At 41.1% G+C, this 72,089-nt stretch overlaps 1 protein-coding gene across 1 annotated transcript; it reads left to right on the top strand.

The window, feature by feature from the left end:
- Nucleotides 1-45,281: 45,281 nt before the first annotated feature.
- On the top strand, nucleotides 45,282-71,502 carry RGS17 (regulator of G protein signaling 17). Its single transcript, XM_077811799.1, has 4 exons — nucleotides 45,282-45,400; nucleotides 64,770-64,859; nucleotides 66,847-67,081; nucleotides 71,314-71,502. Exons 1-4 carry the CDS (start codon nucleotides 45,282-45,284, stop codon nucleotides 71,500-71,502), a joined length of 633 nt encoding a protein of 210 aa, XP_077667925.1.
- Nucleotides 71,503-72,089: the final 587 nt, after the last annotated feature.

The raw sequence follows: 72,089 nt of genomic DNA, 5'->3' as shown, positions 1-72,089 counted from the left end.
GTAGCGGGGCGGGGGGTCAGCCGCGGTGGCCCGGGGGCTGAGCTGCAAGGTGGGGTCCGAGCGAGTGTCGCTCCTCTCCAGTGATGCACAAAGGGGTGGGGAAAGGGAGCGCGGTGGCTCCACTGGACTCCCCAGATATTGGCTCCTGGGCTGTGGCTCTGTGGAGCGATGCTGCTGCTGCTGGGCATCGGCTGCATCAAGGAATCCTGATCCGTCCGGGCGGGGGGTTCCTACCATATTGGGGGAAAGGAGGGGGAATATCGTTTGCAGATGTGTTTGGGGGGTTGCTGGGGATGGCGGGGGGATCGTACCTTTCCTCTTGACCTTCTCCTCTGGCTCCCTTAAGGCAGGGTCTCTTCTGGGCAGGGGAGTGGGGACGATGCACCCTTGCGTTTTGCACTGATTTGAAACAATCGGAGACCGTGGCCTTGTAGAAACCACACGCACCGTTTGTCTGGGTTCCTTGGAAATGGAAGTGATTCCCTGTAAGATCTGAACAGAGGCATGTAATACAGTGCAGACTGCTGGCTGAGGGAAAGGGGGGAGGACGATAATAAAATAATAATAATAATTAATAATAAAAGGACGAGGCCCCCACTAAGTCTGTAGAAGCTGCTTCGGTGCAGGGCAAACCAAGAGGTGGCTCACAGGCACCATCCTTGCTGTTCATTATTCTGATGAGTTATGGATTTTCTTTCCACTCTCTCCATAGTCTTTCATGTCACCCATCCATCCTCCCCCCTCATTATTCTGCGGCATCAGCAGGGAGCTGGGGTTTGGCCGGGTTCTGCTCCCCCTGCCTTTCTCTCTGTGTGTGTGTGTGTGTGTGAAAATGTCGGAGGCTGGAGGAAGGACAGAGCCCATGGGGAAAAGCAGGCGGCTACAGATGGTTTAGAATGAGGCTCAGGAAGCAGGAGGCTGGTTAGTGGCTGCTAGCAATAGCGGATCCTTCCCGGCTGGCACCAAGTTATGAACAGCGCAGCGCGCTCAGCAGAGGGGCGCTCACAAGCCAACTCTCTGGCAAAGGAGATCAAGCCCACCGCCCTGAGCCCCTGGCGAGGACTTTCTCTGACACAGGACAGACACTGTACAGATGCGCAGCTTCCTAAGGAAGAGAGCGCAAGAAAGACCCTGTCTGGAATGGTTCCTTTCCATTCGACATTGTTTTTGAGGGATTTGATTGCATTTAGCTCCTAAAATCCGGGATTAAAAAACGTGAGGTCTTAACTTTATCACCAATAAAATCGCTAGAATATGAAGAAAACCAACAAGCTCTAGTTTATCCAGTTTATTTCCAGAGCGCTCATCACCATACTCTCTGAGTACTCCATTATAATGAGCTTAGAACTGGCATAACTACGTGTTAGGGTTTCCAGTATTGGGAGGGGATCCTTATCTTCCGCATTGCTAAAGATTTGGGCTAACCAGTCATCAGCTTTGCAGCTGGGATGCATATTATTATATTTACCAATACATACATACATAAACCTTGTTTTTTGTTTAGTTTATCAAGTGTTGGGCAAATGGATGAAATCCCAAATGCAATAATAGATTGCATTATTTTTAAAAAGCTGGAAAATATAAGTAGGTAAATTTATTAGCTGTTGATAGGTTTTATAGAGAAATAATAAATAACTCTGCAAAATGAATGCATACTACTGTCTATTTTTACAAGTTTTTAAAAGGAAGTTAATTCCTTATTCACATCAATGGAAGCTAGTGTCATCAGCCACATTATAAGATACATAATTAGTGTCATCATGAAAAATTGACATCTATGTAAGTAAATGAATGGGAATAATCCATTGTTTGAGGTTTGTAAGAAACATTGTTACCTAAGATATTATTATTGCTAATAATTATTTATTTGAATTTCATCAGCACCCAAATGCGCAAGGCACCATCTATATATACAGGAAGACACAGTCCCAGCCCTAAGAAGTAAGATGCTTCTGAGCAGCAGAAATGGAAAATGTGTACTTAAAATATACATTAAGTGATTGTTGTGTTTATAAAAGGTGCTGGGTTGACAGCACTAGAGCCTAGCAGTGTCCTCTCCTTATAGATGCAAAGGCACTTCAGTCTCCCACTCTGCCAGTCCTTGGTCTTGCTGCTGAGACTACAAATAAGAATTGCAGTGATGAGGGCTTGATTTTGTGTGTGTGTATGTGAGAGAGAGAGAGAGAGATGGACACACAGAACTTACCTGAAATCATCAACTCAGTTCATAAAGTCTACTGAGCAGTCATTCAGTGATAATAACTTTCCTTCACTAATGATTAGACCAAATTTAGACCTGGCATCCTGGTAAAAAATCCCTATCCTATTCCTGTTATCTGAACTACCTGGTTCCTGGGAGCCTTGGGGAGGAGGGGGAGCGCATTGTTCTCCAACTATTGTTTTTGGTTTGGTTTGGTTTGGTTTTTCTCAAAAACTAATTTAAATGTAACATACTAGCTATATAGACATGGCTTTGTTGCTGATTGCCTTAAGTTATGGTTCGTTGTGTGTAATGTGCATTGTTTGAAAAGTACGATAGAACTCTCTTACCAAAAGCAAGACAGTAGTGAAGGCCCTCTGACTAATTGCTTCTACCAGAGAGTAGGACTTGAGTGAGGATCATGCATAAAGAGCAGTAGAAATGATCAGGCTTGCTTAGGAAAATGCTTGCCAATCTTGTGATAGGATCACAAGTAGGGGTGCTTCAATTTATCTCTCAGGAACTGTAGAGGAACAGAGACATCATGACCTACTGCCACATTATTGGAAAAGCGCTGTCAGCAGCAGTGTCCACATGACACTGGAACATGACTGTCGGCAGAAACAACATGGATGAGGTGCAAGGTAGTATAGCAGAAACTCATCTGAATGGAGGGTCCCTCCATAACAAATAAAACATTGATGCAGGATGCTGGAATACTCCTCTCCCAAGAGCTGAAGAGGAGATTAAAGCAAACTGCACATTAAGACATAGGAGAGAAGATACCAGCTGATCTGAAAGTAAAGCCAGCTAGACACCAGTGTGGCCTGCCACTTCAGCAATAGCATCTGTATGTAAACTTTTCTTCAAGGTAAATATGGTGGCTTGAAAAAAATTCAGTGCTCCCTCTACAATCATCTAACATTAGCCTCTCCACTCTTCTATAACAAGCAAATAGGGCCTTGTCATTTATCTACTTTGCAGAGATCTTTGAATGTGAAAAATGTGGAAATACTTGTGTTATAAAAATGTACCCAGTGAAACAATGTTAGTTAGTATGGAAGTGCAGTTATTACACCGTAGTTAAGGTAGAGGTATATTTAGTACTTAAAGCAGGGACTCAACTTCTTTTTCATATGAACAATACAACATATCCTCCCCATATTTACAGTGTTTTCTCTTTGAGTGTAGAATGAATTTTCTGAGAATTTACAAATCAATCTGTTAATTCGGTTGAGTTAAAATTCATTAAAAACTAGGTCCTTTAAGAAATTTCACATCTCATGTCAATCTTTTCTTTCTGCTGAATTATCTTAATAATGAAATAACACAGGCACTTCAAACTTTCCATATTGTTAGAATTAATTGGAAGCTTTTGCATAGGCTGTATCTGAGGAAATTAAATTGCAATTAAGATAACAATTAGATGCAACTGTTAATAACTTATGAATGTATAGGCTGCAGACAGGTGCAGGTCAACAGCTCAGGTAACTCTTAAGGGGGGCCATTGTGACTCTAGAGGTAACTCAACCAATCATCACCCTTCCTCTGCTGTAAATTTGCATGGAACAATTCTATTGGTTGTAATGAGTCATCAGTATGAGGGAGACTGGATGCATGTGTCAGGAGTCCTCACTGGTAGCTTACTTGGTTCAGCTGTCACTGTTCTTTAAAGATTTAATGTCTGCATGCTAGTTTGGGCATCAGAACTTGAACAGCTTCCTATCTGCAGTACTGCAATCTCAGCTCCTCTGTGCACAGAGGCAGCACTGATGGGGTGGTAACTGGGGCAGGAGTCCAGGGTAAGATGATAAACTGCACCAACATTGAGTCTCAGGGCATGGGTTCTCTCTGAGCATTCTTTTTGGGTTTCCTGTTTAGTTTTCATATATGAAATGTTTAATAATTTCTTAAAAATAAGAAAATGACCATACAAAAAAAATCAATGTTAAGATAGAGTTAAAGTTGAGAGTATGTATCAGAAACCAACAGGTAAAAAACATTACGGGCCTGTTGTAATGCTTGATCTGGGGATGATTACAAATCTAGGAACATACATAATTAAGGTTACACTTAAAAGAAATCTAAACATGTTAAGGTAAGAAATGCACAGTTATAGTACTTAGACAACCTTAACTATGCCTTGTTGTGATAACAGGAAGGGGAAAAATATGAAAAACTCTAATATCTCTAAAATCAATTGGAACTAATATGAGACCACAAATACTACAATAGCTTAATCATAACTGTATGGTTATTGCATGACATCAGTACAGGGCAGAGTTAAGTTTGTTTGGGTATCTTAATTGTGCATTTCTCACCTTACTATGTCTGGATTTCTTTTAAGTGTAACCTTAATTATGCAGTTCTTGCGTTTGTAATGCTTGGCTTTAGGGTGATGACAACATCCCTGTAATGTTTTTTTTTACCCTTAAGTTACTAAGACATGCTCTCAACTGTAACTCTATAGAAATGCACATTTTTTGGTCTGGGAATTAGTAGTAGTTGGCAGTCATTAAGAGGGGAATCAGGAGAGAAATGTCTTCATGCTACCTCGTTTATTATAACAATTATATATTGGACAGTCCAGGGACCTCTAATGCCCATACACCTGGGCATTTTTTCTCAATTTCTGTAAAATGTTGAAAAATGAAGGTGAAACTTTCACTGGGCCTGATTCTTTGCTGTGCTGTTTCTGGTGATCGCAGCAGAGTGGGGGGATAATATCTCAGCCCTAATGCTGGCACAGATGAGAGCAGCCTGGGGGCCATTCTAACTTGTGCTGGCTAGAATTGGTCCCCAAAGGATTATCCACAAGCTGGGGTTAACAGAAGCACTGTGTGCTCTGGCCACTCCTCGTCACTGATACACCTCTTCCCACCCTGGACTTCCCCCCTATGCTAGGGCGCAACTGTGGGGAGGGAAGGACAAGTGTTAACTATACCAGCTCTGTTCCCACTGAGCCTCCATCATGCCAGGGGTATGTCCAGCTGGGGATTTATGTGCAGTCTCACTCCTTTGGCATCACCTGGTCAGAGCAAAAAGTGTGGAGCGGACCAGAAAAACCGGCCCACTCTGTTTAAAGAAAAACTATGGATCCGTTATGAAACAGTTGATACTGAATATGATATGAATTACTGAATATTCCCCCTCCCTCTGGATCGTTATTTGAATATGATTCTGTGCAGGCCTTCACTTTCATTTGACTTTAGGAAAATAGAATATGGCTGGATCTCTGACAGAGACAGATTTGTTATTTTGTGTGAGACTCATTTTTAATTTTAAAAAAAGGAAACATGATAAAACTGGCATAGTCAGCGCCACACTGTATAAATAGGTCTAGCCTAGGGTATAGCAAAAGCTGTTTATCACTGAATAGTGTCAGTAAAATAACATTAAAGAGTCTGAGACAAAGTAGCTAAACTACATAAATTATGGCTGAAGGCTGCACGGTATCCTTAACTCAGCCCCTACATGCCTAGGTATTGCAGCTCAGAGGGCTCCTATCAGGGGATCTCAAAGCACAGGACGCTCTGATATATAACCTGTTCTGCCATTCTGTGACAGAGTGCTGGACAAAGACAGCTGTACCAGCACTCTGATCACTGGATCATCAATTAAATCGCCCTGGACTAAATCTGGGGGGCCAAACTGTGCCTAACTTATAGATTGGTATAGGCTGAGGAGAGCCCCAAAGGCTAACTAGCCCAGAAAGTAGAAAAGACACAGGAAGGAAGTGGTCAAAGGAAAGAGAGAGAGACAGGCAAGCTTTTGAGAGTCAGAGCCAGGAGAGAGCTCTCAGGGGGAATCCTAGGATCACAGGGTTAGAAAAGACTGCAAGGGTCATCTAGTATAATGTCCCTGCCACGATGCGGGATTTGTTGTGTCTAAACCATCCAAGCCAGATGGCTATCCAGCCTCCTTTTGAGAACCTCCAGCGAAGGAACTTCCACCACCTCCTGAGGCATCTGTTCCATTGTCCTACTGTTTTTACAGTTAGGAAGTTTTTCCTGAAGATCACTGTCTCCCCCACTCCTTGGCTGAATGAGTTAAGGTTTGCATGTTTATAAATACAGAGCTGCACAAGTTTGTAAAGGTGGTGGGGAGAGCACTGTAAATACATTGCACAAGGCATTTGACCAGAAGGTCTCCGAGCAGTTTGTGTCTAGAAAAGAGACAGGAGTAGGATGATGCCTTGTCACACATTCCTTGGCACACAGCAGGCTTGAGGCAAGAAGGCTTACCAAGAAGTCCCTGTATTTCTTGCTTTGTTTCTGACCAATAAAAACGTTACCTACATATTGATCTGAGCACTTCCATGAGAGAAAAGGTATAATGAATGACAAATTTCATGGTCATTGCCTAGTGGTTGTATTACTCTGTTGACATCACTTTCTGAAATGATGAACTCCTCATCCAGTGTAAAGTTCACATTATTGCAAAATCATTATAGGCTAGATTCTGCCATTTTTACTCACATTGGGCCAGATATTCAGCTACTGTAAATGGTTGTCAAATCAATGTTCTATGCCAACTATCTCAGCTGGGGATCTAGCCCACTGCATAATATCTTACGCCCCATTAAATTGAACATAAGTAAGGTGGTAAATGTAGTCCTAGTTACTCAGCACCTGCTAGTTAGTTTTGTAAGTCTGTTGTTTTAATTTATTCAGAAATGGCAAAACATTAATAACAATCAGCAACTTGCAAAAGTTATCATTGCGTGGGAACAGACATGTAAGGTATTTTTTGCCACTCAGTCACACAGTGGTTTAAAAATGGGTACAAAAATATTTGTGCACCTAGATTCAAACCAATAGGATTTAATGTGTCTGTAATATAGCAGCCTGAACATCTGGTAATAATACTTCATATTTATGTAGTGTGTTAAATGTGTTCAGAACATTTTACAAATCTAACTAATCTTCCTAGATATAAGAAACTGGGGCTAAGAAATTCTGACAGATCTTTAACCGTAAAAGTAAGCAGCATACAAGAACAGAGCAGAGGATAATGACTATCAAACGTTATATTGGATTATTTTACACTTAAGGCCAAATCCTGGAATTTTCCACCACATCCAAATAAATGTGTTTTATGGAGGTTAACCCTCCACACACTGGCTAGAGCAATGGTGCAGTCATTTCACAAATGTGGATGCTGTAGTAGTGGCAACTGTGCTCAGTAACTTCATACAGGAGTGGGAGTTGGGTTGGTCCGTGGATTAATGTATTTGAAAACTCATTGGCCTTGCCCACTGAGGAGCTGCCAAAATCTTAACAACCGGTTCCCTATAAAAAGTTCTGATTTAAGGGATGTGCCCCAGTATGTATTTTTTGTACCAACAGGGTTACCATACCTCTGTATGGAATTTTAAAATGCAAAAATTCCTCCCAGACGGCAATTTAAGAACCAAAAAGCCTGACCTGTCCGGGAAAATACTGATGTATGTTAACCCTGCCTAAAGTTCTTTTTTAAAAAGATGGGCCTGATCTAGAAATGAGCTCCGTTTCACAAGTGTGGGTCCCCGCCACTCCCTGGGGGTGTGCTAGGGTGACCAGATGTCCCAATTTTATAGGGACAGTCCCAATTTTGGGGTCTTTTTCTTATATAGGCTCCTATTACCCACCCACCCCCTGTCCTGATTTTTCACACTTGCTGTCTAGTCACCCTAGGGTGTGCACATGTGTGGGTCCCAGCTGCTCCCTGCCCCCCTCATTGAAGCAGGGGTGCAGGGTTACTGCCCTGGGAACTGCAGGGCACCAGTGGACGTGGAGCCAGCTGCAGACAGGGGCATGGGGCAGGGCTAGCTGGAGGCAGGGGGTGCGGGGCTGGCTGCGGGTAGGGCAGGGGGTGCGGAGCTGGCTGGAGACAGGAGGGTGCGGGGTTGGCTGGAGGCAAGGGGGTGCGGGGCTGGCTGCGGGCAGGGCAGGGGGTGCGGCAGAGGCTGGCTGCAGGCAGGGAGTGCGGGGGTGGCTGGAGGCAGGGCAGGGGGTGCAGGGGTGGCTGCGGGCAGGGTGTGCAGGGGCTGGCTGCAGGCAGGGGGTGCAGCAGGAGCTGGTTGCGGGCAGAGGGTGTGGGGGGGCTGGAGGCAGGGGCTGGCTGCGGGCGGGGGGTGCGGGGGTGGCTGGAGGCAGGGGCTGGCTGCGGGCGGGGGGTGCGGGGTTGGCTGGAGGCAGGGGGTGGCTGCGGGCAGGGTGGTGGGTGCTCACGGGGAGAGCGGCTCGGAGCAGCCCGAGCAGCAGGACGCAGCCCAGGCCCAGCAGAGCAGTCGGGGACCCACCAGGCAGCAGCGGGAGCCCCAGGGCCAGGGGAGCAGCAGCAGCAACAGGGCTCGTGCCCAGGGCCATGCGGCAGCCCACATGGCTCCCGCAGCGCAGCGCCCCCGGCGGCCGGAGGAGGAATTACATCACTTCCCAGCCGGAGCCCATCAAAGCCTCAGCGCCCCCTGCAGGGAAGCGGGTTAACAACCGGTTCTAAAACTGCTTCAAAATTTAACAACCGGTTCACGCGAACCAGTGTGAACCGGCTCCAGCTCACCACTGGCCATGCCCATATCACTCCCTTGCTCCAAGCCTCATCTGCATAGTTGTAGAGAGAACCACTGAGATGTTCATATGCCATGTTGAGGAGCACAGAGTAGATCTGCTCTGTTGCAACACGGATAGAGCAAGTCCCTCTACTCAACCTCTCCCCAGTTTACCCTCTGTGCAGTGGAAACACAGCAGTTCTTGATTCTTTAGATCATCTACATGCCCATTAAAAGTGGACAGTATTTGTCCCTTTTTGTCCTTTTGTATTTTAGGTCTTAATATTCTTGACTTCCAAATGACAACAGATTTGGTTTCTCAGCTGATTATGACAGATGTTTGTAATGCTAATCCCTTTTTGTAGCCACAACAATTTTTAAGAAATGGTTATGCTTTTATGTTCTGTCTTCACCATCCTTCATATAATAAAGCAGAGAGAATTGTTTAAGCATATTCACCAGGACAGCATTATAGTTTAGGATCAGGGAGTGACATATTATATGTGTGTGATGCAATGTGAAAATCAAGCTGGTATACTTTATGTGTCCTTACTTCCACTGGTGGTTTTCTGGGTCAGGCATTTCATTCCACGACAAAACACAGTGACCTGTTTTCAATCTGATTAACAAACAAAAGGAATCCTAATGATATTGTATGAGATATATTATATGTAAAACTTAGTAGTATTTCATGAGGGCTTGAGAAAAGCTACAGAGAACCCAAAAAAATGGAGACCAAAACAGCAATAGGAAAATATCAGTGACAGAACAAGAGGAAAAATATTTATCCCCAGAGGAAAGGAGCTTTCTTCTAGCAAGCCCAGTAATCTTGAACATATAGACAATTTAGTAAATACTGAGAACAATTACAAAATAAATAATCTAATTGGCCATTATTATTAGTAGTAGTAGCAGTAGTATTTATTATTTATTATCTTTATAGGTATTGGTTTGTGGTTTCAGAATTAACATAATGTATTAGTATAATAATACCAGAAGACTTTGCCCATAAGTATCACCTTTTCATCAAAGAATCCCAAAGCACTTTTCAAACATTAATTACTCCTCACAGCACTCTGGGACACAGTAAACAGCTTTGTGTTTATTTGACAGATGGGTAAAATCAGTCCCAGAACAGTTAAGCAATTGTCCAGGATCACAGAGCAAAGCAATGGCAGAGTGAGGAATAGAATCCTGGGGTGAAATCCTGGCCCCAGTGAAGTCAGTGACAAAGCTCTCATTGATTTAGCTGGAGACAGGATTTCACCTCAAGAGTCTTGACTGCCAGTCTCACTAGACAGCACTCCCTGTGGAGAAATACCACCAAACACTCCCTGTATAAAAACACTGTCGATAGCTGAAGATACCTAAAAGGTCCAGTTAAAAACAAAGCAAGACGATTTCCAGCGAAGTAAACACGATTGGTCTCTCCATTCACTCCATTGTTTCAATAATTTTGAAAATAACTAGAACAAAACACCAACCATTTTCATTCAGTATATTTATTCCTTTTTTCATCTGATCATGTAACCTGAATATCAACTTGAAAAAATGAATATAAATTTGCAATTGAAAAACTACATTAACATCAAAATCCATAGTGAGTAGGTGACTTACAAAATTTGGAGGCTCGGGATCACTTATAACAATGTCTCTGTAAATTTTGTAACGTAGGAATTAAGCTATAAATACTGGAAATTTTACAGTAGACAGTCTGATACTTGCTGTGTTTGTGTCAGAATATTCAGCTTCTCTTTGATCAGTTCTTTAACACAATCTGCCTCTTTGGGGATTCATTAAAACTTAGCCTGTTGATCTCCCTCTTTTTTATGCAGACAACACCAAGACAGTTAAAGGTTTCAGAGTAACAGCCGTGTTAGTCTGTATTCGCAAAAAGAAAAGGAGTACTTGTGGCACCTTAGAGACTAACCAATTTATTTGAGCATGAGCTTTCGTGAGCTACAGCTCACTTCATCAGATGTATACCATGGAAACTGCAGCAGACTTTATATATACACAGAGAATATGAAGCAATACCTCCTCCCACCCCACTGTCCTGCTGGTAATAGCTTATCTAAAGTAATCGTCAGGTTAGGCCATTTCCAGCACAAATCCAGGTTTTCTCACCCTCCACCCCCCCACACAAATTCACTCTCCTGCTGGTGATAGCCCATCCAAAGTGACAACTCTTTACACAATGTGCATGATAATGAAGTTAGGCCATTTCCTGCACAAATCCAGGTTCTCTCACTCCCTCACCCCCCTCCAAAAACCACCCCCATACACAGGGGGGTGAGGGAGTGAGAGAACCTGGATTTGTGCAGGAAATGGCCTAACTTCATTATCATGCACATTGTGTAAAGAGTTGTCACTTTGGATGGGCTATCACCAGCAGGAGAGTGAATTTGTGTGGGGGGGTGGAGGGTGAGAAAACCTGGATTTGTGCTGGAAATGGCCTAACCTGACGATTACTTTAGATAAGCTATTACCAGCAGGACAGTGGGGTGGGAGGAGGTATTGTTTCATATTCTCTGTGTATATATAAAGTCTGCTGCAGTTTCCACGGTATACATCTGATGAAGTGAGCTGTAGCTCACGAAAGCTCATGCTCAAATAAATTGGTTAGTCTCTAAGGTGCCACAAGTACTCCTTTTCTTTTTGCGAAGACAGTTAAAGTTAGTTAAATAAGATCTGTCCTAGCTTTGGCAAATTTATGTATAAAATAATATGCTGCAAATTTCCTTTGTCTTCATTGTTAGCTTTTGTGATAGAACATCCCATAATATTGCAGTCACTATATATATATGGCACAGCTAGAAATGTGTGCAATTGTTTACAATAGACAGGAGTAACAGATTGATCTATGGCTAAGTTCTAGCAATTAATATATAAAACAACTGCTGTAAGAAGGCTAGATGTATTTTATCCGGATGTGTGACCCATTGAAGACACAACTGTACCTTGTGTGTAATTATTTTAAAAACTGCACCCATAAGGCTAGCTGGTGTTTTGAAAGTCCATATGGGGCCTGATCCAACTCCCATTAAAGTCTACAGGAGTCTTTCCGTTGACATCAGTGGAGTGGGACTAGACCACAATGAAAAACAGTCTCCCCCTACACAGTATAAGTCACCAATTATGTTATACATTTAGCTTTATAATTACAAAAGTATATCTGATCTCCCCGTAGGCAGCAGCCACATTGCTGAAAAGTAACATCATTTGTGACAAGGAATGAATGGGAGTCCAGATGTTACTTAATGCATACTGTTTTTCTTCCTCTTATAGGGTCCAGTGCTGTAAGGTGCTGAGCACCAGCAACCCCCAGCACAGTTAGTGAAGCTGAGGGTGCACAGCACTTTGCTGGCCAGGGGACTTAATGTGGGTCTAACAAGTAGAAGGCAGAACTTTTATGGTTTTCATTTAACCAAGACACATAATGTTTAAACAGCTAAAGTTTGTTTTTTCTGTGTTAAACCCAAAGGCAAGCAGGTTAGTGACTGATTTAGAGCATGCTACAGTGTGCGTGTTAGGGTAGGTCTACAAAGGGATAAAAAACCTGTAGCCTGGACACAGATTGCAGCTTGAGGGGCTCGGGCTGTGGGGCTAAAACTCAATGTAGACTTTTGGACTGGGACTGGAGCCCAAGCTCTGGAACCCTGCTACAGTGGAGGGCCCCAGACCTCGGACTCCAGCCCCAGCCCAAACATCTACACAGCGATTTTTTGGAATGCCGGAGCCCAAGCCCCTCAAGCCTGAGTCAGCTGACCCAGGCCAACTTTGGGATTTTTTGTAGAGGTAGCCATAGACTATGTTAGAACCAAGTCCTGCAAGGTACTGAGTGTATCCAGTGAGGTGCTGAATGATTCAGCTCTTATTGAATTCAGCCTCACAAGGCTGACAACATCTCAATGGATTAGATCACTTCTGATGTACATGCCCACCTTCAACGGATGGCCTAGAAAGGAACTTTAGATAACATTTGGCCCAGTTGTGCTTCTGAGATCCACGGATGGAATGAAACCTCTGTGGTGCAGCCCTCCCCTTCTTACACAGACAGTTGGCTCAGACCCCTCGATAGCAGCATCCCTTCTCCCCACCTGACCATGAAAAAGGCCCTCAGTGGATCAAGTTCCTCAGGTGATTGTGGGGAGAGGGGTTGGGGAAGGGATGTGATGCAAGAGAGAGGCTATATCATTCCCCCACCTGGGCCTAGTGGCACTCACAATGAAAGTTTAATAGGCTGTGTTACATTTCCACAGGTCTCTCCCCATCCCCTTTTACATAGTGAGGATCCATTTTTAAGACGCTTTCTAGGGCAGCTGTCATCTGAGGAAATCTCCCTGGCTAGAACTGTGCTGCCACGGGTTGGGGGGTTGGGACGCAGAACTATCATAGGGGCACAGGCTTCCCGCTGATCCCCTAGGGTCATAGAATCATAGACGATTAGTGTTGGAAGGGACCTCAGGAGGTCATCTAGTCCAACCCCCTGCTCAAAGCAGGACCAATCCAAACTAAATCATCCCAGCCAGGGCTTTGGGGATCCCAGAGGATCCATGAGGTTTGTAGTTGAGCCTGTTGTACCTACCTGCAAAGAAACAATTATGGGGGAAAGTCTCTGCAAGAAGAGATTTCTTCCATGTTAGCTGCCTCCCATAGGTTTTTCCACAGGAGTAGTAATTGGGCCCTTTCTGTTTACTTAAAGCTAGGCTGTGGTACCCTTCCTCAAACTGTGCATTTACTCACATGAATAGTGACACTGAATTAAATGAGACTACTCAGGTAAGAGAGTGCACACCAATATGAGTGAGGACTGCAGTCTAGCCCTAAATTAGAGCCATATTCTGCCACTCTTACTTGGAGTAGTAACTTATTCCGTGAATAATCCAATTGACTACTATTTATGTGAATGTCATTACTTAACATGAGTAAAGGTGACAGAATCTGGCACGTAATCAATGTAATTACTAATTACGTCATATAAAATACAAAGAAACACAACAATATGACACTTACCATTGCCTGGTAGAAAAGAAATAAATGACAGTATCTTCTGGTTTGTATATGGTTTCCCAGCTATGCAACAATAAAGTTCCAAATAAACAAAAAGAGAAATAAAAAAGAAATGGAAGTATAAACAAACTGGGAGGATATTTAGATATAACACAGACAAACAGGATTCTAATCAATCTATGAAATTTACTTATGCAAGCAAACTACTGCTGGCTTCATGAAAGTTGGATAGATCAAATTTCTTAAACAGCCATTAGAGTTGTTTTAAAGATATTGCAAAGTTAATAAAGAGAGCAACAAAACAGGGTATTACTAACTTAACAGCTAAAAATCTGTTGTGATGAAATTCTGGATAAGGTTGCCCAGAGAATCCAGAGTTTCTTCTTGATGGCAAGTGGATTTATTACAGTCTAAAGATTCTTTCCCTTGTCACCCCAAAAACAATAGTTAATGCTTTCCAAGATGACACACTTAAGGCAAAAATTAATGATACTTCAACATCAATATGAAAAATTTATTTTTCAATAAATCTAGTCTTCTTCATAAGCTGCTCATAAGAGACTTTTGTCTCTCCTGTGCTCAGCACCACACTATCTATGTGTGCACCTTATAGCACTAGATAAATCAGATAAGTAGACATAACCTAGCTAGAAATTAGGACCATATGCTCTTTGCCAACAGGATCATGATCCCAGCAGTAATGACTGTGTGAGACAACTGTGTTGGCTTCACCTACATCAACTGAAGACAGACAAGGATAGACAAGGTGTCACTCTCTTTGATCTGAGGCTATTCAGATCCCCTTCTTAGTAAAAAATCAAATCACATAGATGGTGGACAAATTCAGGCTCCTTGGATGAATCACCAAATCATTCACCTGGGAGTGAGGCCTTCTTTAGAACTGGGCAGCAAACAATTATTCCATCCCACAAGAGTTGAGCTTTAAAAAAAAAAAATTGCATCCTGAATCAGGGTGAAAAGTCAAACTTTCTTAATTTTTCTTGAACTGATAATCCAAAAAAAAAAAAAAATAGTATCAGGTCAATTGAAACATTTCATTTTGATAATTTCAAAACATTTGGTTTCAATTTCAACTAAAACAAAGTTGTTCTGAATCGAAAACAAAACTCTTTTGTTTTGAAAATGTCAAAATGGACATTTCAACAATTTTTTAAAAATTAAAAAATTGAGCTGGGAAATGAGTCAACACTGAACCTTTCCCACAATCAGTTTAGGTTGTGACAAATAAGCATTTTCTGATTGAAAATGATCATCTGGGAGTCTAACTTGTTAACAAGAACTCTAAATTGCTAACTCAGTTGACAAACAGAGACACAGACCCTTAATCAAAGTGACCTTTCACATATCTTATGGTTGATTCCACTGTCCTACTAACATCAGCTCAGTCTTTTCTGGGATGACTCTCAACCAGGTTGTGGTCATCCATGCTCCATCCACAACTATACAATGAGACAAACGTAACCACATCTCTGAGAAGGATGAAATGGAGAGATAAAGCTTAGCACCATCAGCATATGGAAAGCACTTCACCTTATGCCTCCTTGATATCCCTTCCAAAGGCCAACATACAGGGAGGTGACAAGATGGAACTCTGCATGTGAGAGAGCCCTTGGGACAGAAAAGTAGTTACCCTCTGGGGGTCTCTTGGAGAGACAAGAAGGAAGTGTCCACAAAGCAGCCCTTTGTTAGGTCTTCACACAACTCAGCAACACTTCAGGATCAACAGTTTCTAAAGGTAGCTTATAGTTCTAATAATGTCAGCAAGGACATCTGATCTTTATCCATCACTCTGAAGAGATCATCAGCCAGAGTTACCATGACAGGCTTAATGCCATAATCAGGTGTGAAGTCAGATCAACAAGGCGCAAGGAGATCTGAGGCAACTAGATAGGGTGAGACATGTCTCACTACAACTGTCTCCATAGTTTTGCCTGGAAGTGGAAGGTTAGAGATAGGCATGTAGTTGGCTAGATTGTCAGTGTCAAGAGATAGTTTCTTAAGTGACAGGTTTCAGAGTAACAGCCATGTTAGTCTGTATTTGCAAAAAGAAAAGGAGTACTTGTGGCACCTTAGAGACTAACCAATTTATTTGAGCATAAGCTTTCGTGAGCTACAGCTCCGTTGAAGTGAGCTGTAGCTCATGAAAGCTTATGCTCAAATAAATTGGTTAGTCTCTAGGGTGCCACAAATACTCCTTTTCTTTTTTCTTAAGTGAAGGGCACATACTTCCTTAAGAATGCTTATCACACTCTGTTCTCCTTAAATGAAGCATTGAGAATCTCCACTGAAAAATGATCTCAAGCCTTCAACAGGGAGGAAGTATATGGGCCCAAAGCAAAAATTACAAAACAAACTTCTTCCAGCATTTCCAGAACCTCCATAAGCAACACAAACCTAAACTGAAGCAGAGGAGCCTCTGTCCCCTCAAGATCCTCCGCTGCTACCATAGTTGAAAACAGTTGATCTGAGCCTGAAATTAACCAATGTTCTCTGAAAAATAACAAGAAATTTCCTGACAGCGGGAAATACTTGAATCAGCTCCCAGGAGAATGCAGCTTGAATTAAGCAGGCTATTCATTAAATGGGATAAATCTTTTATTTGAGATTTTGCAGATGCTTCCTTCTTTGTCTCCTGCATAGCCATACCATATGAGCTTGGAAAATGTTTATGTCACAATTGGTCACACTCAGACAGGGCCTTCTGCCTCTGTCTCTCCAGCAGTCTTCCAGCTCACATCCTGAGGCAAGAGTTGCTGAACTGGAGGAGCAGCGAGTCTGAATTATTTATAGAGACAACCTACAGGGAGATTGTCTAGTGGGCCCACCTCAGAACTGGCTGCCCCAGTTCTCCAGTTGAGCAAGCAATTCCACGCTTAAGGGGCAGTGTGTAAAAGGGCATATATTTAGGAAAGGTAGAAGGAAATGGAAGGAGTATTAAGGCAAGTGGATGTGGCAGAGCATGGGATGTGTGAAGGAAAAGAGTAGAGTCCAGAGTGGAAAGTTGGGCAGGATAATTTGAAGGGTCTAAAAAGTGATCTTTTCTTTGCTATTTTACAACGAATTTCACTGAACCAAAGCATAACCTTTACATAGGTGTGTAGAAATGTCTATGTCTGCTACAGCCCTGGCTGGTTTTGTCCCAGCCCTCCTCCTTATACTTGCCATTACTGAACATGCGGCACTAAGTTATATCTGCAGAAGCCTCACCAGAGCAATAACTCTTCTCTAAGCCATGGGCAGAGCTGGCTGAATAGCAACTGTGGCTCAGAAATAATAGCACTGGATTCAGTTTGATTCATGAGACTGGGAGGATTTTGGCAACTGCATTTGAAAACTCCTTCTAGAAGCTTGTTGGTGGTTCTCATGTTTAAACTTTCCCACTGAACTGGAGAGCCTAAACAACAAGATGCACCTTGGATTATCGCACATAATAATGCGATTAATACACACCGAGTAGCTGCAGCAAATAATCTGCAGAGACCCAGGGCCTGAAAATGGCTTGTCCAACTATTAGGCCAATAATAACTAATGAATATCTTTCAAGAAAATCAGGACTGGGTCTCTAGCTAGAATAAAAGCTAAATTCATGATGAATATTATTGGACACAAATAGTTGATGAGCTCTCTCTGTGGGGACTGAAGTTGTTATCTAAATGGGCTCTCACCCTGGCCAGACAGCCAAAAAGGTATCCTTCCTTACTTGGAAGTTCTGTAGCTATTTGGTCATCTCAGGCTCCCAATAAATAGTAATTCCCCCCTTTTTTTGAATGTGTGTGATCCTCATCAAATACTGGTGCTTCAGTTGGATATTGTCCATGGCTATAAAATAGGTAAATTGGCCAATGAGGGCAGGCCTCACATCCTGAGAATTTCCCAGGACACAGAGCATGGGGGGATGGCTTCCTTCTGGGCTTGTCATAGATTTGTATCCCATAACAGCAATTCTGAGATTCTTGCTTTCCTCTGAATCTGTCTGCCACTTCTAACCCTCAGCTGTCCTGTGACTCTTCCCATGCCAGAAAAACTGACTTGTTTTCCAATGTTAAGAGAGGTTTCCATGTGTTAAGAGAGGTCCATGCTGGCAACTGTAAAGTACCTGGAGGTTTTAGGATCCTTACAGGGAATTATACAAAATATTTGAAAATTCTCCATCAGCCTCTGCTCCAGAGAGCTATGGTGGTGACGATAGGTGTTTGCTTCAGTTGTCCCAGAACACACTAGAACAACACATGCTGTACTTGGATGCTCCAAACCATTTTTTTAAGTTCCTATTTGGACAGGCTACAGTGTTGCAGCCAATGACTGACTACAGTCTATATCTCTGCAATGTGCATGCTTAGTGTAGACATGGCACCTAGTGTGGTACACAGCAGCTGTAGAGGGGATGTTTTCTGAACTGAGAACAACTTCCTTGTCCCTGTAGCTCAAATCTCCAGTCCAGTAGCCAAGGATGCTGACTTGGCCTTGTTCATTAAATAAAATAGGTAGTCCTCTATGGTTTGCAGAGCCCTTAAAAGTCATTATTTTTTGTGAAATTTAAACTTTTCATTTAAAAAGTGTGTCTTATCTGACAAACTGGTAAATGTGAATCATAGCAGTATTGCCTTCTGGAGCATGTAGACGAAGTGAAAGAATAGCTCTAAGGGATATGAAGTGCCCTCATTCATATCAATGGGGATATTTCGCAAAGCCTAGTTATTTTAGATGTAAACACTAATTCTTGTGCAGCTGATTCTCCAGAAAGAAATAGCCACCAAATGAGCTTATACACTGTTGGATTTAAGGGAGTGGAAGGGAAGAGAAGAGGAAATGGGCACTGGAAGACAAATTGTAAAAAGGTGCACCATGATCTATAGTAGGAAAGAGAAGGTGGAGTGAATTCAGAAAGGGAACAACAGTAAAACAAAGAAAGAGACTTAATGAGCTACAGCTCTTAAGTAAAATTTTAATTGCCAGTGTCACAACTGGAGCACAGAACTCTTATTCCTTTAAGTAAAAGGCATGATATGATGGTAGAGGTCTTTCACCCTGGCTAATGGGCTTTGGTAAATTTTTCAAGCTTCCTGTGCAAGTGACACAAATGCACAAAACCAGGAATAAACTAATCAAGTGGGGAAGGAGTATCCCCTTCCCATTGCACGCAATATGTTTGGTGAAAAACAGCATGGAAAAGAAAATGGCAATAAATAAATATCTATTTATTTAGTACTATGTTCATCTTGTGCTTGAAGCTATAAAAGCTAGAAATTCCTGGGATAAGTGTTCTGTGTCCTTTTGAGTGGAGGAGTTTTCAGAAGACAAATTCCTACATTTTGCTATGTGTGTCAAGTGAATAAAATGCTTCTAATGGATTTTAGGGGCTGGTTCTTGAAAGAAGCAGCATAAAGTTGATTATGGTAAAACTAGAAAAACAGAGCATCTGTCTTGAATAGAGCCATGTCAACCCTGTTACACCAGAGATACCATTAGGGGTGAACTTACTTTCACTAAAATGAGGCCTGTTTCACTTTCCAAACTGACCAGAAAAAGTTGCCAGACCTGCCTAAAAATGACTAACTGTCAGAGTGTTTCAGCATATGGTCCTGCATCCGTTGCTGGTCTGACTTCCTGTGATAGTTTTAAATTTTTTGTATCATTTGGAGGCTAATACATAACCCATTAGATTTGACAAAAACAGATTTTTATCTTAGGTATCTTAGAAAGTAGTGCATCTTGTGAGTCAGTATAATTATTTATTGAAGGAAAGTCTTGGATTAGCTAACCTAGACTACAGGGACTCTGCCTTCCAAGAAGCTGTACTTTATTTTTATTTTTTTAAAAAAAGTCTTTCACTAGTTACCTTTCCTCAAACTGGCATAAAGAAATAACTAGTGTAATTATAAGATCATTAATATTTGTCTGGACAGAATTAACTGCAGAAAACACCTAAAAGAACACTATTGTACAAGCAGAAATGGACTGGAAGACCTTAGATCTCTTCCATCTCAGTTCTATGATAGACTTTATCTGGGTGGTAAGGACCATGGTGTTCTCCATCTAAGTGCAGAGTAGACTCCATAAATTCACTGGAGCTAATGAACTTGGCAAGAACTCAGCTACTAGAAAGATAAAATGCTGCTGCAGGGAACCACACTGAGGAATAATTTCTTAGATAGCTAACTTAAAAATGACTCAAAACCTGTAGGCTGGACTGTCAAAGAAACTACATTGCTTTAGAATTTCAGTTACTCAGTGATTTCTTGACTAGCAGGGTAAACACAGCTCCACTTTCCCTTTACTGACTGGCTGTGAATTATTCACTAGAACCTCAGTGGGTGTGTCTGTGAGTGGAACATGAGCACTGACTGAGATGATGTGGTGGGATTAGATGGAGGTTGTGGGGTGGGGGAAGGAAGAAGAAGACAGTGTCTTTGAAAATGGAAAACAAATTCCACAAAGGCACCCTCCCATGCCTGGGCATGGGCCGACAGTTTGAGCAAGGGGTGGTGCACAATTCACACTGCTCTGCATCTCCCCAGGAGTGACCCTGAGGGACTTCTGAATCACAGCGCCCCCCCAGGCATCTACCTTCCTCTCAGTAGGAGTAGCAGTCTTGCTACTGGTCTATATAGCAGCATGCCCCATGCTGGTTCATCCACACTGGCAAGGCAGTGAAGAGTGCAGACCCACGGCTCTGTGCACTTCCCTTTTCCACAGGCAAGGAAGCAGGCATGGGTAGTCCATTCTACGGTATAGAGGGGGTTCTTGTTGCCCCTCACTCCTTTGCATCATCAAAACCACAGTCTAGCCCTTGTTTTGTGTATGGAATTTTCTCTCTTTTCAGTAATGAACATCAACTGCGTGGAACCGTCACTTGACAAATTGCTAAAAGGCAATGTGGCCTAATGATCAGAGAAGAGAACTGGAAGCCAGGATCTTATTCTTGGCTAAGCTATAGGCTCACTGTGTGACCTTGCCTAAAAACAAAAAAACTTTACCTCTTTTCCACAATTTACCCATCTGCATGTGAGAAGTGAGGGACGTAAGATTTGCCATCCTTGCAGGGCTCTTGTGAGACTTGATTCATTAATGTTTTTGAAATGCTCTGAGGCTGATGAAAGTGGCTAGGTAAGTGCAAAGTCTTATTATTGCATAAAAGATACTAGATGGAATACAGTGTGTAATCCTGCTTTTTTACAGAACAAAGAGCTGTACTACAATAGCTCAAACAGATATAAACCAGGAAACCTACCGAACATTAAAGAAAGTGAGTTTAAATGATGCATCTCTATACCAGATCACACATGGAACACTCCTCACTGGTTAGTCGTGTCATTTTTTTAAGATCCTTGTTCTGATAGCCTGTCCAGCATAATACTTACTACGGGGAGGACAAATTGGCTGGTAAAACATTTAGTATTTGTGGTTCAAGGTTTAATTCCAACTTTAAAAAAAGCAGCAATGCTAACAATAGACATGTATCTCTTATTAAATAAAAATGAGAGTTCTTTCTTTCTTCTTTCCCTGAACTATAACTTTCAGGAGACCATCCCTGCAGAACACTCATACTTGCTGTAGAATAGTGTCCTGACAGGAATCTTGTTAGACAGCTTAAACAAATTTAAATCCAGAAAAAAACAATCTCATGTTGTCTTCAGTAAACTGTCATAACCTCTACAGATCTGATAGAAGGCAGTAGCCATATGTGCCATTATTCTATCTGCATGGGAGAGACATCTACACAGACATTTTGGTTACACTATGTAAAGTGTGTCTGTAAACTTAAACAGGCAGGTAAGCAGCAGCTATCCTGGGGGATAAAAAAAAGCTCTTAATGAATGTCTAGCACTTTGTGCTGTATAAGTACTAGAACTAGGGGTTCTGCGGGTGCAACCCCTGGTTTGAAATGATTTCAATCATACACAGGGTTTACAGTTTGGTTCAATGGCTCTCAGCACCCCCACTATAGAAATTGTTCCAGCACCCCTGCTAGGCAGGTGCCAGGTTGATGGGGAAATTGAGCCTCTTCACAGTCATGCAATATGAAGCACAGGTAGTAACACTGCAAGCCTCTGTGTGCAGCCCTGTCAATGTCTGCTCTAGAGTGAGCATATCCAGGAATAAGTGTATAGTCTCCAGGTCCATTCAGTGTCTGGCTTGTCTGCTATATAGACTACTAGAGAGCTTACCATTTGATACCAAATGCAGAGGTGGTGGCAGCCAGTAACAATATGGCTTTATAGCCTCTCTGTGGGTTGGCCACTAGAGACCATGGTAATCACAAACTTCTGAGCAAGCCTTATCTCATCCAAGAGAAAGCAGTCGTCTGGTATATAGTCAGGATGCATACAAAATCAACCTGCCACCTCTTTCATTATCACATCAAGGGAAAGAACTAACAAAATTTTACTTGCCCATAACTTGTGTCTTCCAAGTGGGAGTAGAACTCTGCAGGGCTCTACTTGCTAGTACATTAGAAAGCTGACAATCTTCTCACATTTTAGAAGATTCCTAGAATCTTCTCACATTCTCACTTCTCACCACATTAGTGACCCTTCGGGGTAAAGGAAATGGGTCCTCTTATTTCCTCCAGCTTCTCCATTGACATCTTTATAATCTGGAATGGATGTAAATTCACAGGAGGCAAACTTTGTGTTTAAGACTAAAGCATGTTGCCACATTAAATGCCTAGTTCAGACCATGGTGGATTAAGCTGTCTTGGGGGGAAAGCAAAAGGCATCTGCTAAAGGTTATATTCCATGCCATCCACTCACCTTATATGGAGTGGAGAGGATTAGAAAGACCTATTACCAGGCTCCATGGTATCCTCTTGCTGCTTCCATCCCCCAAAACGGTATCCTGGGGTATTGCTGTTAGTGTGTAGAAGACATCTGACACAAGCAGGGATGTGTATAGCCACACATCCATTTCAACTACCTTACACTGACATTCTTTTGAGAAACAAGGTGAGTGAGGTAATATCTTTTATTGGACCAACTTCTGTTAGTGAGAGAGAGACAAGCTTTTGAGTTATACAGAGCTCTTCAGGTCTCTTCTTCAAAGCTGCAGAAGAGCTCTGTGTGGCTAGAAAGGTCTTCTCTCTCACCAACAGATGTTGGTCCAATAAAAGATATTACCTCACCCACCTTGTCTCTCTAATATCCTAGGACTGACATGGTTAAAACTACACAGCACACCTTCTTTTGAGAACACAGTTACCACCAAACTGGAACAGAGCAATAGTTAATCTACGGTAGTCTGGAATCCTGTTGCCAAGGCTGCTGCTAGATGCCTTTAGCAAAAAGAGTTGAAATAATTGTAATGCCCCTAAATATGTAAGTTATGATGCTATTAATGTACAGAAAAAAACTCCTCCTACTTGGAGTTCAAGGACCAGTTTCTGGTTCACCACACTATCAGAGGCTTGTTCACCTGCACATCTACCAATGTGATATATGCCATCGTGTGCCAGCAATGTCCCTCTGCCATGGACATTGGTCAAACTGGACAGTCTCTACGTAAAAGAATAAATGGACACAAATCAGACATCAAGAATTATAACATTCAAAAACCAGTCGGAGAACATTTCAATCTCTTTGGTCACTTGATTACAGACCTAAAAGTGGCAATACGTCAACAAAAAAACTTCAAAAACAGACTCCAGTGAGAGACTGCTGAATTGGATTAATTTGCAAACTGGATACAATTAACTTAGGCTTGAATAGAGACTGGGAGTGGATGGGTCATTACACAAAGTAAAACTATTTCCCCATGTTTATTCCCCCCCACACACCCCCACTGTGCCTCAGACGTTCTTGTCAACTGCTGGAAATGGCCCACCTTGATTATCACTACAAAAGGTTCCCCCCCTCCCCCCGCTCTCCTGCTGGTAATAGCTCACCTTAAGTAATCACTCTGGTTACAGTGTGTATGGTAACACCCATTGTTTCATGTTCTCTGTGTATATAAATCTCCCCACTGTATTTTCCACTGAATGCATCCGATGAAGTAAGCTGTAGCTCACGAAAGCTTATGCTCAAATAAATTTGTTAGTCTCTAAGGTGCCACAAGTACTCCTTTTCTTTTTGGTTCACCATTGTAAATCTGAAGTAACTAATTTGCTTCACTAGCTACTACAGATTTGCCTGCAACTGAGAAAACAGTACAACTTTGTGTGTAGTTCATCATTCAGTAGTAATGATTGTATTAGCTGGAGAAACTTTGGTAACGTGAGAAGCTGTTATTTGTATTTGACTTAAAATAAATAACTGGCTATTAGGCAATGCTTTGTACCTGGCTATCTATAAATAGCATTTCAAAACAGTAGCAGTCACTTAATTACAACCAGGTTGGCAGTGTTTGTTCATTTCTCAAGAAACCCAGGGTATTGACACACTAGGAAGGCACTCAGTTAATAATAACAAACGTATGTATTTGCCTTTTCACAGCCAAATATTTATGGATACTGCTGCTCAGGATCTGATTTTCCTTTCAGTTGTCTTCTCCTGTTTAATCATGCCACAGCAGTCCTCCTCCCCACTTCCATGTGAACATTCAAGGTATTTTTATCACAGCTGCATGAAAAAAAGGTAAATTGGGCTGGGAGAAGGGGGAGGAATATGGCTGGAACTAGAGAGTTATAGGCAAATGAGAAACAAATCTTATCTTAAGAGTATTTTATCCTAGTTCTAATCTACTATAGACCCTGACAACTGGTTCATACGCAGTCTGGCTCCATGTCCAGACTGATATAGGAAATGGTTGGCAACTGGACCCTGTGCTAAGGAAACATGATATTTGGGCAGCTGGGAGTTGAAAAGGAAGCTGGAGGCTGTGGGCATAACCGTTAAGGTGATGCAACATAAAGGAGCTTCTTTTCCCACTAAGATTTCATAGGGAACTCAGACCATTACTGATTTCTCTTATATGTGGTGACAGCAAGGGGACCAAATGGGTGGAGTTTGCCTCAGCCCAATAGGTCTGTATTGGGGCAGAGGGAAACTTGTGCTTCTTAGTATGCTCTATTCTCCCCCATTTTGCCTGAGAGTCAGTCACAATCCAGTATTCATTGTGCTTCATAAAATATCCCCCGTGAATGAGGCAAGGCCCGCTAAACACCTTACATGCTGCATGTTACAACATTGCAGGAAGGCTGCAGGGGACCACGTAGTCAGAGTGCATTGTACAGCTTAATTGTCACAACATAATATTTAATGGAATTACCTAGCCTTTTTAAAGGGGGGAGAATTCTATATTCTGGAACTCTTGACTAGAAACTACCAAAACACCTTGCCCCCGTGAGTGCACAATGCATGAAGGAAGATACTGCTTATGTAGGGACTTCAGTCTTCAAACCCTTCAGACTGTCCAATCAAAACAAATTTTTTGTCACCAGAATGTAGCAAGGTAACATGACAACTATTTCCTTCTGAAATTTTAAGCTTTCTATCCCCAGCCATTTTGGGTAGTAGATAATTTATGTTAATGAGACCACTGTACTTGAGAGCACATGAGAGATATGCATTCTCTGAGGAAGAGAGCTTGAGTGAGAGAGCCTAAAGCTCTCTTCCTCAGAAGATATCTGTGAGAGATTTATTCAGCACTACAAATTGCTCAATTTGAACATGCAAATAGGTACATAGGAAAATATTGAATGAATCTTCATTAAAAAAAACCCTCTAGGAACAAGCTCTTCATGAGAGGGAGTGTACCATATCTAAATTAAGGAGAAAGATCCATAGACTGGACAGAACTCCTTTTGAGACTCAGTCTGCTAGAATAGGGGCTGCAGCACAAGATTTGTATGGTGTAAATGAGACAGAAACCAAATCTCTGTTTCTTTAACAAGGTGGCATGAGAACCCCTTCCTTCACCAATGAAACCAGAAGTACAGCACTCTCGTTGGCATAGCTCTTATTGTTGTTATTGAGAGCTATGTGCCCTCATCCGGGGGAGGCTAGATCACATTGTATATGTGTATCACACTTAACTTGCAGAGAGTAAACAAGGGTATACAAACTGCTTTTATTGAGGCCAGAAAGACGTGGAGATTGCAGGGTCCCCTGGGGCCTCAAGCTAGCCCTGGCTTTATTTACGTCAGATACACTAATGCCTAGAAGATGGACAATCAAAGAAAAGTATACTGTGATCTTCTCACTACTGAATGAAAGTCTGGAGGGTACATAGTTAAAGGGTCTTCTGCAACTGTACTGCTGTAATAACGTTATAGTGGTCAAATCTGTTGGTCGATACATTACATGGGAGGAAATCCAAGCTCACTTACACCAGTACTAGAGCTGCTCCCAATTTGCAAAGTTAATGAAGTTACTCCAAATTTACCCCAGTGTAAGTGAGATCAGAATCTGGCCCAATGTCCTTACTACTACAATTCATGAAAGTAAAGTATTCACTTCAATAAAGGCAACTAAAATGATGGAGAGCTATACTGTTCCTATTGTGAGGGTGGAGAACCTACTCAAGCAATAGTTTGCAGACAAGAGTGACTGGGGAAAGACTGCAGAAGTGGAATAGGTGACAACAGAAACTTTCATCCTCTCTTCTGGATCTGACATAATCAGAAGTGGAGCTGAGCAGAAATCAGAATTTCCATCCCATCCCATGGGAAATTCTGATATATTTCAACATTTGTTTGTTCTGAATTGGGATGAAAACCTGGAAGAGCAATTTTTGCAGAACAAAAAGCGTTTGAACTTTAAGTGTCAAAGCTTCTTTTTGACATCCCCAAATTGAAATGTTTTAAATTAGTTCATTGTTAAATGGAATCTTCACTTGGTGCCTCATTCTCCCCTCTGGGACAGGTTCTCTGCCTGGACTACATTCCTCATGATGTACCATGTGGCCTGGTCACAGGGGAGATCAGAGTGCATCATGGAAGATATAGTGAAGGAGCCCAGCCCATAGGGGAGAATGAGGTATCAGGCACCATAAGCAGATGCTGCTTAATATTGAAGGTTTATCTACTATCACATCAATAGTTAAACTTCTCTAATGATTGTCTAACCTAGATTTATTATGATGGGGAAGACTTTTGTGGAGGCATTTGTGCATATTAATAGACAATCACAACTTCTTCAGAAGTGTGAAAAGTGGACTGGGAATCTGCAAGCACAGGAGAATAGGATAAATATAGAATTCATAAGAGACTGAATAATTAATACAGTCTGAGTAAGTAAAACAGCCACCTACAGTGTCTACATAACTTATCAGAGGCCTTTAATGTTCATTTGTGGTATCTCTTCAGTGATGCAGTATACTATCCTATAAAGACTCTACAAGTACAGGCTTGTGTGCAGTAACACTTTGCCTAATTATAGTCAGATTAGGGGTAGAATTAATCAACTTGACTAAATTGTCTGAAAACATGCATTTAATTACTTCCTGTTTGGTGCCTCATTGTAAACATTCCTTTCTTCATATGAAAGAAGATGGTAGATGTATTTACAGACAAATATCTCCCTTATTTTGTCACTTTCTCTGATTAGAAGACCAGTTTGTTCAATTGATATTCCTGTTCTCACAGTCCTGTACTCATGTGAGTCATGCTTACTCAGACAGTCCCACTGACTGTGTGTGAGTAACTTACCCTGAAAAATGGGGTAGTCTCACTGAAGACATGAGTATAGAAGACTCGTGTGAGTAAGGGGTTGCAGAATCTGGCCTTCCCTATGGTGTCTGAAAAGGGTCAGCTAGATTCTGATCTTGGGTACAGTTGTCATTCCAGACTAAATTCAGAATCTGGTTCCATATTGCACTTGAATATTGTATTTATAGTTAAACCAAAATTCTTCTTTGCATTGCACTGGCCCTCTTATGTTCAAACCATTCACCTGAATATTATCCTCATCGGGTTAGGCTGTGACGCTAACTATAAACAAACAGTGCAGAATGGATAGCTCATTTGTAAATAACTGCTATAACCAATCTAAAATGATTAGAAGAGTTAAAAAAATGTATGGCATTTTGACAGGCTAATAGCAATTTTCCAATATTAGCAAATAAAAAACAGCTGAGTTATTTTTAACATGCCTATTTCTGGAATTCCTCAGCAATACTAACTTATTCTGCTCCCATGAAATGACCTTCATTCTCATTCACGCACATGTGCAATAGCGGACCCTTGTTGAAAATATTCTGACTTAGTCTATTTTCAATTACTTTTGACTGTCTGGTCTTTTTCTGTGCTTGCTAGTTGGTCTGGCTCCACTACCTGGCTCTTGGCTCCTGTATTGTTGCCTAGGCAACTGGGCTCAGAACTTCTACTCTGCATGTGTGCCTGGGAAGTGGGGAACTTGGAAATGGCCTCAGTTGCTGTGTTGTTCGTCAGGCTGGCCAGTCTATGCTTCTAGGTGCCCTAATCTCTGGCTGCATGTTGGGCTCCAGCTCAGGCTCCCAGATTCCCTGCTGCCTAGCTCCATGAAACAGGGTAGTGGTCATGCACTGTAATACAACTAACTTCCCTTTCTGGGAAAATCAAGATCTAGCTGCAAGCGGGTCCTAGCAGGGCAGGGAGATGGGGAAACCATGTCAATACCTGGCTAGAGCCAAATGAAGTTCTGTAGCAAAAAAAAAAAAAAAAAAAAAAGCCATGGCATGTTGGAAGAATGCCAGGCTGCAGAATTGGTGTCCATAGGGGCCTGTCCATAATACTAATAACTTGATTTAAAGATTTAAATCTACACTTTCTAGTTTACTTTGTTCGGGAGATATTGCTTCTCAAGGGACTATAAACACAAAGGTCCATTCCAGTGCAAAGCAAGTCTGTTCTCCACACCACAGGAAATTCCTCCATCAAGAATTAAAGTTTCTCATAACTTACGCTCCCTCCAGTGGACTCTCCCCTAAGGTACAGGTGGCTTCAAATTAAGATGCAGCATACAACTCTCTGCCACCAGTCTCAGTACATCAGCGAGTAGCTTACATTTTCAGTATTTACCATGTATGTGAGCACTGCTGTGCATCAAGTGGCAGTTGCTTTCAGCACGTCATCTCATAGCACTTAAGCCACAAACTCTAGTGGTTTCAGAGTGGTAGCCGTGTTAGTCTGTATCAACAAAAGGAATGAGGAGTACTTGTGGCACCTTAGAGACTAACAAATTTATTTGGGCATAAGCTTTCGTGGGCTAAAACCCACTTCATCGGATGCATGCAGTAGAAAATACAGTAGGAAGATATATATATATAGAGAGAGAACATGAAAAATGGGGGTTGCCATACCAACTCTAACGAGACTAATCAATTAAGGTGGGCTATTATCAGCAGGAGAAAGAAAAACTTTCGTAGTGATAATCAGGACGGCCTATTTCAAACAGTTGACAAGAAGGTGTGAGTAACAGCAGGGGAAAAAATTAGCATGGGGAAATAGTTTTACTTTGTGTAATGACCCATCCACTCCCAGTCTTTATTCAAGCCTAATTTAATGGTGTCCAGTTTGCAAATTAATTCCAATTCTGCAGTTTCTCATTGGAGTCTGTTTTTGAAGTTTTTTTGTTGAAGAATTGTGACTTTTAGGTCTGTAATCGAGTGCCAGAGAGATTGAAATGTTCTCCGACTGGTTTTTGAATGTTATAATTCTTGACGTCTGATTTGTGTCCATTTATTCTTTTGCATAGAGACACAAAGTAAAAACTATTTCCCCATGCTATTTTTTCCCCTACTGTTACTCACACTTTCTTGTCAACTGTTGGAAATGGGCCATCCTGATTATCACTACAACATTTTTTTTCTCCTGCTGACAATAGCCCACCTTAATTGGTTAGTCTTCTTAGAGTTGGTATGGCAACCGCCATTTTTTCATGTTCTCTCTCTCTCTATATATATCTTCCTACTGTATTTTCCACTGCATGCATCCGATGAAGTGGGTTTTAGCCCATGAAAGCTTATGCCCAAATAAATTTGTTAGTCTCTAAACTCTAGTGGAACTTCTTCATTAGTACTGTCTTTTCAAACGGCTTCCTTCCACACAGGAGAGCTTTAGTGGAACTCTATTAGCAAAGAATGGCAGATTGGAGTTAGGCAGACTGATTTGTGTCAAACATGTTAGGAAAAAGCACAGAGTTTGGCTTTTCAGTTGTGCATTTACTGAATATGCCAGAAGTCTGTAAGAGGAATGAGTCAAATACAGTGGTGCAAGTGGAATCAATTTCTTACTGGTACGGGGGGGAGGGGAGCAGCTAACAAGGGACATGTGACCTCCTCCACATGAGCCTCCTCCTCACCCGCAGCCTGGGGCTCACTCGCTCTCCTTGTCCCCTCCCCGTGATCCACCCGCTTTACCTGGTGGGGAGCTCTGTCCTCCTCCTGCTGCACAAAAGACTTGGGAACGGCAGCGGTGAAAGAAACAGAACGTGGAGCCACCAGGTGGCTTCATGCTGCAGCTCCTCTGGCGGGGCTGCTGTACAGACGGAGGAGACCCTGCGTGGAAGGGCAGGGAGCGGTCCAGCTGCACTGGAGGAGCTCCCGTTCTGCTCCTCCTGTGTCTTTCCGGTACACCATACCAACTATAAATATCTTGCTGGTATGGTGGACCGGACCGGACAGCCCTACTTGCACTGCTGGTCAAATATAAAACATAATATTAAGTCATCACTTGGCTCAAGTGTTTTGAAGCAAAACAGTGGCCTCTTTTATTGATAAACACAATGTTTATGTCCTTTTATAAAAACCTTTGCCCATATTTAAAGTCTGCACTCTAACAGGGCATAGCCATGGAAAGAGAATTACAGTAGATCCCTGATGCAGCACATGGCTGTACCATACTTCTGTGTTTCTGCCACATAGGAAAAGGCAAAAGTAATTTCCATTAGTTGTATGAAGGCATAGTGTTATCTATTGCTCAGTGAGTGGTTGTCCAAAATAGCCTTTTACTTTAAATTAGAGCACTAGAGGAGCCATTGATCAGCATTATAGTACTTAAAGGCATATGTTATAATCAGTCATCCCCATAAGTGGGTTTAGTATTGTGTTTTAACACATATAGATCTCCAGCTGGTGAAGTGAATCCTATGCAGTTCACTGTGTTTAGATCTCTTATTTTAAAGCTCTCATCCAAAAGTCCCCTTTGTCCTGCACAAACATTAAAGGTGGGATTTTAAAAAGCACTTAACATTGCTCCTATTGGATTTAATGGAAGTAGTTTTTTATCATTTCACTCAGCATAGGCAGAGGTGGCTGAATGGTTCTTAAATACATACATAACTTGTAAAGTGCTTTGGGATGAAAGGTACTAAAACAGGCCTTTTAGTTTAAAACTGCAGAGTCACTCTTGGTCTCTTGTAAAATATATATGACTACAGAAAATGAGAATCCAGAGATAAATGCAAGTCTACCAACTCTCCCTGTCACTAAATAGACAAATCATCTTTTATGGCCTGATCAAGCTCTCATAGACTTAAATTAAAGTTGTATGGGGCACTAAGCAGAGAGCTTTAGATATGACTTTGGCTAGTAATGGGAGCAAGACCATATCTAAAAGGGCTCTATTTCAAGCCGTCTGTGTTTGCGTCTCAAATGGACTAAAATAGTACTAAGCCTACTCCTTAGCCCACGTAGCTGGGCTAGATACTGGGAACCACACCCCTACCCAATACCACTACACCTAAAGCAACAGAACAGCTGTGTACTCAATAGCTGGAATAAAAACTTGCACACATCCCACCCTTGTAGGGAATATAGCCATGCAGCTGCAGGGTTGATCGGAGCCACATGGGGCTGTGCATATTCAGCTGGCTTGTGATCTTTCACTGGTGTAAATCAAGAGTGTCACAACTGACTATGGAGTTACTTGGTTATAACTGAGCAGAACTTCGTCCTTCTACATGCATCTTCTTCACCAGACTCATTAGCTACATTGCCACCAGACTCATTAGCTACATTGCCAGGGAGGTGTCTGCATCTGGTCCAAATTGTATATCCATGCTGTCATTAAACTTTTTAACGGCAGGGGTTTTTTTGTTTGGGGAGTGGGGGCAGGGCAGGGGAGGGGTTGGTAAGGCATTGGTTGGGGGCTGGCTCACCAAACTGAGGTGTGTTCCTGTTTTCGTATTTTTGTAATGCTAATGTTAAAACATTAAATTGTCAGGATATCTAAAGCTCTTGTATAGGTGTCTCAGTTATGTATATTATATGGTCCTCTTCTTATTCTTTAACTTACTCTTCTAAAATTCAGCACGTAAACATCCATGTTTCATTGGCTCAAGGAAATAGTTCTGTAGGCCAGGGGTTCTCAACATTTTTCTTTCTGAGGCCCCCACAACATGCTATAAAAACTCCACGGCCCACCTGTGCCACCACAACTGGTTTCCTGCATATCAAAGCCAGGGCCGGCATTAGGGGGTAGCAAATAGGACAATTGCCTGGGACCCCATGCCACAGCGGACCCCGCGAAGGTAAGTTGCTCAGGCTTCAACTTCAGCCCCAGGTGGCAGGGCGTAGGGCCCCAGGCTTCAGCTCTGAACAGTGGGGCTTCAGCTTTCTCCAGGGAGTGTAACTCTGGCCCTGCTTGGTGGACCGCCAAAAACCTGCTCGCGGCCCCCACAGGGGGCCCCAGACCCCTGGTTGAGAACTGCTGCTGTATGTAACTCTTCTTCTACTTTAAAGTAGTTTAGGTAAAGTAGTTTAGATGACAGGGTGCTGATGAACTTCCCTCAGGAAGCTCATAGTCTATGCAGCAGTAAATAAGGATATCAAACAAGCAGCAATTGCCCAGGAACACAATTTATAGGAAGATCTGTGGCAGATATGCATGTCAAGCTTTGTTCAGTAATCTATAAAGACCACGTTCTAAGAGGTTTCATCTGCTGATCACTAGGGACCTGTTTATCAAAATTAAATGTGTTCACAGTATTCCATTGCATAGTTGAATGGAAGAACTACTTAATGGTTTGCTGCATGTTAATACAGCTAAGGGATTAGCACAATTTACAATGCTTAGGATAAGATTAGAGAACTGGGAAACATACAGATCTGACTAAGCAAACATTGTCACACTCAAATTTAAATGTACCCAAAGGATTTTGAAAGACTATGTTTCAAGTTTTGAGAGCATGTTCTTCCTTCTTTGCCTCTGAACATTAAACTATTTAATACTGGTACAATATATAGAAATGGATTCTGATATATCACAACTGGTATCACTGAAAAGTAGCTTCAAGTTCTCTCTGTTAAACTTCATCAAAAGTGAGATGTTACATAAAAATGTCTGTTTATAATTCTCTTATAAATGGTCTTCAAAATATTCCTGCCTTAGATATTTTCACTCTCTAGATATCAAATTTCTCACCTTTTTCAAAAACATCACTACCAATCCTGCCCTCAATTCTACCTGAGCAACAAACAGTGTGTTGAATATGGTGCCTTAAAAGGAAGTAGGGACCAAACTTGGCTCCATGAATATCATTCTCTCATACGGATAATTGTGCTTATTCTGTATTTTTTTAAAAAATGTGTTCCCTAAAAGAAGAGATTTGATTTTCTACCTGAACATGTCTTTTAAAATGCAAACAAAATGCTGTATGAGTAACCCTAAATGCTTGGGAAGTTATCAAATATGACCATTTTCAAAGCTTTCCATAGTAAGACATCTATTGCTTTCTCTGGGAAGATATGTTTTGGTCTTAGTTATTGGTGAGAAGCAAAGAAATGAGTAAATACTTGATCTGCCAGCTAAGAATTTTTCATTTAGTACTGGTTGGAAATCTCAAATTTTTTGCAAAAATGTGATGAAAAATGGTGTGGGGCAGGGTATAATGACAGCTACTAAGGGTTTTTTTCTTCTTCTTCTTCTTTCATTTTATGACTAGTTTTAGGCCCTTTTGAAAAATGCTATTCCTAGTCTCCAAGTCCCTCTGATTTTTTCCAGCGCCAAAATCTCTCACTAAATCTCAATTTGGCCACGTTAAATTATGAAATCCAGTTTGATTATGCCTGTATCCTTGCATCATCCCTCACGTTAAGGGCAGAGGGAGTGGCACATGGGTGTCTGCCCCTAAACAGGACAGTTAAGGACCATCAACAATTAAATAATCTTGCACTAGTAGGACAATGCCTAGGAGTTTACCAACTCACCAGGAAGAAAGGGTTCCAAGCAACAGATTACCTGGCCAGGGACTTGAAGTCACCAAGGTGATCTGACAAAGGGAATTGCAACTTCATAAAAAGGACTCACTCAAGCCAGGGGAGCAGGCCAGGACCAGAAGCAAACAAGGCTGAGAAGAAGAGGAATCCTGGACTCCCTGAACAGACACTGACCAAACCCCAAAGGGCATTTGGAGTGGTGAGGAAAGAGAGGCAGGGATTTGCATGCAAGTTTTGTTTTTCCCATAGATCTGTAGATCTCTTGTGCTGCTACATCGCTTTGTGTTTAGAAATTCCTTGTCGAGCCTGTGTTACTTTTTTTCACTGTCATAATCCCTGAAGAGGGAAACAGTAAATCCACAGATTTGGTGGAACTCTGGGAATGTGTAGTGGTGACCAGGGAGGCTTGGGAAATCCAGCTCTGGTTTCAGGGCCTACAAAAGTGGACCACAGGGTCCCCAGAACCAAGAGCAGTGTCAGACACAGAATCTGCACCTGAAGTGAGAGTGTAGGTGCCCAGGGCCAAAGAAATAGTACCTAAACTCTGCCTGGCCCCAACAAGCCAAAAGCATGTGGGACATGAAGGTTGGATCCAGTAGTTCACCCTGGTAAGTGTTTACCAGGGACCTCACCCAGGGTTTGTAACACTTAAACTCCTAGATTTTCAAAAGTCACTTAAGCACTTTTGAAAAAACTTTACCCTAAGTCTCCAACAAATTCCTGTAGGAATAAGCCAAATATTTGCAACCCCTTCCCCAACATTTGACTAATAAATGAAGAGTGTTCTTAAAGCAGCGCCTATATTGAAAGAATTGAAGAGAAATCAGGAGGAGGAGGCAAACTGACTTCTTCCTAATTTATACCCGTGTGAAAATTTACCTCTCCAATTCTGCCAGTGTCGGCTTTCCCCTGTATTCATACTTTCTACTCTTCCTTTTTCTCACCCAGCTGAGCATTTCTGAAGAAGGTCTGGGTATGCTTTAAATACTTAGTGACTTTCTATGGTTTTCAACTCTACCTTTCTAAACAGTATTTATTCATCATCCTTTGCCTCCATAGGCCAGGAGCATGAGGTTTACTTGCTCTGCTTTGACTTGTCATGAAAGCCGGTTGTTTTCTCCAGCCACACTTTTGAACAAAACAAACCTTTTTTCTTTTCTTTTTTTTTTTTTTTAGAAAGTGTTTATTTGGGAAGGTGGGGCAGGGATTGTACCATAACAAACGCAGAAACTTCCAAATTATCAACCAGCCCCACTTGCTGTCTGTACCTTGTCCATTGTTAATTCCCTGATAAAGGTGAGTGATTACCTTCTGCTAGCTAGATCTAAGGATATCTTCTTTATCCTCATCCTTTGATGTCTGCTGCCCTTTCATTTTCTTGATGATGTCACTATTTGATTTCTATGCCTTTGCTTTCTTTGCGGCTTGGTGTTTGCTCCTTAACAGGAAAAGTGAGGAGAGAACTCACCTCAAACCTATACTGCTGTCATGGTTCTGACTAACTCCAATATCTGACCTTTCATCAGTGTCTCTGATTGTATAACCCTTGTCTGTGCCCACAGCCTGTAGCAACCTGCATGGAGTTTAGGAGGTGCACAGGTTGCAGGAGTGAAGAGTATGAGGGAGGCATTAGTTAGTCGGTCTGCATGCACATGGTTTGAATGCTAGCTACAGTTGCAATGCTGCTTTAAATAATTCTCTTAATAAAGAGCCAATTTAGTTTTAGAAGGATGGAGTCCTTCCATGTTATCCATCATGCAGCACATGAAACATGGTGGCAGCGATCAGTCTAGCAAGACCCATGGCCAGGAAGCATAATTAACAGGTAAACAAAGCAGCAACTAGAAGCAGAGCATGGAAGAACTCAGGCCACAACGAATACTGGGTTTCCAGACAAATCCCTTCAATAATTATAGAAGCAAGAACTGAGTCTGCATACAAAGCTGACCATTAGGGATAAAGATGAAAAATAAGGGTAAAGCTTTTTTACTACCTCATTTGAGGAAATGAGAAGTGAGTGAGATGCTGTTGCCAGAAATAATGCCGGAAACACTGGAACAGCTGATAAGTGTTTCAATACTGTGACTCCAGATAGAATGAGACTGTAGATACTGTTTTTGTTTTGTTTTTTGTTTTGTTTTGTTTTTTGCCTGAAACCAAGAAACAGAAGAGGAAATAAATACTTACATTAGAGCTGAGAACTCTGATAACTACAATCCATAACTAGAGACAAAATCTTTTTTTTTTCATAGATTCATAGATATTTAGGTCAGAAGGGACCATTATGATCATCTAGTCTGACCTCCTGCACAACGCAGGCCACAGAATCTCACCCACCCACTCCTGTGATAAACCTCTCACCTATGTCTGAGCTATTGAAGTCCTCAGATCATGGTGTAAAGACTTCAAGGTGCAGAGAATCCTCCAGCAAGTGACCCGTGCCCTATGCTACAGAGGAAGGCGAAAAGCCCCCAGGGCCTCTTCCAATCTGCCCTGGAGGAAAATTTGTGGGACGCTGTTCATTGAACCGTTTCTAGAAGTGCTTATATTTGTGGATTGACATCTTCTAATGTTACTCTGAACAAATCAAATGCCTAGCACCTGAGACTTTAACTCTCATTGCATAAAAAGTATGGCCCCCTCAATTGGTTTGAGAGTTTGTTGTCCCATTGATATTCCTTCCCAAAGCATGCTTTGATTTTGCAGTCTGTTTACTGTTGTACAGTGTACTTAAACCTCTCTAAATGAAAGATGTGTGTAGTTATCTGATTAAAATTCTATATCTACACAAATTTGCTGTTACTTCTGGTAGCTTACCAAAATGGCTCTCTATGCTGCAGAGATTGTGCATCAGTGTTTTTAAAAAAAAATTATCTTGAACAAATATCTTGCTTTCTTTACTCTAGTCAAAATCCTTTGACTGACCTACTTATTCTAATTGTAAAATTTCTGATTAAATTGTACAGGATGTATGCAGGTCACAAAGCAGTAAAATAAGTAGAACTGTGAAATGAGATCTGGCTTTTTTAGTGCACTGAGAATCTAATGCTTATGTGGGAGCTACAACAGTGGTGGCTTCAGTGAAGCTGCTTGCTTTCTGTGTCATTCAAGGCTCCCATGAGTGAGCTCTCAGTGGAGTACATTATACACTTGACCAAAGATGTTTATGTCAGGATCTGCAAGCCCTCTCTGGAGGGAGAATAACTTTTTCACCAGTTGCAACCAACGGCTTCACTTGGCAAAGTCAGCTTCACTCATACTAGCCAGAGAAACAGGATAGATAAGTGAAGCACCAAATGGGAATCTCCGATGCCGTGCCACACATACAAATATAAAATATGCTTCGGAAATATGGAAGGCTTCCAGGTGAGTTTTACATCCTACACTTATAAAATGCTCCTGAAGGCTGCAGAGTGCTTCTCATAATTTTAGCACGGCTTGTTTCATGTTTTAAGCTTCCTTTTAAACACTGAAGCAAAAAACTGTGCATGTACCCATCTCAAACTTTTAAATAAGGCATTACTGTCAGGCTTAATCTTTAGTAGCTGGGTAATATTGTCTGGTTTAGAAGTATTAATCCATAGCTGCACTGTAAAGTAGAGACTTAAGTGGGGTGTCGTAAGGATACTCAATTCACTATAAAATGATAACAAGACATCTCAGTCAACCTTCTCAACCATGAACTCTGTCTGGCAGATTCATAAAAAGGGATTGTTGTACACAGAGCAAGGTCTCTACAGTGTCCAAACAAATTACACAAGCTGGTTTTGGTAGGGCTGAGTTAGCATTCCCAGATAGTCCAATAAAATATTAAATATTTGAACAGCTTCTATATAATTTCTTAATATCCTAGGAGGCTTTGTCTTCGCTCCTGGACACAAGGGGTCCAGTTCTGAAAAGAGGCTGCATATGCCTACTTCATGTGGCTAGCATTTAGGGAAAACAGTTTTGTTTTTGTTTTTTCAAAAGATTGACTTGCTTAGGATGTGACCAAATTATAACTCTCTGAGAGCAATTCTTCCTCTCCCTACAATTCCACTTATTATATTCAGTGATTCACAAATTGAAAAATGCTTGCTCCTATAACAGAGGAAACAGGCAAAACTCTATGAAGAGTAGACTTTTAAATGCAAGAGTTTGCAGGGCTTGTGTACCAGAGCAGCTAGGATCAATTTAAAATAGGGGCCAAAGATCAGGCATTCTAGACCGATGTAGGAGCCGGCTCTACAAACAGTATGACTGCCAGTGAAAACTGATGCAATGTGATGCATGAAAGCAAAAATACTCTGCTTTTGAGAATATCTAACGCTGAAATGAATTACTGCCAGGGAGTTTCTGTGTGACCTCAGATTGTTGTATGACCATGTTCCAACCAGTTTTAAAAAAGCCAGGATGAAGGGCCAAACATATCCAGAATAGAAGTGTCTGACATAAGAAAGATGTTCTATGTGCGGAAAACTCACATGTCTTGGAGTTCATTTGGGCAAGGGTTAGGTGCAGCAAGAGCAGCTGCAGTCAAAACTTATCGTCATGGGGAGGCAATAAGACTTATTATGAAGCTACTTGAGATCTCCACCTTCAGAAGAAAAGTTAGTCGGCGGAGCAGTAGTCTGCTCTCAGAGACAAGCAAGTATTTTACAACATAGAACTGTAAAAGGGATGGACCCAGAAGAGGTTTAGACTTGTCATTCATAATGGAGAAGAGGTAATTTGGGGGAGTACAAGTATTTGAGGCAGGATGAGGTATTTACATGACCCCGCTGAAAACTAAAGAAAATCATGGCTTCATAATATGATGGCTGTCATCTTTGCAAACACTGAGAGGCCTTCAAAGCATAAAGCATTAGTCTCCAGGACTTAGCTAGAAAGCCTGTCTCTCTAGCTCAAGAGCTATCAACACATCTTCTGGACTGACCTCTCCTGTTCTATGTTAACACGCTGACAGGTACGTTACATTAACACTGTATATTATGTAGTTGCAGCTTGTAACTCCGTAGCTCAAGCAGCTAATTTTGCACTTAAAGCAGGGATTCAACCTCTTGGTTTGTGAGTGAGGGGGTTAGTACAAAATAGTGTATCCTCAAATGTACAGAACTTATGGAGTGCAGAATGAATTTCTGGAGAACTTACAAGTAAATGTGTTAATCAGTTTGAGTTGCAATTTAAAAAGGTCCTTTAAGAAACTTGGCATCTGTCAGTCTCTTCTTCCCAAATGATCTTAACTAGGGCATAATGCAAACACTTTCTATGTAATTGCAATGCATTTAAATCTTATGCATAATTGATATTTTAAGAAACTAAGTGGCAGTTAAGCTAAGTTAATTGCTTCTAACTTCTAGGCCGAGATAACTCAAGTGGGGCCATTGTGACATAGAAGGTAATTCAACCAACAACGCTTCCTCTACAACTAACTTGCAAAGTCTATTGGTTATAATGAGTTGGTGTGAGGGAGACTGGACACAAGTCTAGAGTTCTCGATGGTAGATTACTTGAGCCAACTGTCACTGCTCTTTAAAAATTCTGTAGCTGCATGCTAGCTTGGGCATCAGTGCTTGAAAGGTTCCCCATGGCATGCGGCCTTGGCTCCACTGTGCATTGAGGAGGCAGGAGTGCAGGGACAGACACTAGGACTGTATTCTTCCTGCCTGCCTTCACTTAGCACTGGTCTCACTAACACAGCCCCCTAAAAACATGACTACATTGTAAAGGAAGGGCCAGATCTGTTCTGCTTTGCATCACAAGAGCAACGCAAGCTGCTGTAAATCAGCTTAACAGGCTGGTGCACTCTGGCAGGTTTGCACTGCTCTGGTACACCAGTGGGTCCACCTTTAAATAAAACACTATTTTAAGATTGATGCTAGATAGCAAATAAATAGAAATATTGCATGCTGGCGTTCTCTGTTGGGTTTTTTGAGTAGTTAGTCATCATTTGTATGTCACTTTAAAAATATCCCAGGCAAACCGTTGTAATAGAGTTAAAGTTGAATACATATCAGTAACAAAATACTATTGGAATTTTGTAATTATCTCCAAATGAAGCATTATAAAATAATTCTGCCCAGTGGTGATGTCATGAAGAGGGAGGTGGACACGTGGAAAATCTAAATGTTTTTTCTTTAAGACTTGACTTTATTTTGAGACCACAAACCCTAAAATGCCTCATTCATTGTATGGGTATTGCATGCCGTCACTATAGGGTAGGGCGTTAATGTTGGCTGGGTGTCGTAACTGTGCACACTTTTTATCTTTATATGCATCTTAATGCTTGGGTTTTGGGAGAACTACAACATCCCTAATGTTATGAAATACACACAGATTAGCAAGAGTAGTATCTAAAGAATATGAAATAGGCCAAAATAATAATCTGAAGTGTGGCTATAAGAAATGTATAGAACCACATCCTTGGCTGGTACTAACTGGCATTGCTCTGAAGTCAGTGGAGCTATGTTAACTTAATCAGCTGAAGATTTGGTCCTTTATTGGTAAAGTTAAAGGAAGCAGAGCAGTGGAGAAGAGCTGGTGTGTCAGATCATTCAAAGAAAATATTTTTCAGGGCTAAGGATGTGACTCTGCAAAGATCTGTTGAGCACCCTCAACATCCTTTGAACATCCCTAATTTGCTACCTGTCTCATTCTTTTTTTCCCCCTCAGCATCTTGAAAAAGGCATGTTACTTAGACTGACTCTGTGGCAATCCTATCCTGAAAGCTGCAATGTTTTGCTCATAATTTACCACAAAAGAAGGATCATTCACTGCCTATTCCACAGAAAAGTGACTTGGTTGTCAGCTCCTCCACATGTCATAAGGGCCTCTCCAAAATAGATATTGGAGAGGAGAGTGTCTGCTGCACTTCTGAGAGCTGCAGCACAGAATTCTCAGCCTAGGGCAGAATGGGGATAGGTGACTTTAAAATATCTTTGTGCCCTCCTAATCCTGGGCTGCTCCAGGGGCTGAAGAGGCCCCCAATATAGTATAGATACCCCATGACCACCAGAAATATCTAAGTTATGGCAAACTCCCTGGGACTGCCCAAGGGGCCCACTGCACAGCCCAGAATCTCTGCCGTGTAGTTTGCTGGTGCCCTGCTCCAGAATGACCCTGCATGCCTCATGTTCCAGAGTTGTAAGGTGGTCCTTGGGAGACAGCTGTACAGCTGTTTTCTGCAGTACCTGAGTTAGGGGAAATCCTTCCCAAGCTGGCTCCAGGGCTCTCAGGGCCCCTTTATACTTCTCTAGACCTTTTATGAGGCGTAAAGGGGCTGGAGCAGGGGTTCCATCCGTGATCTATGCCCTTAGGAGCTCTGGTAAATTAGACAATAATGAGAGAGAAACAAGACACAATGGGGTAGGGAAGGTTGGGGCAACATCACTAAAATTATAGAATCATAGGACTGGAAGGGACCTCGAGAGGTCATCTAGTCCAGTCCCCTACACTCATGGCAGGACTAAGTATTATCTAGACCATTCCTGACAGGTGTTTGTCTAACCTGTTCTTAAAAACCTTCAATGATGGAGATTCTACAGCATCCCTAGGCAATTTTTTCCAGTGCTTAACCACCCTGACAGTTAGGAAGTTTTTCCTCTGTCCAACCTAAACCTCCCTCAAACACTGCCTCAAACAAGGACTATTTCACTGCATGATGGAATAAAGAGGGTGGATTTTATTTGACTAAATGGATGTCTTGGTTAACTTCTTGTAGATGTTGCAGCCGTAGGGTGATGGGGGACAGACTTAAATGAGGTGTGAGGGTTGGGGAAGGGGGGGAAGTTTGCAAATCAGGAAGGACTTTCCAATGTAAGGGGAAGTGTGGAAGAAAATGCAGGGACACTTATAGGAGATGCAGGTAAATGGGGTATCAAAACAACTGATGGGGGACGAGACAATATAAAAAAAAACAGCTCAGATACGAGGAGGGGCTGTTCTGTGTGGCTTTGAAGCACGGACAAGAAGCTTGATCTTGATGCATCGGAGGAGAGGAGCCAAGAGAGCAACTGAGTTGATGTGGCCTGGGTCTGGTGCAATGTCCAAAAGGCAGGAGAGTGAAGAATGCTGTATCTTGGGGATTTCTGGGAAAGAGATTTAAGAACTTAAGTGAAAACCCCATGTGAGATGGTGGGGGACAGGAATGTGAAAGGGGTTGTGAAGGATCTTCTCTTCATCCTCTGGCATGAACCATTTGGGGTTTGAACTCCTCAGTCAATATCCATTATGCTTTCTCAGTTGTAAGGTGTGTAATGAAGCAAATGTTATTTAATATATTCCCTTCGTTTTGAGGGAGGGATTTTCCCAAGATATTGCTCTGAGTGCTAGAGGATTTCTGTGCTAATTACAGTGAAGTTTTTGGTAATTATGTCCTAAATATGTCAGTAGGAGACTTGGAGTCAGGCTCATTGTCAGTTGTATGGAGTTGACGGCACTAAGTTTTACAGGGTTTGTTCATTTCATCTTAAACTAATATGGGTCTCACTGCACACAAAAGATACATACATTTCTCTTGCTTTGCTGCTTTAAAAATTTATGTACATGTTGCTCAGTTACTTAATCTACCCTGTACCACACTTTTGCATCTGTAAAATGGGGATAGTTCTTTCCTGCCTAACAGGGGCACTGTGAGGATAAAATCCATTGATTATTAGGAGATGCTCAGATGCTATGGTGATGAGGGCCAGAGTACCTAGATAACCCCTAGAAAGTGAACTGAACCTCTTGTGTAAAATGGAGCCAGATTCTGATCTCACAAATTGGAAGTCATAAAATTGAAGCAAATGGAAATATCCAGATGTAAAACAGTGAGAAGGGAATTGGGCCCACGGTGTGCTGCCTGGTATAGGAGAGTCTATCTAATCTCCTTTGTAGTGCTCGGAAGAGATGCTGCTTCTATTGGGGAGATGGACTTTTGCCCCTTATCCACAGTGTTCATGCCCAGCACAGAGCTAATTTCATTCTGGGATCTCAGGAAGAGTGAGACCTTTCAAAAGCTAAAATGCAAACTCAAAATTTGTAATTCCAGCTTGCATCACTATCACAGAATCTCTGTTCAAAATCAGGTCGCATAATTTTGGGTCTCCATTGTCATTCCCTTACATTTGGTTCCAGTCAAACCATCATATCACTAGATTGATCTGAGTTTAGAATTCTAAACTTCATTTTCATAACCTGGATCAGACAAAAGGCATCCCCATCATATGACTAAGTCACTGTTTACATTCCATAGCTCAATCACTGAATATATCCAAAGAATGAGTTTGATAATCCCTCTCCTACAGCCTAAACACTTAATGAATCAATGGGAGTTTTGTCAGAGAAGACAATAGGATCAGGTCTAATATTTGCAAATACAGTAGTTAACAGCCAAAGCAAGCAAAGACGAAAAGCTTGACTCCTGTTCACCCCCGCACCACTGTGCTCAGTAAATGAATGTCTGGCTTGCACCACCACCCTTGGGATTTGCTGACTGCTTGTAGACTTTCCCTTATAGGAACTAAGGGAATGTCATGCTCACAGAAGTGTAGGACTGATAGCATTGACCTGAGCCAGGTGCTGTGTAAGCTCTGCAAATGCACCTCAGTCAGTGGGAGCAACACCCTCTGCTATTCTAGTCTTGAACGTCGATAGAGCAGACAGCCAATCACGTCAAATTAAAGCAATGTTTTGTATTTTCAGATAAACATACTGTAAAATGAGGTTGAGGTTCCAAACTTGTATCAACTGTGACCAAAAATGAACTTGATGGGGTTGCAGAGGGCAAATAGTGCCCTAACCCTCTGTGCCACCAAGATCCCTGCACATTATATTGGAACTATAAAGACACAAGTGTGGTCAATCTACCATGCTCTCGACCCCCTGCAAAACACAAGCCTTGTATTAGTCCAAATCACTTGTATTAAATAATAGTGTAGGCCAGGGGTTCTCAACCTTTTTCTTTTTGAGCCCCCCAAACATGCGATAAAAACTCCACAGCCCACCTGTGCCTCAATAACTGTTTTTCTGTGTATAAAAGCCAGGGCCGGAGTTAGGGGGTAGGAAGCAGGGCAATTGCCTGTGACCCCATGCCATGGGGGCCCCCGTGAAGCTAAGCTAAACAGCTCAGGCTTCGGCTTCAGCTGCAGTTGGTGGACTTAGAGTCCTGGACTTAAGCCCTGCACGGCAGGGCTTCGGCTTTCTGCCCTGGGTCCCAGTGAGTCTACTGCCAGTCCTGCTTGGCGGACCCCCTGACATCTGCTTGTAGCCCCCTCAGGGAGCCCCAGACCTCTGGTTTAAAACTGCTGGTGTAGACAATTGTGCACTTGAGGGGGGCGGGGATTGGGAGAGGGGATGGAGCTTGTGAGTAACTCACTTAAGAAAGGTACAAGAGTCTGTAAGCACATCGATTCTGGCAAAAAACTGAAATGGTTCCAAGTCCCAGTCTCTCAACCTGACTCGATGTAATTAATACCCCTGTCACATGACAGGTGGGAAAGTGTGGCTGTATAACCACAGACTCCCTTAGCTACTGTTATGAAATGTAGTGCTGAAAATACTTCAGTGATTTTAGAAAGAAGCTATTTAAGATTTAACTTTCACTGCTGCTGTTCTGGTGTATGCAAACTGAGTCATATTGTGTGCACCAGTGGAAAAAAATCCCTTAATAAAATCTAAAATCCCTTTACTCTTATTCTCCTCATTTGAAAAGTTCAGCTAATACATGGAATATTAATTCCATCTGGAATAAGTACAAACCACTGGAAGGAAAAAATAGCTTGGTTTAAGAAAATCTGGGAAGTACTGGTGATGAGGGAAGGAAAAACTTGCCTAGCCAAACACTGGGAAAGATTTTGAAATGTTTACTTTTCCTTGGATGCACAGATAACTCCAGTAGCCAAACCCACGGAAATGCTAATCTGGACTAATTAATGGTAAATAATAGGTATTGGCCCTGACTGACGCAGCGCATTAGTTGTAATGTTCCAGTTCAGACTTCAGGGCAGTTTAATTCTAGCTTACGCTGGAATAACAAAGATCAAAGCCAGGCTCATGTTTTAAGTGAATTACCATCTTGCAATAATTTTAGAGAGATGGAAAAAACAAAAAAACAGTTGAATAGTCATATCATTGTTGATATTTTAAGGGCTAACAAAGTGCTATACAATTGGTGAGGTGTGTGCTAGTGATTGTAAGGCTAACAAGCAGCCTCTTATTCTACTCAGAGTGACAAGAACAGGCGCAAACCCAAAGTACTGTAGCATAAGCATGTCCCTGGAATATAGTGTTTTAGCAAAATGTTTGTATTGTAAAATTACTACTTAGGCAGCACAGATGATGGGTATTTGTCTTCATTGCCAAAAGTTTTTGAGAGACTTAATACAATTAATGTAGAAAATGTGATTGTACTTCATGTTTGTCTGTAGTAATTCTATAAATCTCTTATGTCTGTGTTCTTGTAGCCGCTTGGGTACTGAAGTAGCTGAAATGAGAAAAAGGCAGCAGTCACAAAATGAAGGAACATCTGCCGTGTCTCAAGCACCTGGAAACCAAAGGCCCAACAACACATGTTGCTTTTGTTGGTGCTGTTGTTGCAGCTGCTCATGGTATGTCCCGTAGTGTACTTGGTATCATATCCAACACAGGTAAACAAAGAGAGTGAAAACTGCCAGTTGCTGGGAATGTATGGAATTCTCTGAGAGTCGCACTGCTGAAAGTCAGACTTTATTTTTCGACACAAGAATTTTATTAAATAGTTCTCTGCTCTTTCTGGACCGCTTGTGTTACAGATGAGGGAGTGGGCATTGAAAATACGACTTTGATTTTGCCCCCTCTCCAAAGTTACTATCATAAAATGAGGAAGTAGCAGGTGTAAAACTCAGATGGGCAGATGATCTTGAAAATGTCTTAATTTTACATTTAAGACACTCTTGTTTCAGTTTGTATTTTTTAGTATTTAAATTGTTCCCTCTAAACTATAAGAAATGTTTCAGAACACTTTGTCTTTGCATTCATTGGGCGGTAAATGGGCAGAAATGAGAACTATATAGAGCTGCAGCAATTTAGTTGTTCAATTAATAAATTGTTAACTAAATTCTCTAGTCTGAGAACATTAAAAAAATGGATTTCCACTGTGATCTTTCAACTAGCAAAAAGCACTATTTTAGCAGGGAAAGTCATTGCTACTCAGCTATTCTTAAAGGAACACTTGGATTGCGGAGTTTGAAGCTTAAGTCTATGAAATAACTTCAGTTAATCATTTCGCTGCGCTGTATGTATAAGGTGTCTGTTGCCGTAATATAGAAGGCTCCAATTTATATACATGCTTAACTTTACGCACATGGCTAGTCCTAATGTAGCATAAAGCTACTCTCAGAATTGTTCAGGGCCTATGCAAAGATATAGTCATCTGAGTGTTTTTGGAGTGGCCATTCTGTGTACATCTCTCCGATTTTACACTTAAGTCAGCCATTTGCTCCTTTTCCTGCATCTAAAAATGCACATCAGAGGGTACCAAATATCACAATGGCACAGCCTCTTCTGAACCTCTTCCCTGCCACGTCCTCCTCTCTGCCACAGGAGCAGGAACAGAACAGCACAAACTTCCAGCTCTCACAGAACCAGAGGATCCATGGGAACAAGAAAGAGTGAGTGAGGACATGCTATTAGGAAGCTATCCTGCTTCTTGCTATATGCTCACTCCATACAACACAGAGAGGCTTGAAGGCTCAAATGTGAAGACAAGCACTGAGCTGCCTCTGCTCTCCTCTGGCCTGTGTAAAGGGTATGCGGGGCCATAAGTATCAACTTTGCTTATGGATCTTTATAGGCTGCACTGGGATAGATATTTGAATAATCAGTTCTCCTCACACATCCTTAGAGCTTTGTTTCCCTTGGAGAGCCTTCAGGGTAGTATGCAGTTCCCATACATTTGAACAGCTTGTGCATAGTCAATTGAGATATGATCCATCATTGCATTACAATGTTGGGTGTACTCTCAACTGCTTTTGTAGAAGTGTTTATTGCTGATCATATCCTGACATTTTTTCTGAATGTGGACTTGACTGTGCATGAAGAACTGGGTAAGCCTAGTTTCCATCTTAAAAGTAAAGTCTAACAGGCTAGCTTGAGGGATGTAGTGGAAATGCCATTGCTTGTGATTCTTAAAACTAACCTGAACAATATAATGGTGAAAATAAATCCTGCACGGGCAGAATGATGACCTAATGGGTCTCCCATCTCTAACTTCTGAATCTGTGATTGAAGCCCAAAGAAGGTGTGGGAGGGGTTGAGGGGGAGTCATTTCTGAAAGGCAATTTTGGCCCTTTTAGAACTTGAGTCAAAATGAAATATTTGTTTTGGTGTGGAATTTGTCTTGTGAGCTTGTTTATGGCTACAAGGAGCCAGCATGCTACTTTCTTTCTCTCACTCACTGTCTCTAATAGCTTTTATATATATATAAAAAGCCTACATGAGAAACCTGACTTGCTGATTATGGTTGCAGGCAAGAAATTCTCTGGAGCCATATTATGCAGGAAGTCATATTAGATTATCATAACAGACTATGCTGGCCTTAAACCTACCCAGACTCTCCCCAGTTCCATCAGTTCTTATATCTGGAGTATTATGAATCTCACCAGATGGCTTTATGGAGACGTTGTTGGGTTCATTACTGGTGACAATGCTCTAATAGAACCTGCCAGTACTGATGCTGTTGGCTATTTCCAGCTCTGCCAGCAACATGTGTGACGTTAGACAATTCAGATCGCTTACCCTCTCTGTGCCTCAATCTCCTTGCTGTTAAAAAATAAGTACAATACTTGCCCACCTCGGAGCATGGCTTGCGCAGCTTATAATGAATGCTTTCACTTTTGTCAATAACAAGGCTGTATCTGTTCAAGGTGCTAGTTCATTAGCTGACAGCTCTGGACAAGTCATTACAGTTCTAAAAATATCCTAGCGAGTCATGTGATATTTCAGTTTTCTTTCATTCCACCCAGTGTTAAAGTCAAATGAGGATTAAGACTCTGTTTACATAGCAACTTAGTCAAATACCCACACCTTTGTTTGTGGAAATAATATCTTTCCTAATAGAGAACTTGTTAGCAGCATTAGGTCTTTATTCAGAAAGCTATTCCGTGTACCTTCTGAGAATGATTAGTTATGTTGTGGGTTATATTTTTTAAACTATGTATTTTTTAAATAAGTGGCACCTGTTAATTTTGGAAGCTATTTCCAATAGCACTGGAAGTCTAGTGGTAGTAAGCATTAGCAATTTAAAGGGTGCTGGTCATAGGGGCAGGAATTAGAGGTGCGGGGAGTGCTGAAGCACCCCCAGGGCTCTGCTCCTGGCCCCGCCCAGGGCTCCACGCCCAGCTGCTGGCCCCCTGCCCGGGGCTCCACTTCTGGCCACTGGCCCCATGCTGCCCCCAGCTGTGGCCTCAGCCCCCTTGCCCCTATCTGCATCCTCCCCTCCCGGAGCCATGGCCCCACTCCTGGCCCCAGCTCTGGGGGCCTGGGGCGCAGACAGGGTAAAGAGGGGCATGAGGTAAAAAGTTTGGGGACCATTGCTTTACAGTTAGCTGACTCTCTGCACCCCCACTATAAAAAGTGTTCCAGCACCATTGGTGTGGGTTGTCAATGCTGGCTGTTACAGGGAGAGGTGGGAGAGAAACTGTCCCTTTCTGTTAACCATTTCACTCCAAGTAAAAACACATTCCTAGAGTGCAAGGCTGGAATGGACCACTGTGATCATCTAGTTTCGCTTCCTGTGTAATACAGGCCATAGAACTTCCCCAAAATAATTCCTCTTGAACTTGAGCATCTCTTAAAAAAAAAAATCCAATGTTGATTTGAAAATTGCCAGTGATGGAGAATCCAGCACAACCCTTGGTAAATAGTTCCAGTGGTTAATTATTCTCACTGTTAAAAATGTGTGCTTTATTTCCATTCTGAATTTGTCTAGCTTCAGCTTCCAGCCATTGGATCGTATTATACCTGTCTCTGCTAGATTAAAGAGCCTACCATTAAACATCTATACCCCATGTAGATACTTGCAGACTGTAACCAAGTCACCCCTTACCTCCTTGAATCTACCACTGGAAGGTATCTTTTCTAATCATTTAAGCCCCCTGCATTCCCAGGACTCTTCTCAGAACCTCCTCTAACCTACCAACATCCTTTGGTTGTGGACACCAGCAATGGACACAGTATTCCACCAGCAGTAGCACCAGTGCCCAACAGAGGTAAGATAAGCTCTCCGCTTCTACTTGGAGTTCCCCTGTTTATGCATCCAAGGATTGCATTAGCCCTTTTGGCCACAGTGTCTCACTGGGAGCTCATGTACCACTGATTTTGTCCAACGTGACTCCCAAGTCTCTTTCAGTCACTCTTTCACCTCCATCATGTAAGTACGGTCTATGTTCTTTCACTCTAGATGGATGCATTTACAGTTAGCCATATTCAAATGTGTAGTTTGCTTACATAGAGCTTACCAGGCAATCCAGATCGCTCTGTATCAGTGACCTGTCCTCTGAAATATTTACCACTCTCAATTTTTGTGTCATCTGCAACCTTTAGCAGTGGTGATTTTATGTTTTCTTCCAGGTCACTGATAAAAATTTTAAATAGTGCAGGGCCAAGAACTGATCCCTGGGGGATCCCACTAGAAGTAAACCCACTCGATGATGATTTCCCATTTACAATTGCATTTTGAGAGCTATCAGCTAGCCAATTTTTAAACTATTTAACATGCACCACGTTAATTTGGTGTTTGTTGTAATTTTTTAATAAAAATGTTGCACAGTACCCAGTCAAACGCCTTGCAGAAGTCTAAGTATATTACATCACCATGGTTACTTTTATCAACTGAACTTGTAATATCATTAAAAAAATACCAAGTTAGTTTGACAAGACCCACTTCATATAAAACAATGTTGATTGGCACCAGCTCTATTACCCTCCTTTACTCTATTAATCGAGTCCCATATCAGCCACTCCATTATCTTGCCCCGGATCGATGTCAGACTGACGAGCCTATAATTACCAAGTATCCCATTTACCCTTCACAATATAGGTGCAACATTCGTTTTTTTTCCTGTCTTTTGGAATTTCCCCAGTGTTCCAAGACTTAGTGAAAATCAACATTAGTGGTCCAACGAGATCCTCAGCCAACGCTTTTTAAAATTCTTGGATGCAAGTTACCTAGGTGCGATTATTTTAAAATGTCTAACATTAGTAGCTGCTGTTTAATGTCCTCCAGAGTTACTATTGGATTGGAAAGAATCTTATCCTATGATATGACTACATCTTCTGTTTTTCCCCCAAATACGCAACATAAATATTTATTGAACAATTCTGCCTTTTCGGTATTATTATTGATAATTCTACCATTTCCATCTAATAATGGACCAATACAATTGTTAAGATTCTTTCAGTTCACAATATACTTAAAAAACTCCTTCTTATTGTCATTAATTCTGCTGGCCATCAAATTCTCCTTGTATCTCTTTGATTCCCATATGAATTTTCTACAATTCCTGGCTTCTGATTTACATTCATTACTACCAACTTCCCCTTTCATCCATTTGTTATATACATATATATGTAATTGAGTTGTTTGGTTGGTTGGTTGATCACTGCATTTGCTTCTCCTCTAAACCAGTTAGGTGTTTTTAACCAGTATGACTTTCTTCCTTGATTGTGGAATTATAGCTTTTGGGGCATCTAATAAAGTGTTCTTGAATAATTCACAATTATCACACACACTTTTTCTGGTTTAAATTCTTCCTCTAAGTTTATTTCTCTCATAATTAATTTCAGCTTTGTGAAATTGGCCATTTTAAAGTCCCAAATGTATATAATTAGTTTGGACTTTATTCTTTTTGCACATTAGAAATGTGATCAAATTATGATCATTTGTACCTAAACTACCATTAATGTTTGGTTCTGTAATCAATTTCTCTTTCTCTGTCAAGACAAGGTCTAATATAGAAATCACAGATGTTGGCTACAAAGCTTTTTGAGTTAGGAAATAGTCATCTATAATACTCAGAAATTCCAAGGATGTTTTAATACTGGCAGCATGAGATCCCCATATGTTACTCAAATTGAAATCCCACCTCCCCAATCACTCAGCTTTTTTCCCCTATGCTTGATAGTTAGGTGCGCAAGCAGGCGGTCATCCTGTTCCCTAGCGTGATTTGATGGTCTGTAACAGACACCAATTACTATCCTATCTTGTGCTTTATCTGTTAGGATATTGATCCATAAGCATTCAAGAACATTTTCTTCTGAGTTAGCAATGACTTGGAAACAGATGATGCCACTTTTGACATAGTGTCGTTCCTCCTCTTGATCCTTTTACCCACTTGATCCTTCCTAAAGCGGTTAAAATGGATGGCTATAACATTCCAGTCATGTGACTCATCCCTCTAGGTTTTGGTGAAACTACCTTGATCAAACTTATGTTCATAAATGAGCAATTCCTCTCGTTTGCTATCCAGGCTCTTAATACTGGTGTGAACATAATTAAAAAATTTATTCTCTTCATATCCTTTGGTTCCTTGATTAATTTTGTTCTCAACTCTCATTTTTGTGCTAATTGAGCGCTCATACCTTTCTGCCTTTTACCGTCCCCTTTTATTGTTAATTTAACACCCTCCTGACTATCTAGCCAGCCTGTCCCCAAGGAGATTGGTCCACCTTCTATGGGGAGACGGGACTGTATAGTTTGGATGGCCTCCACCTCAGCAGGAGGGGAAACCAATGTTCCACAAAACCAAAACTCTCCACCCTACACCACTTACCTAGCCAGTGGTTCACTTCCAGAATCTTCTGCCTTCTGTCTTCATTCACTCACAGGACAGGAAGGATCTCCCTGAAGATTGCTTGAATATGATTTTTCTTCAGCACCCTTCCCTGAAGTCATCTGTTGCCTGAAGTCATCCGAGATGTACTGTCATTAGTGCTGATAAGAACCATCACAAATGGATCCTTTCCCATCAACTTCAAAAGCTCATCCAATCTTAGAGTGATATCTCGTGTCTTGGCTCCATGAAAAGAACACATCATCCTAGTGCATGCCTGTCTCTTGCAGAATGTTCATTTGATTCTTCTTAGTATAGAATCCCCAGCAAGGATAGTCTGTCTTCTTGGATAGTTAAAGGTTCTTTGTGGGCAAACTTGCTGTGTTGTCAAATGTACAGTAGCTAGAATGTCTTAATGCTCTATGGAATGGTGGTAGCACAGCAAGAAACCTGGAGAACCAGAAATGAAAGGCTTAGCCAACATAAACCACTTCATTTGTTCGACTGGCCCTAGAGATGCAAAACTTACAACAAGTAAAGACTGAGGATGATTAACTTACCCTGTCAGGAGATTAACTTTTTTGGTGTTGCCTCCACGCTGTGGGAACTGCATGCCTAGCTCTTATACTAACTAATCATTTTTAGCCATAGTTGGCAGTTAGGGTATTGGATCCTTATATGCCAACAAATACACATACTCGTTACATACCTACTTTCTTTAACAGTCCCTTGTTTCCACTTAACACCTAGCAGAGCAGTCACAGAGCCAACTCCTTTCTGTCATGTTAGTATAAATATTTGTAAATTGCATAGTTCAAAACATTATAAATCTGAACACATATACGGAAGTTAGCTGTCTTTCTACTTTTAGTTGGTTTCTGCTGAGGTTTTACCCAAGTTGGCAGGTGCATCTAAAGGATTTTAAAAGGTGTTCCTCGTGAATTTAGCAGGACAACTTGCACCTTTGAAAGATACTCTGCCAAAGTATGATGTCTGCAAATCCCTCTTCAACACCAAAACCAAAAGATTTGGTCCAAGATCTGCTCCTGCAAGAGAACCTGGTAACATGAGTTTGGGAGACCTTCTAAGATGGCTTCCCCAGGAAAGAGTAAGCTAGCCACAAAGCCATCCTTGGTCCTGAAGCCTGATACAAATTCCCAGGCTGAAAGGCCTTATCTGTTTTTTAAAGCGTTCATTCAAACAGCTTCTGAAGGTATCTCCCGAACCCTCCTCTTCTGGAAATTGGAAAGGCACCACTCATGTCAACATTTCTGACTTTGGAGATTTAGAATGGAAAAGAAATTTGGACACTACTCATTTTATTACATTACTCCATTTTAGGGGTGGGAGGGGAAAGGGGAGAAGTCGATTTTTTTAAAAAAATGTTGAATAGAAATTGTTCCATTTCAAACCCTGCTAAACAAACTCAGAATAGTTCATAGTTCTTTTTTTCCATTTTTTGATCAGGTCTAATACCTTGATGGAAACATCACCTTTCTTCCATGGGAATTAATTCATTCTAGGTCACAATGGGCTTAGCTGGTTCAGTTCATGCCTCTTACCTCCATGGGCCAGTCTTGTTAGATCTGTGTCAGAGTAACTATAAGGGAGTGCACCTGAGCTTCCCTTCTCAAGCAAAATTCCCAATGAAACCAGTAAAATCTGAATAAAACTCACAATCTGGGCCTAATTCTCACACTATGCAGAAAATGTTCTTGTGCAGACAATATTCTAAATTATCTTCTCTTTGGATCCATTAACTCAAAGGAGAGTGAGTTTGGGGGGGGGGGGGCGGAGGGTGAGTAAACCTGGATTTGTGCTGGAAATGGCCCAACTTGATTATCATACACATTGTAAGGAAAGTGATCACTTTAGATAAGCTATTACCAGCAGGAGAGTGGGGTGGGAGGAGGTATTGTTTCATGGTCTCTGTGTATATAATGTCTTCTGCAGTTTCTACAGTATGCATCCGATGAAGTGAGCTGCAGCTCACGAAAGCTTATGCTCAAATAAATTGGTTAGTCTCTAAGGTGCCACAAGTACTCCTTTTCTTTTTGTGAATACAGACTAACACGGCTGTTACTCTGAAACCTGTCAAAGTTTCTAGGTCACTAGACAGAGCTGCCTAGCAAACATTCTCTTTTTGCATCACAAGACTTGGGGGACAGGGCAGAGATTTAACTACTTGAAACACCTGAAAACTGGCCCCACTCAAGGTTCTTCAAACTACTTAAAATGGGAAAACTGAACTTTCAGCATTTGGACAACCAAAAAGAAGACATTATGACTGTTAGAGTACTCTTTTCGTGCCTTAATTGGTTAAATTAATGGTACTTAAGCAATACTCCAAACACTTGTCCTAAGAAAGAAAGAAAGAAAGAAAGAAAGAAAGCTGGTACCACAACAGGGTACAGGGTACCACAAAGGGAAACAGCAGAGGGGGGAAAAACATGTATAATCCTAGAGTGTAACATTAAAAATAAACATGCTCACTCTTCAATCATCATTCGGCAGGGGCAAGGATTTTTCCTTCTGATTTTACTGGAGCCTTATGAAGATTTAGTGCTTGTAACAGGGCTAGAAACAGGTGGCTCTGTACACACTGTTTACACAACTCTCCTAGGGCATCGCAATCTGCCTTGCAAACCTTTGGACCTGGGCCCTGCCTGATATACTGTGCCAGAATGTGTTCTGGTTTAATGAGAAGGGCAAACTTCCAGCAATTAGTAGCCTGAGATTAACAAACACTTCTCATGTGTGATTTAAGCAAGAGAGAGATCTGGGCTGAAGAACTTCAAAGATAACACCCAAGAAAATGACAGATCATTGCCCAGCACCTTATTGTCACTTACACCAGTGCAATGTGGGTGTAAAATGGTACTATTCTGACTGGTAGTACTTCATACCCACTCTGTTCTTGTGTAAATGATTACACAAGGTAGGGATGGGTGTTCACTTGGGTACCAAGTGCATTACTTAACTACTTAAGTAACTATTCCACCATAACTTCAGAACAAGAGTGAGTTATTTGATTTGGGGTTTTTTTGGGGGGGGGGTCCTGCCACGGGTGGACTTTCTGTCACCAGGACAGATGAGCAAAGCTGTGTTGCTGGAAAAGAAACTGGAGAGCTAGGGCACCTGAGTCCTGCTCACATTGCAGTTCGTGTGAATTTCAGGGGGTAGGAGTGTTGGCCCCATGTCAGTCCAGAACATATTGTGAAGAAGCTTTGTCTTCTCCTTTCACATCTGACTTTTATATAGCTACACAAAGATGCATTGACTTTAGACCCTGGAAAAAACACAAAACTGCTGCAAGGGGAGAGGCTTAACATAGGCCTAAGTTGAAAATAAAATGGGAACTAGGACACTCTGTATGGTACCTTAAAGGAGCAAGGGGAATTTTTGTAAGTTTTCCATTTTATTCAACAGTGGCATATAACAGGACATTAAATATTTAAGTTTTATCAGGAGAAATTCTTATCCAAATAAGACACTGGTTCCTAACTGAAAGGGAAGAGGTACTGGCTCCAGTCAATTTGTTAGCAGCATAGCTTCAAACTGGTAAAGGTTTATCATGTAACTATGTATTATTCCAAATCGGTTTAAAATGTCAGTTGAAACAGGAATAAATGTCTAGGGCTTTTAAATAAAAAATGAGGATAGATCATGGAAATGAGTCTTTGTAGGCTAACTCCTAGTAGATAAAACCCAGAAGATGAAGAATCTTCTGTTAAAAGTAGGCCAGTCACTCATCAAGGCAGAAAAAAGGAGATGACAGTCTTATCTAGTCATCTTAATATGATTCAAAAATACAAACGCGTGGCCAGATGGCAGCATTCGTGATTATAAACTAGGTACTGGTACTACCCCCCTCCGTTGGGTGCCCTCAACTCCCTTTGACATCTCTGTGTTGGGAGCACATGCTGGCTCAAAGACTGGGCTCTTCGCTCTATGGAAAATTTGAAAAATAGCAATTAAAGTCCATTGTGAAACAGTGCAAACTTCTCTCTATATCCATACAGACTTCTGTGATGATCACAACCCAGCAGTGTGTTTAAAAATAAATAAAAAATGAACGGTTGAATGAAAATGAAGGGGTAACATCCCTAATTTGCCTTGAAAAGAGTATAGGCAGGTGTATAAACACTCATACTTAACTCTGCCAATGCACCTCAGTCCTAAATAGCAACACCTCTGCTTTTATCCGGTCTTGAACCTCTCTGTCTTGCTAGAGACTATCTGTACTAAATTGTGTGGTGGCTATTTTATATGCTCCTCTCTGTAGGTGACCTACGGGAGGTTTCAATATGTATCTCTGGAAGTGGAAGACTGAAAGTCTGTCTTAACCATTTAATCTGTTATTTCAAAATCATAACAAAATAGAATGCAATGCTGTGCAAAATCAGTTTAATCCTATTTATTAAGGAAGTATATTCTTCAATATCATAATAGGAATCTTTATAAAAAACATAGACTCCCTAAGCCAAAAACTTAATAATGCTTTTGAATAAAACTATGAGAGCTTAGCAGGAACATTCCTGTCATATCTCCCCATTGTGAAAGAAGCAACAAGAGAGTAACAAGCTGGTGGCCTTAGCAAAGCTAACTCTCGTCATGCGCTTGGCAACTTGCTAATGGGCTCCAATTCTCCACTGCCTTATTCCTTGGATAGTCACTCACCCTGTGCAAAGCAAATGTAAGTGGCTATACAAAGTGTAAGGCAGCAGAGCCCTGAGACCCAGTGTGCACTTGTTGGAATAGCATTGGAATCACTAAAGTCACCTGCCAAAAGACTACTCCAAACCACTCTGATGGTGAAGCTTCTGTTCACTTCGTGTCCCTTTAAATTAGTATCCTTTCTAGTTCTCTGGGTCCTAGACGACAGGTGCCTTTGTGCCTTTCAAATATACTAATCACTTGTAGAATAGCTGCAGTCAGTACTAAGGTCTCTGGGGCATGTCTAGAAACTACACATACCCACTGCACGCAACAGAATATAAAGAGCAACAATATTTTGAAGGAAGAAATGAAACTGACAGGGAGACAAGTGGACTGATTTGGTGAGTTGGTGGGACAGGGATCAGAGTACGGTAAGGGCACCCCAAGGCCAGTATTTGCCTACGGCATGAACCAGAGGCCAGCCCTGCTGTAGTGAAATAGAACCAGAATAATTCCATTAAAAATCAGTGATAAGAGGATTTAGCACACCAGATTGCGGTAGTGGATTTCTTAAAGTGCACTCGACATTTGAGACTAAAATAGGATGCTTTTTCTGAGAGAAGACTAAAAGTTTCCAAAATATTGATTTAATAGCTTCTGCTGTAAATACCATATGAAAGCAGTGTGATTTCTTTATGATTGAGGTCCGTTGAAAATTTTTTCCTTCCATCAGTGTTCACTATGAAATTCTGGGAGGAGAAAGACAACTAGGAAATAAGCAGGGTTTAGTAAAGCCCCCTTGTGGACAGTGTTGTATCACTAGACCTTTTAAAATGATTGTGTGCTTTTGTATGTCCTCAAGTTCACACTTGTCATCAATGACCTCAAAATGTATCTCCCACCATTACCCAGGAGAAACAGGTATTTCTTAATTTAAATTTTGTTAAAATAGCTCCCAAACTGTACCATTTAACTCAAATCTTTCTCTATAAACATGATCATAGTGACTGTAAATTACCTGAAAAAGACTAAACTCTCAATCTGAATTTTTATTAAAGCTAATGTTAAAATTATATAATGCACAGGTTGAGGGAATTGCATTGGTACATCTGGGTATAGGGCTTAAATTATTCAAAAGTACAAAGTGTGCTTTAAAAATCATAAAATACATATAGTACATAATCAACAATAACCCAAACGTAGATTGATAAATTTAATTATACAGTTTAGGTGTCAGCATCCAAATATTAGGATACATCAGTCATGAAAAGTTTTACAGAGAGTTGGTTGTAGAAAGCAAATATAGCAATGAGTGGAGATTGTCCCTCAGTCATTGAACATTTAGGACTGGTTGTCCCTCAGTAAATACAGTACATCAGAGAAGTATTTATCTACGTATTGCCCTTAGCCAGAAGTCCAAGAAGTAATAATATACTGGCACATATGGAAAAACAACATCAAAACCTGAAAATAAGTGCATATTTCTAAGTAGAACAAACTATTAGGATGCTGTACCACATCGGCACCTAGGCTCATACCTGACAGCATGGTACCAAGTTGAGTGTAGAGGTGCCATACTACAGAGAAAGGGGTCCCTTCTCCACATCTTTGGCTATCTTGGCAGCAGAGAGATTCCAGAGCACATTCAGAGCTGAGGTGGGAAGAGACAGAATTTCAGAGTTTTGATCAAAGTTCCTTAGTAAAATACAGTCTAATACTACGGCTGCTAACTGTAGCTTGGTGCATAATGTTTGCTGTGTCTGCCTCCATGGCAGCAGCACCACCAGCATCTAATGACATCTTCATGGATTTGAGATGCTGAGAGTATGAAAGGCTCCACTTAAAACCAGATTTTCTTATAATATAAATATCTGTTATCTAAGTAGGAAAATGCATATGAATGTACAGAGCAATATATTCTTCCCTACACTCTTATTAAACTCATATTCTATAGAAGTACATAGATTGTATACTGCAATAACAAATATATGGTACCAACACGACTTCATATTAAAACTAAAACACTGTCTAAATCAAGGAAATTCACAATAAAGGCTAAAACTCTCTCCTCTATTAATTCCATTGTAACTAGTTTATTGAAAGACTTGCAGAATCTCATGCAAGACCACATTACCCCTCCCTACCCCCAGGTTTAGGAAGACAATTCAACAAAACTTCTTGCTTTTGTGGGTTCTGTTAGGGTGAGGAGGTATCCAATAGAGATTATACTTCAGTTTGACATGTAGAAATAAAAGGCATGATCCTACTCTCCTTGAAGCCAATTGACAATCTCTCACTATCCTCAATGGGAAGAGAAGAGTAAGTCAAATTATATTTGAGAGCTTGCTCAGGGAACATGAGCCAAAACTAATTGCATGCTAATACAATGAAACCTGCCTCAAGCTACCTGCTAGGTTTTGCCTAGTAGGAGGTGACCATTAAAGTTTATAAAACTTTTCTAAAAATCATGGAGACTCTTAACTGCATGCTGAAGACTGCCTTGCCTGTTCATGGTGATGTGCATGTTCATGCATATTTCACTGTCTGAATTGCTGTCTTCTAGCAGGTGGCCAACAAGCCTTTTTGAATAATACACTAGTGATTGTGGAAGACAAAACATATATGTACAAAACTACAACAAGCCACAGACCCAAGTGATCATGGACATCAGTGTTTGGCCCTTGAATGTACATTAAAGGGTAGTATCCTGACTGGTAACCTCATGTTAAGAGGGAAGAAGCTGAACAGCTTAAATATATAACCTGTAAAGAGACCTTCCTGAGAAGAATTAAGCAAAAATAACTGATCAGGAGTGAAATACATGACACTTTGTTTTAAAAAATGCTTTGCTCAGCTGTCCTCCTAGTGAGTGAGTGAAGTTTCCTAGTTTAGTTTTCAGACTATTAAAATCCAGCAGATTTTTTTGCAGTCTCCAGAGCAGCAACTACAGGAAGAGACTCGCTCAGCCCAGGATGGTACATGCACAGTCTGGTCAGCAAGTGGGATCTGTCAGGAGCTGGCTCATGCTCAGTGCAGATAGGCCCTCCAGAAAATTAAGCTGCTGAACTCTTAACAAGTCTTTACTGAGCATGTCTGAACTTAAATTTTCAGAGGCTCACAATTTGCCCCAAAGGGGGCATATTTTCAGAATGCAAAAGGCACATCCCTGACACCAGAGGAATTTCCGACCATCAACAACCCACTAAACTTCTAGTTCCTGTTTCAACGTACCGAGGTGCCAGAGCTTCTCAGTGAAACGATTGTAGGATTTTTTTTTAACATGGGCAAATATATATTTTCCCCTGTAATTGTTTGGGGAAACTGTTTTTTGCTGAAACTTTCCAGGAAAAGTCAGTGTGAGGCAGACACTCAGAATGGAAAACTTCAGCTCGAATGGTTAAAGTTTACAAAGTTATAAGCAACTGAAAACAGGGGCAGGTTCTGAGAAGTATCTCTACATGCATCACCTAGATTAGAAGAGAATGTGAACTGCTCTAACATGAGCTTTCTGAAGCTGGCACCAGAGTAGCTGCACCATACAGAGTTCTAAAAAACCACGTGGTGCACGATACAGAGAGTTGGCATTCAGCTGCTGCAGGCTTCAGCAGTCCCATAAAAGCCAGCATGAGGATTTAATACTGCAGAGCCCAAAGTGCATGCATGAACTAACTTTAATTTCTAAATCTTGCTTAGAAACCTCTCTATACCCATAACCCTCTATACCCAAAAAACTAGCACTGGGTACCAATTCTTATGAAGTTCAAATAAACATGGAGTCTCTAGGTCTTGGGAACTGAGACAAGCCAAAAAAGTTCAGAAAATATTAAATGAATTAAACCTAATACTGGTATTCTCCTTATGGCCTCTCACTTTCAAAAGCAAAATATCTATCACTGTATAAGATTGAGTGTGTGAAATTTCAAGCAGATAAGTTTATTTCTGGCGAAGATCAATAGGGAGGTAGGAGAGAGGTTTATTGACAAGCTAGGTTCTGTAAACATAGCTTGGAGGTTGCTTGGCTGTATCATTCATAGTTATACAACTTTGTCAATGGATTTTACTAGTATTTCAGTGATCTTTTCATATAATAGAGCAACATTGTCATGCTTCTCTGCTCCTAAATAAACATTGTCCTGCCCAGTTTTCACTAGCCTATGGCTCAAAACTTCCAGCTGACTTACAAGTAAGGTGCCAGACAACGTATTAATTCTCTTTTCTACTGTATAAAAAAAAAAGCCAATAGTCATCTGCTCATATGCACTGCAATATCATGGCACTACATTAATCTCTAGCTCCAGTGGCTTCAGAATCTGGCCCCTAGTCACTTGTGAGATGTATTCAGTTTTGTCTCGATTTGGGGATGACCATTCCATCGCTACTGCTTGCTACAGGGCATAGTTCTTAGTCTCCCTGCCAATGCAGGAACTAGTAACTAACTGGAGGACAAAGGTCTCCATCTGGAAGCTGAGACTAGAAAAAATGAAACTAGAAATAAGGTGCAATATTTTAAACAGTGAGGGTAACTAACCATTGGAGAAACATAGCAAGGGTAGTGGTGTATTCTCTATTACTGTGATTTTTGTAATTAAAAGTGGATGTTTTTTCCAACAGATATACTCTAGTTCAACCACAGCTATTGGACTTGAAGTGGAAATTAATTCAGGGCCTGTGTTTTACAGGAGGTCAGACTAGATGATCACAATGGTCCCGTCTGTCTTTAAAATATATATATCTATGACCTTACCGTCTTTTTTTCCCAGTCTCTTAATTCTGTGATAATTAGACTTCCCAGCAGCAGGAAGTGTCTGTGAATACTATGAATTTTAACCCCAGAGAAACAGACACTACCTGAGAACAAACAGGTTACAGAGAAACATGTCAGAATGTCTGTCTGCCCCCAGTAAGTTTAGCCGAGAATATACATTATTCTTGATACTGAATGTATACAACACTGATTTCTAGTTTTCGGGTTAAATTCTGTCCTTGGATGCATGTAAGTTCCATCAGCTTCATCTGGTCCTTAGGCCGCAGTGAGGATAAATTTCTTGTTTATGTTACAGCAGTGTCCAGAGGTCCCACCAAGATCAGGGTCTCATTTTGCTACTCATACAGATGCATAGTAAGAGACAGCCCCTGCCATGAAAAGCCTACAATCTAAACATACAACACAAAGGATGAGATGGAAACAGGTGCAGAGAGGTGATAGGATTTTGCGCCAGGTTGCAGAACTGGGAATAAAATACGAATTTCTTGACACTCCAGTGCTTTTCCCACTAGACCAGTGGTGGGCAACCTGCTTTCCATCAGGGTAATCTGATTGAGGGCCATGAGACATTTTGCTGACATTGACCATCCACAGGCACGTCCCCCCGCAGCTCCCAGTGGCCACGGATCACCGTTCCCAGCCAATGGGAGCTGTGGGATGCGGCGGCCAGCACGTCCCTGAGGCCCGCCGCTTCACGCAGCTCCCATTGGCCAGGAACAGCGAACCACAGCCACTGGGAGCTGCGCGGGGCCGTGCCTATGGGTGGTCAACATCAGCAAAATGTCTTGTGGTCCACAATCAGATTGCCCTGGTGGGCTGCATGCGGCCCATAGGCCACAGGTTGCCCACCATGGCACTAGACAATGCTCTCTTAGTTTGACGTCTACTTTCCATATACTCTGCAGCATACTGAATGACACCAGGGAAAGGGTTTTAATAACTTCCTTATTTTATGTTGATAGAGGTATAGAATGTGCATTGATGGGTATGTAGTGATTTCAAAAATACCTTAACTGTTTGGAGATGATAACTGAGATCATGCATGTATAAATACTAATTGATGACAGCCATGAATGGGCAGGACATCAGCCTAATCACCTGGTTACAATAACATAGTAACAGTGTTCTTAGTTACACCTGTGTAAATCTGAAAAATATAGAGCTCCTGTCCCAGTTACTGCTCTGATAAATAACAGCTTTGGTGTCTAGGTTCCTATTTCTTTTTTGTACTCACTACCCTATTCATTTTTTTCCAACTTCAGTAGCCAGTCCTGATTCTCATACTTCAGCAGAAGCTTTGCATGAGCAAAGCAAGCAGCATTTGACCCCAAATATCTACTTAAACTAAGTACAATCTTATACCTCTCGGCTGAGAAACCTAGAGCCCCATTTAAAACCTGGGGTGTGGGTGGTTTGGAGTGGCTCAGCCCTGAGGCAGCTGAAGAGCTCAGTGCAGTTTAACTACTGCTCACATCGCAAAAGAAAAAAGACAGGTCATTTCCTTCTCTTTGGGCTGAATTTTCCTCGTCTTACCCATCACGCGCGCGCGCTCCCATTAAAATTGCATGAATACGATGAGTAGGATGTGGTGAATCATAATGCTTTAACTATTTTTAAAAAACTGTTTGCAATCATAAATTAATAAGGGCTTGATGTACCTAGCAAGCAGGATTATGTCTGTGATGCAAAGCTGTATTGTCCCCGGGGGAGCTTTGGGAAGGATTGTGCCTTGGGTACAATCCCTCACAGAAGCACAAAACAGAGCACATCTGTTATACGATCCTTTTGTGCTTCCACCCTACACCAATCAGTGGAGTTCTCTGGGAGCTGCCAGTTGCCTTTCTGTATCTCCTCCATGGAGTGACTTGTGACCACAGGGGCACTGAAGTCCCTGGGATCTAGAGGAGTGTAGGGGCCATGACAGAGGGAGGGAAGCTTCTTGTGACATCTTCTCCCCCCCCCCCAATAAACCTTTGTGCTCTAACCAGGTACAAACTAACCCCAAGCAGTTACACGTGTGGACTTAAAGATTACAAGATGTAAAAAGTGGATGGTCCATATTCTGTTCTTGTTCTATACAAGGAACTCCCATTGGCTTTGGTGGGTGCTCCCTTTATAGAATGACAGGAAATGGGTCAAAAGGAGATGGAAAAGGCTTTTTACCTGCCAACCCCAGAGTTCAGGATGTGTTGTTTCTCCTGCAGCAGTTGATGACATCCTAACACCTTAAGCAGCACAGGAGCTGCATTCCTACGCTGTAACAGGGGAAGCAGAACCAAGGGCCTGAACTCAGGTCTTGGCAGGTAAGTGAAGAAGCAACTGATTTCAAGCAGCTTTGTTTGAAAGTGTATATCTTTGTAATGTTTAAGTCTTAATATGTAATCTGCAATATTTGGAATTTTGTATTTTGGATTTTTAAAAGAGCCCTTGAGTTCACTTATAAGCGCTGCCAAACTGATGATAAAAGTGTTGATCACGCACCTGAGTGAAGAAGGGGTGGAGGGAAACCTTATTTACAGTTAGAGTGACTCAGAGTTGGATTTCTCTTTCAGTGTGAATGGAAGGTACTCAATTCAGTCGAAGAGGGAGAAACTTTTTTATTTAAACTTTTTATACATGCAGCTACATAAGATGATCAGGGGCATTGTGGATATTTGATATTCAAAATCTGAGCTACATTGGTTGGTTTTTTTTCCATTGGACAAACTGTTCATGTGGTATGTTCCAGTTCCCAAGCCTAACTCTTACAATCAGATTTCCCATGCAAATATTGATGCCATTCAAAATTTGCTTCCTGTAAGCATCTTCCAGTATTCAATTCATTGTTTCTGTAAATGTTCCTGCTCGAAATTTCACCTGCTAGTATGTTCATAGAAAGCAAAGAAAAATGAAGCAAATGAGATTCAAAACAGGAACAAATATTTGAAGATTTTTTTTTACATTTTCATCTAGCTTTGAAGATGTATTTATTTATTTATTTTAGAAAAGGAAAGTCATTCTTCTCTCAGCTCCTAGTTACAGAAGGCTAACGGAAGTCTTTCTACTGAAAAACCGATACGTTTTATCGGTTTGAAAAACTAATAGTACTTGGCATATGGACAAAAGGGCTTACCACTTAATGAAGTGTGATCCATTTAGCTCACTATTTGCTAAGTTGGCAATACATTAAAAATAAAAGTCAGTTTTCAAAGTAATGTGTCCAGGAGTCCTCACAAATTTGGTTAAAGAGGAAAGGATTCCTATGGGACAGCTACATGCTAAATCTTATAATTGAAACCACACAACATAATCTTAATGTAGGGGAAATCTTGTTCCTCAAAGAATGAATGAATCCCCAGCATTGCTGGGGCATTTTTATAAGTGCCCAATAAAGTCTCTCTCCCTTTTCTTTTTTTTTCTTCCTTTCCTCTTACTTGTTACCAGTATTATTCTGACTCCACTTAGGGCAATCTTTCCAAAAGTGACCTCTAAATTTATGCCAGTCTTTGGGAGCACAACTATGAACTTATAGTAAATTGCATATGGAAATAGCATCTTCACCTCCTAGTCTGAGTTCTGGGGCATGCAAAAATTTGTGACCAAAAAACTCTCCCAAAACTGGGTTCATATTTAGAAGCTGGAGTGAAATCACTTTGGAAAACATAGCCCTAAATATATACATACCCCATTCATTGGAGCATTGCTACAGTCATTATTTTAAATTAACTTTCTCTAGACAAAATAAAGTGTTGTACTACATTGCAGCCTCACTGTTAGGAATGAAGATAGAGGGGACAATGCAGGACGGCCAACACATACAACCAAAATGGAGAGTATCCAAGTCATAGAGGAATGGTAAGTTTCTCACGTTAAGTCTTCCAGTGCTCACAATAGTTATCCAGTAAATCAAATGTCTGTATTTCTAACTCAACTGTAAGTAATATCAGAACCTCACTTGATCTGAGGCTTCTAGGAACTTATCTGATGTTCCCTTCTTAAATCTTTGGATAAAAGGCAGTAAAATCGGACATGACGATGAAATGCGAGTAAAGGCATTCCGAGTCCTATCTTACCTACAAAAATAATTGTTTAAATAATGGTTGTGAAATATTGTTGCCCAAACATGTGGGGAGGAGAGAAGATGGGAGTGGAGGAACTGTCACTACATATTTTCTGGCCCTCCTTCCATATACACAAATTCAAGGGTTATGCAGTTGCTGCTCCAACTTGGAGTGCAACTGCTGCTGTTCCAAGACCTTGGGGAGCGGGAATTTTTCTCCTTCTCTCTGCAAAATTCCCTAGCATCCAGCTGAGTTATTTGGAATAGATGCTGAAGCAAGGATTTTAGCTTTAACTTACTGAACTTGAGATTCTGCTTATTATTCTCTTCTTAAATTAATGTAACTCTGGGGCATAGTGCCATCTTGCTCAAATATCTTCACCAGACTGTAATATTCACGAAGCAAGGAGTGTCCAGTTTTAGAGCAATGAGTTAATGGTTACAAAAAAGGAACGTAATGGATGAAACCAGATTCAATGCCCTACTCAATCCCTAAAGTCTGAATAAATTCCAGACTCTCTATCCTACTTCTACCTGTTTCTGTACTTCCTGGAAGTGCTGTCTTGTGGACACTGCATGTATCCATGCCACAAACTCCTTTAGCTTTAGTGGAGTTGCTTCTTATTTTCACCATTCTGAGAAGAGAATCCTGGCCTCTGAGTCCAAGAAATTATCGCTGACTGACAAAACAGAAAATATGGAGTCTGTATTGGTTAATTAAAAAGTTATACCCATTTTGCTCAGGATAGCTTTCTGGAAGTATAAATATTAAATAACTTATGTATCCTGTATTGCTTGTAAAATAAAGGTTGAGTAAATGGATTTGAGCATGAGACATATGGTTGAATACTGCTTATTGTGTGACACGTATACTCAAAAGCTCTTAAACACTGGAACTTTCAGAGGCTTCCATCGTGCAGGAAGGACAGAATGAGTACCCAGTATTAAATTTAACTAAATTTAATAGTAGTTAAATAACTTGAACGACTTAACCCTCAAGTTTATAATTTATATATTAAACAATGTAGTCTTCTGATCTCCTATCCAGTGCTTAAAGTGTAACAAACTGGGAATAGCTTTCTTCTAAAGGTGGGAATGGTTTGGGTTTTTTTCCCCTTCTTCTGTATCCAATTTTGCCAGTAGCATCTGGTGTTACCCATCAAATCGTGTACTAATAGATTATCGTTCAGATCTGTAGCACCAAACAAAGGGAAGCTTACCAACTCTTAGGTACTAGAGACATATGCTAATTTAAAATATCTCTCAATTGGTATTTTGTTGGGCCTCATTAGTATGCCCTTGGCTGTCAAGGACCTCTTTGTTCTTCTCAGCCCTGCTGAACCAAATAATGCAGATGCACCTGATTGTCGTAGCGTCTTCAGAAGCAAGCAGTGACATCAGATGTCACCTAAACCAGCCTTGAAAGAGAATCCATTATCAACCATTCAGAATCCAATCTCCTTTAAGTACAGAGGCAGTAATTAAATTCTGTTGTGTCTTTGCAGTATGTCACTTTATTCTTGAGTTTTATGGATAACAAATAACATTAGCAAAAAATCAATAGAAAACCAGGGTACCCTGCCTCTTAAAATAAGACAAATTTAATTGCTATTGGGATTATGAATACAGAGGTGAACACAGTGCAAAACTTTATAGTTATGACTGAAGCCCCATTGCTTTCATAGTTCTTGACTACAGTGTAACTGAGGAGAATTTGGCCCAATGTATGTAAACACTGTTACAAAAACAGAAGCATATTCTAATGATACTTTCTTTTTGCAGCCAAAACCCTACTGCAGATGAAATTATGTCTTGGGCTCAGAATTTTGACAAGATGATGAAAACACCAGCTGGTAGGAACCTTTTCAGAGAGTTTCTTCGAACAGAGTACAGCGAAGAGAACCTGCTTTTCTGGCTTGCGTGTGAAGACCTAAAGAAGGAACAGAACAAGAAAGTTATTGAAGAAAAGGCGAGGCTTATATATGAAGATTATATTTCTATACTTTCACCAAAAGAGGTAAAGCTGGAAATACTGAACTTTCATTTGCTGTAATCAAGGATGGCAGGGCTACAGGTTCATGTGGTGGGGTCAGAAAACATACCTGACGTGCTAGATCAGACAGATTCTTCACACTGAGGCTCTCCAGCCAATGAAAAGGGGCCAGAGTTGGGGTTGGGGGCATTTGGTACCATTCACTCCAGCTTCTCAAATCTCTGGGTAAAGAAGCAAGGCTCAGTGATCACAAGGCCAGCAGTGGTATGTTGTTCTCTGCTTTTGTAGTGGAAAATTCCTTTTAGAGATAGGGAGTAAGCCAGGGAAGAAGGCTTGAGGAGATGGTGCCAATTAACAACTGTGACATCCCATACCTGGTGTTTAATTGGAAATGGAGCCATGGGACATGTTCATGAATAATCTCTAATAATACTTAAAAAGTTGTGTGTGGAGTGATGTCCTGCAATCATTGTTGGGGTTTGTTTGTTTTTTCTCAATATTTTAGATAAATGCTTGGATCATGTCAAGTACAATAAGTTCCTTTACTTTCCCTACACTTTGAACAAGATCCTCCGCTTTTGTAAACCATTCTAGCTCTAAGTCAATGGAGCTATATTGATTTATACCAGCTGAGGACTCAGCCCTATACATTTATCCTCCAAGATGGTTTCTAGAGGTAATTGCTTCCATTGTCATTATCTTGCCTTTCTTCTGTCTTGTAGTATGTTATGTTGCTTTTGAGTGATACGACTGTCAGTATAGTAAGCTAATAATGTTTTTCTCTTTCACTTATTAATACTCAGATGGCTTTCTAAGCCATCATGTAGCCCATAGCTCTCTCCAGCTTTTAGGTCTGCTGTAGCATTTGAGTTTCATCATGCTTAATAGCTCAAAAGTGGTGACAAATTTCATGCTCAGTGTACATAAAGTTTTCCATGCAGATGCCCTTCAGTTTCAATGGCTATCCCAAATCATCTCCTGTCATTACTGTAGATCTTAAGAGGCAAGCAGGGGACCTCTTGAAATCACTTAGATGGGGCATGTGGGCTGGGAACCTTTGCCCCAGCTACTATGCATCCTTTTCCCTATGCTGCTATGGGTTTGTCTGAACTATAGCTGTTTACAAATCACTTTAGTGCAAAGGTTGTGTAGACCAGTGTGAAGTTCCCCTGGTGTTATCTGGACCGGTAATCTGCTAGGTCACACCAATCCTCGACTCTGGGAGCCAGACTTACCCTACTCTGCTGTGAGAACCCCCCACTGCTGAGCTGTTCACGCACAGCCTCTGGCATGAAAGCTGCTTGGATTGTGCAACTGAATAACACTAACCAATATCTCTGGTCCCAGACACAACCCTAGGAACCTCTGTCTTGCATTGTCCAGTTATGCCCACTTGCTGATGCAAACTTATATGAGTTTGTCAATTTAACAAAGAAATTGATATGTACCAGGCTTGTTATCCCAACAGGAGTCTCTGACACACTTCAAACCAAACGCACTGTTTCAGGTAGAATAAACAAACAAATTTGTTAACTACAAAAGATAGATTTTAAGTGATTATATGCCAAAACACAACAAAATGGATTTGGTCAAATGAAATAAAAGCAAAACGCATTCTAAGCTGATCTTAACTCTTTCAGTGCCCTTACATACTTAGCATCTCACCACAGGCTGGCTGTTTGCTCTTCAGCCAGGCTCTCCCCTTTGATCAGCACTTCAGTCGCTTGGTGGTGACGTCTGTAGATGGAGGTGGAAGAGAAAGGAAGAGCATGGCAAACGTCTCTCCCTTTTATCATGTTCTTTCTTCCCTCTTGGCTTTGTCCCTTCCCCCTCCCCTCCACTTCGGGATCAGGTGAGCATTACCTCATCATCGTCCCTGACTGACCAAGGGAAGGGGGGTGACTCCCTTGAGAGTCCAACAGATCCTTTGTTGCTGCATAGGCCAGTGTCCTTTGTTCCTGTGAGGCTGGGCTGAGTTCGTCCCATACATGCCCTGATGAGGTGTGAACTGCCCCTCTGTTCCTGGAGAGTTTTGCCTGGGCTTGTTTTAAGCCAGGAGGACACATTTTCAGCCTCATAACTATATACATGAAATTACAACCTATAATATTACAATAACAACAATGCTCAGTGCATCATGAGCCTTCTGAAGACACCCAACATGACAAACTTTGCATTGGATACCACACAATCATATGAATGTGGAGGTGCAGGGTGTTCCCCCAAGATACAGAGTGTCACAGCCAGCAATCAGTTATCCATATAAACTGCAGTCATCTTTGCCTGCACACTTTACAGGGTGATTGAGAAAATTCTAGACAAACTAGACTACAGGTGTGAAAGGTGACTCTTTTTTAAAATTCTATAAACTCAACCAATTTTCACCAGAACACTCACCAGCAAATATCTTCAATAAGGACTACTTGATGCCACTTTCTCTAACAAAGAGGATTAATCTGCTAGCTGCATAAAATGAGACCCTAATGCTGTTAACTTCATGCACTCAAAGGCAAATCACCCAAAGGAAAATCACTTAAAGCTAAGAATTTCAGGTCTAGGATAGAGAAGTACAGTTGGTCAGGAGTTGAAATCTGCCCCAAGCAAATTCCAAGGCTGCAATACTGCCCTTTGCAGCTGCTTCTTCAGTACTATAATTCAATACACTATCTTGTCTACAGCTTTAGCTATGCATGTTGCATCACACAGTGCTGTGTGCATGACAGGAGAGAGTTCACAACAGCCATTTATATGAAAGTACATAGTAAACAAGACAAAATATTCTCCAGAGTAAATAAATTAAGTAATAGGAAAAACTTGCTGGCATACATAGGAATCTGATATTTGCAGTTAAGCTGGCATCATAATAGTGCCTTGTGATTAACAAATGATTAGACTATAGAATGCCTCTTGGAGAAGAGGACTTACTCTATACAAAGATTAAGCCAATCAAGATGTATTAGACTATTATGACAATAGTACAAGCACACAAAAAATGGAAAAAATACAAGGTGCTACATGTAGCTCGTAAGGCTGTACAGAAAACTTGCTTACTGTCTGAACTATACCAGTATTGTATTTGGTAATATATTTAAAGACTTTATTGCAGTGCATATGCAATATTCATTCCTGATTTTTTTTAATGCTTAACCATACACCTTTAACGGCCTTCTAACATCAGGGTGTCGCTGCTGCTTTTGGGTTTATATGGACTAAATATATTTGGACAATATAATTTTTTTTTAATATGGGTAAAGTGCAGATATATAGAGCCAGATCCTCAGCTGATCTAAATAGCATAGGTCCGTTGAAGTTCATTGCGTGGCTCAAATAGAAGGATCAAAGCAACGAATTGTTCTTGGCTCTTCCATATCCATGCTCTATCTTTTTTCTCCACAACTAATATTTTCCTAACTGGACCCATTTAGTTTTCCCTATTGTAGCCATATTTTATTTAATCTGATATGAATCTTGTGTTTTACTAGAACATCAGGGGCAATGTGCCTCTGTCCTTCCTAGCTGTCAGAGTTCATTACAAAAGGAATATGTCAGAAATTCAAGTGGAAATTGCAAAATTGCTACCAAGTTAAATATGAATATAAAATTGCCTAAAAGAGGAAATTACCAGAATCTAAAAGGCCTTGAACAGAAGAAAAAAAATGAGACTTAAGACTAATAGCAACATTAGCACAACAATAAAAAAAAACAAAACACTTTTGGCAATTTGTGACTAGTAAGTATAGTGTCAAAAATAAAACAAAAAAATCCAACAACCATGGTACAGTAAGCAGAAAATTTCAGAAGACTGAACAAAAGCTACTAGGAGAAAGCATTTCAGCCACTTAATGAGTCATCCAGTATTTCCAAGGATGAATATCTTTAAGTTTGGAAAAACTAAGTAAAATGATCAATGTAAAATGAAATATATATGGAGAGATCCATGTTAATGTATAGCTTTAACTGCCCTGCATTTTTGCTGTGAGATATGGCATCTTTGTCTCATAATGCCTCATGTGAACACAAACAGCAGGGCAAATCAAAATGTGTTTGGTAGGCTTAGATTGTAGTTTTACTCAGACTTGTATAAAATTGACTTTTGAAGAAGCCGAGTACACAAAAAATATAACTGACAAAAGGAAACTTAGCTCTTGGTGCGCTGTAGATTTTTTTTTTTTTTTGGAAGATCTATGAAATATAGATATTTATATGGCCCTTTCCAAATCTGTTGTTTAACAGACATCTCTTTCTATTCTCTTCAGGTTAGTCTTGACTCTCGGGTGCGAGAAGTGATCAACAGAAACTTGTTGGATCCTAGTCCACACATGTATGAAGATGCCCAACTTCAGATATACACCTTAATGCACAGAGACTCTTTCCCAAGGTTTTTGAACTCTCAGATGTACAAGTCTCTCATCGAAAGTACTGTAGGCTCTACTTCTGAAGCTTAGTTCTAATTTTTGGATGAAATAATTTGGGTTTTTTTGTGGTGGGTGGGAGGGAATAAAAGTAGTTTAATAACATCTGGCGCTGAGTTCCTGGAGAACTACAGTTTAGCACTACTCAGGCTACTGTGAAGAAAACAAATACATATTGTGGTCTCTGTCTACATTTTTACCAAGGTCCTCCTTGCTTGAGTTTGCGGGGGAGGGGAACGATGGATTTGCCAAAAATACGTTTGTTTCACACTCCTTTCACTTAACTGCAGTCAAGATTGCAATGATGTATTTGTAGTTTTATGAACAGTCTCCTTGTGTATCCTCACACTGCATGTGCAAGATAAAATTGCTTCACATACCAATTATTTGTTGCAATATTTAATTCAATAACATAAATTATATCTGTATTTAAGAACTTTTTTGTGCAATACAGTCTTATGGTACATAGAAATAATTGCAGCAAACCAGGAAGGGGCTTGCATTTTTTTTTTTAACATCACTAACACAGAAAAAAGCCAATTTTTCACATGTAGCATTATTCAACATGCTCTACTGAGTACAATACACTGACTTCTTGAAGCCAACATTTCTGTATAGGA

This window comes from Eretmochelys imbricata, chromosome 3 (genome assembly GCF_965152235.1).
Source record: "Eretmochelys imbricata isolate rEreImb1 chromosome 3, rEreImb1.hap1, whole genome shotgun sequence".
NCBI classification, from domain to species: domain Eukaryota; kingdom Metazoa; phylum Chordata; order Testudines; family Cheloniidae; genus Eretmochelys; species Eretmochelys imbricata.
Note: the sequence above shows the minus strand (reverse complement) of the source record. Positions and strands in the feature narration are given on the sequence as shown.

What these genes read in the sequence shown, in the direction of transcription:
- RGS17 (XM_077811799.1), top strand. Translation starts at nt 45,282, where the DNA reads ATGAGAAAAAGGCAGCAGTCACAAAATGAAGGAACATCTGCCGTGTCT. An exon ending in ATCCAAGTCATAGAGGAATG is followed by an intron (nt 64,860 to 66,846) that starts GTAAGTTTCTCA and finishes TTCTTTTTGCAG; the next exon opens with CCAAAACCCTACTGCAGATG. An exon ending in CTATACTTTCACCAAAAGAG is followed by an intron (nt 67,082 to 71,313) that starts GTAAAGCTGGAA and finishes TATTCTCTTCAG; the next exon opens with GTTAGTCTTGACTCTCGGGT.